Source organism: Carya illinoinensis, chromosome 9 (genome assembly GCF_018687715.1).
Source record: "Carya illinoinensis cultivar Pawnee chromosome 9, C.illinoinensisPawnee_v1, whole genome shotgun sequence".
NCBI lineage: Eukaryota > Viridiplantae > Streptophyta > Magnoliopsida > Fagales > Juglandaceae > Carya > Carya illinoinensis.
The window spans coordinates 20,966,420-21,021,692 of NC_056760.1; the positions used below are offsets into that span (position 1 = coordinate 20,966,420).

General features: G+C 34.5%; 1 protein-coding gene across 1 annotated transcript; it reads left to right on the plus strand.

Moving 5' to 3' along the window:
• The first annotated feature begins 35,653 nt into the window (after nucleotides 1–35,653).
• On the plus strand, nucleotides 35,654–45,568 carry LOC122277228 (subtilisin-like protease SBT2.2). The gene is made up of 10 exons (XM_043087155.1): nucleotides 35,654–36,325; nucleotides 36,960–37,119; nucleotides 37,374–37,771; nucleotides 38,842–38,937; nucleotides 40,109–40,181; nucleotides 40,599–40,881; nucleotides 42,379–42,704; nucleotides 42,861–43,131; nucleotides 43,282–43,563; nucleotides 44,906–45,568. Exons 1-10 carry the CDS (start codon nucleotides 36,108–36,110, stop codon nucleotides 45,331–45,333), a joined length of 2,535 nt encoding a protein of 844 aa, XP_042943089.1. The 5' UTR covers nucleotides 35,654–36,107; the 3' UTR covers nucleotides 45,334–45,568.
• Nucleotides 45,569–55,273: the final 9,705 nt, after the last annotated feature.

Sequence of the window (55,273 nt, forward strand, 5' to 3'; positions counted from 1 at the left end):
TATAATAGAAGAATACGTACCCGTAATTATAAAACGGCTTTGCTACATACAGTCGGCAAATGCAGTCGACATGCAGTTGGCTGTACGAAATGAATAAAAAAAATTATAATTTTTTTTTTATATTCAGGGGACCTACATGAATAAAAAAAAGTTATAAAAATAATTTTTTTTTCATGTAGGTCCCGTATTAATTCATTTTTTTACAGCCGACTACACGCCGACTACATCTGCCGACTGCAAAAAGTATTTCTCATTATAAAATGATTTCCTTGACTCTTACAATCAAACCCAAAAGCAAGGAAGTGTAAAAAGAAACTTATCCTATATGAACACATTAGTTATTACAAAACTTAGGTTATGTTTCGAAAGTGAAGTAGACTGTGACTACTTCAATACTATTTTTAATTAGTTTATTAATACTATTTTATTATTATTTTCACTACTATTCCTTATGGTCATGATCTTAATGGTAACTTAATATAACTGTTATGATCACTTAATTTAAACATTATATTAAGTCAAATGATAAACAAGATAATAATACAGAGCAACAAAAAGATCCAAAAATCAAGATAGCGTAAAATCGAACATTCAATAATTTCTAGAGAATCAATCAAATATCTGCATATAGTAAATATATAATAATTTCCAATCGAGAAATTCCAAAGTACGTAGGAGAAAATGTAAGGCGTTGGTGAATGTTTACTTACAATTATGAGATCAGGCCAGGGCAGCAATATTTTTATAACATCTCTTAAAAGACAGCCCAGATCCATTATTTTTATTGCATGGAGTCAAATATGACTCGACATATAAATTTAAGTAGCTGCTTTATTTATATATTTTGTATGATTTTCGCCCCTCCAAAATGATTTTTGTGTATAAAACTGAGGGAAAATATTCCTCGGACAGCAGCTAAAAACGTGGCACCATTAATATCTATCTATATATATATATATGGAGTTCCTTATATATACCCTAAAATAACGTGCATGTTTTTGTATGACACAATATTTAAAAAAAAAAACGTGGGTTGTATGGCAACTAATTAAGGCAACAGTACTTCAATAGAGTACTCGGACCGTCGGACGTCTTTCAAATTTTATAGCATATCATATTATAAAATTCATTTTTTAATAAAATAAAGCAATATATAGCAAACTATTAGCAATAATTATAATTATGCCATTAATTATAAATAAGGTCTCTTTTAGAAGCACGGTTTTTATAATAAATATTATACATCATATTATAAAATTATTTTTTAATAAAATAAATCTAACGTACGTAATTATATCGGTCATGTCTTCTTATCAATTTAGCACTTTTCAAAACATAGTATTAAAATTTTTTTAAATAAATATTATTGTTTATGGAATTAAGTTTTTATTTTTATTTTTATTTTTATTTTGTTATCTAAAGAGGGCCCTCTGTTTATGGAATAACAATCAAACAAATTACTATTCTTTCATAGTCGTTGTTTATTAAGGTTCCTTTTGATACCTGGTTATGAGATTTTAGACTTATATGTAATCTCAGGTATTCAGCTATAACTACAGTTTTTCTCTGTCATAAGTGATCATATTTAATAAAATTGGAGTATCGTATTCCTCTTTCTCAAAAAATAAAAAAATTTGCCTATTAGACATTGTCTTGCCATTTTATTCATACTCTATCTCTCGGTATATTTCAAACAAATCTTTCACCATCACTGCTGGTTGGGAAAAAGCAACTCAAATTGACTGCAATCCCAGTTCTTGGCCAACTTACACCAATATAGGCTGTATCTAGGAATGGTTATTGGTTTAGAAGTCAGAATTTGGATGCTTAATGTGACAAGTGAGAAATTAGTAATTGATATCATTTTAAATGAATTTGGGTGCAGAATCAGTGAACACATGATCAAGGGGATAGTCAATCTTGGCAAGCTCTATATATAGCATGGAAATGTGCATTATATAAATGGTTTGATGTCAAGTTCTGAGTTGTTCAAACTTGAACTCGATACGATATGAACATAATTTATGAATATGATGTTACCTCATACTACCTATTTTCATATATCAGAATGATTAATGTTTTATTCATACTATAACTAGACACAATACGAATCATGCATATTATTATATAGTTAGTTGAATTTAAAAGGTAGAGAAAATATATTCATAAAATAGAACTGGTAGGTACTGTTTGGCCACATGAAATTCTCATCTCAAATATAAAATTCTCATCTCATCATTATAACTTTTTCAAATCTCCATATAACATATAATAAACAATTCAATTTTTTCTTAACTTTTTTAAATTTCAATACAATAATAATATTAAAATATAATAGTTTAATATTTAATCTTAAAACTTAAAATCTCATCTGAAGATTTTACTTTGATAAAATTAGAATGCCGGCCAAATGCTCACATTTCATAAAAATGTAAGTTGACTCCTAAAAGGGGGTGATAGAATTCCTGGGGAAGGTTCTAACTGTTGGACTTTCCAACATTCCACATAATTCCTTGATTCACATGTCTCATCACGATGATCAACGACGTACAACCTTGTTTTCATATTACCTTTTTTACTTCAATAACTGTAGCCCAGAGCTAGCATGCGAATGCTGACCCATTTGTAGTCTTCAGATCCTTGCCAACCAGAAGTTTGACATTGACTGAGAAAATTCCTCAAATTTAACGAGTCCGGTCCCTTTTAAAGCTCTTTTATTTTCTCCTTTAGCTTCAGTAGAGTACCAGCAGGTACATGAATACTTATTTTGATTCATCAAATACACAGTTTTCATACAAATGTATGTATGTATATATATATATATAATTGAGTTGTGTTTCTCTCTTTCTTTTTTTCTTCTTTTTTTTTTTTTAAATGTTCTTAAATTATTTTAACCCTTTTTTTTCTTGACAATTTCATTCAACCGATACCTATTGTGTTACACGCCGGTGGGTTATGGATAGATGATCTACTTCGAGGGTGAGGGGCTGTTAATGCCTAAAATTTACATAATATGTCGGAATGAAGGAAATAATTATCTTTGACCTACGATGTTGATTCAGATATCGATACGATACTCTTCGCGTTTATTCATGAAATAAATAATAAATTAACAAATAAAACTAAATAAAAAGAGACTGAGATTTATGTGATTCGGTATAAAAACCTATATTCACAAGTTGTTTGAGTGTAAAATCTATTATAATTGGTAATTTTATAATTTTTTATGATCTTGTATATCTCTCAATACAATGAGAGAATTTAAAAAGAATAATTTAGAACCGCTATGTGTGGTAGAGTTTGTACGTAAAGAGCTTGTGAAGAGTCCCTAGAGAGTACCCATTTTCTTTGTAGAGATCTCCTTATTTTTTAGAGATCTATTTTCTTTCTTGGTGTGATAGAATTTAATTTATCTTGTAAATTCTTTTTCTTTTAAGAATCTGATCCAACTTCTTTTAATTTATTTCTTTCTTACTTTATCTTTTCACTACCTTGTATCTTCCCTTATTATTAATAATAAGTTTTGAATGAGTTGGACCAAGTCAATTTAGTTCCTAACTCCCTTGGAAAAGATGAAATTGTTAAGTAGAGAAAATTGTATTGTATTCAGCTTAGAGAAAATTTACAGAAGAAGACATACGGGAATCTTTGTACTTAACTATAGTAGGACAGGTAAAAGTTACCTGGGTGTGTAACTAGGCAAGTATCTAGTGGTCTCGACTGGTCAAGTTCCTACTGGACCGAGGTCCTTACAAGATATTAACTACACAGTACTTAATAGAATTAAATATAACAACACTAAAGAATAACAGGCTAGTAACCTCGAGCTCAAAAGCCGATTAGGTCCCAAGCCCAACTCAGCCCAAAGCAGACACGACTTCCTTCAGTTTTTTAAGTAACCCTGACCGAACCACTTCAATTCACCTTGTCTCAACAAACCCTAACTTTTAGCGTCGTCGACACCCTGGTTGTAACTTGTCTCCGCAGTCCGCTTGACCAAAGTTAAAAATGGTCAAAATTTAGATAATATGTGTCAAAAAGACTCCATATTAAATTGGTCATCTCTAAAATAATTTAAATTTCAACTACAATGCTTTACTAAATATAGCTAGCTACAGCTACTTTATCAAATATTAAAATACTAGTTTTTCGCTCCAAGCAAATAAATTAAATTAATTAAAATATAATTAATATTTAACATTTAGAATATAATTATTATTAACATTTAAATTACTTTTTTATTTCAATATTAATTTAATTAGAATATAATTATTATTAATATTTGATAATCCTTTTTTAATATTAATTTAATTAAAATATAATTATTATTAATATTTAATTTGTAGAACTACAAAATGTGATAAAAATAAATTAAATTTAAAAATTTTAAATTAATAATAATTTATTATTATATAGAGAGCAAATAAATAATCTAATGTGGGGATTGAATTTAAATGGAATAGACAAATATAAATTAATGTGATATTAGCTAAAGTTTGAAAATGCATTTGACCAATCCAATAAAAATGCTCTAAGAGGTTGTTTGGATAGTGAAATAGGACGAAATGATTTTAAATGAAAGTTGAAAGTTGAATAAAATAATGTTAGAATATTATTTTTTAATATTGTTATTGTTTTAGGTTTTAAAAAAGTTGAACTATTTATTGTATTTTTTGTGAAAATTTAAAAAAGTTGTAATGATGAGATGAGATAATATAATAATATTTATCAATCCAAACGGACTCTAAGTCTAAAGTCGTTATCTTACTCACAAGGATATGAGAGATGTCAAAGGTTGGACTAATTTACACCCAAAGAGGAGGAGTTACATCTTTTGATAAGATAAGATGAGATGTTTTGTTGAAAGTTGAATAAAACATTGTTATAATATAATTTTTTAATATTAATTTTATTTTATGATTTGAAAAAGTTGAATTGTTTATCATATTTTATATAGAGATTTAAAAACGTTGTAATGATGAAATGAGATAAGATAAGATAGTTTAGGTTAAGGATTATTTAGCAACCAAAATATTAGAGGGAGTTTTGACAATCAAGAATGCTCCGATATTATTCTCAAATATTAATAACTCATCTACCAAATAATCATTTTAATATATATTTTAGAAAATAACAAACCCGATGATCTGGGCCACCTTACTTATTTTTATTTTTAAGCAAGCAAATTTATAGATAAACTAGGTGGTTACATGATACTAGATTTAATGAGGTGGGAGTCCCAACAATGTTCAACCATCACGTATATTGCATGCACGCCATGCAGACCATAAGGTGGCCACCACCTAGAAACAACATTGCTGCTGCTGCCAATGTTCCTTACGTACCACATGCAAACCATGCAGAGCATTCTGCACAACCACCACGCAGCACAAGCACTGCCGGTACTACCACCATTACTCAACAGCACTTCACGACAACCCTGAAGGAATTCCAGCCTGTAGTTTGTCATCCACCATGCACCCATTATAAAGTTTTGTCTTATATTATTAGCTGTAAAAATGTCAGGAAGAATATTCCTCCTTTTATGTTGTCTTGAACAAGTATATATTGAGAGGCAGTGCCTCATTGTAAAGTGTAGATAAAATATATACAGGAAAAGCTTTCAAGAATTCTTAGCATGGTATCAGAGCATACCAAGGACTAATCGTCCAAGCATGTCTGACTCCTCCGACACAATGTCCTCCTCTTCTACTCCCATCTCCCTTCCCTCTCTTCCCTTACCCAGCGCCTCTCAGATTCTGTCGGTAAAGTTAACTCCCAAAAATTATTTGTTATGAAAGATCCAACTTGTTCCCTACCTCCATGGCCAAAGACCATACAAGTATGTCAATGGGTCCTGCTTACCCCCATCCGTCCAACTTCCCGATTCTTCACCTAATCCAGAATATGAAAACTGGTTCCAGCAAGATCAGCTGGTTATGTCCACCCTTATCTCCTCTCTATCCGAGTCACTTATGGCACAAGTGGTTGGCTGTGCCACTGCTAGAGACATTTGGGTCTCACTTGAGTCAACCTATGCATCTTCTTCCCAAGCCCATATTGTCCAAACACAACTCAAGCTTGCCTCACTCAAAAAAGGCAACGACTCCATTTCTACCTATTATAGCCGTGCCAAGTCCCTAGCCGACACAATGGCAGCTGCAGGAAGACCACTACCTTCAAGTGATTTTGTACCTTACTTACTAGCAGGGCTAGGTCTTGATTACGATTCCCTGGTATCATCAGTCACCACACGCATAGACCTAATCTCCATCGAATCTCTCCTGGGCTGCCTTCTTGCTCACGAAGCACAAATGCAACATCATGCAGCAAACACAACCATCTTCTCAGACCCCTCTGCTAACTTTACAGTCTGTGGCTCATCTTATCAAAGAGGTCGTGGAGCCTGTGGAAGTCGTGCAGGTCGAGGGGGCCGTGGAAACAACCGTGGAGGCCGTGGAACATCAGGACTAGCAGGTATGGTTCAAGTTGGAAATTTTTCTCCATCAGCTGATAATCGCCCCATTTGTCAAGTGTGTAACAGGGCTGGACATATTGCACTTACATGCATATACGGCTTCAATCAATCCTACACCACTATTGCCCCTGCCTCAGCCTATTGCACGGACGGTGCCTGGTATCCTGACACAGCGGCAACCAATCATATAACCAGCGAAATAGCCAACCTTAATCTCCACTCATCTGACTACCAAGGATCTGACCAGCTGCGAGTTGGCGATGGCTTCCTAGTTCCTATCACCCAAACTGCTTCAGCTATTTTCCCTTCAAACTCATCCTCTTTTCTCTTAACAAAAATGCTGTGCGTCCCTTCCTTTAAGAAAAATCTCATCTCGGTTCAACAATTTTGCAAAGACAACAATGTTTACTTTGAGTTTTTCTCTGATTTTTTTTTATGTCAAGGATTGCAACACACGGAAACTACTCCATCAAGGGACAACAAATAACGGCCTTTACACCTTTTCCCACCAGTCTCCACAAGCTCACTCCATTGACACGGTCTCTCTATGGCACTCACGCTTGGGGCATCTCTCACTCATGATTGTTCGACAAGTCCTTCTTCGGCATGGCCTACCTTTTGATACCATGTCCTCTATGCATTTTTGTAACTCATGTGCAATGGCTAAACACCACCGCACACCTACACCCACTAGAAAAACAAAGTCTGTAGCACCTTTGCAACTTGTTTTTAGTGATCTATGGGGACCATCACCACATGTTTTGGAAGATGGTTTCAAGTTTTACATTTCTTTTGTTGATGATTACTCAAGATACACTTGGTTTTTTCCTCTCCAATCTAAGTCTCAAGCTCTGTCTACTTTTATAAAATTTAAAGCCTTTGTTGAGTTGCAATTTCAAGCAAAAATAAAACAAATCCAAACTGATTGGGGAGGGGAGTTCAAACCCTTCGCCGAATTACTTTCTACCTTTGGAATACTACATTGAATCACTTGCCCACATACACATACACAAAATGGCATCGTCGAGAGGAAACACAGACATATTGTTGATTCCGGGCTAGCTTTACTTGCGCATGCATCGGTCCCATTACATTTATGGCGATATGCTTTCCAACATGCTGTACGCCTAATCAATATGATTCCCTCCTCATCTCTAAATTTTTCATCACCATTTCTCATGCTTCACAAAAAGGAGCCAAATCTCAAACAAATATGTGTTTTTGGATCAGCCTGTTGGCATCTTACACGCCCATATAACCATCACAAGTTTAATTTTAGGTCCCTTCAATGTGTTTAATTTGGTGAGAGCCCAGCCCATCGTGGATCAATTTGCTATCATATTCCTACAAAAAGAATCTACATCTCAAAGGACATCAAACACGATGAGACCTCATTTCCCTTCCAAACAAAGATCATAATTGAACCTAAGCTACCAACTGAACCCACCCATACTTTTTTGCCAATTTTCAACCCAACCAACCAAGATCAATTCATACTAGGTCCACCACCTAGTCCTTCACCTTCTCCAAACATACCTCAAAATTCCCAAGTTCCTAACACTCAGGATCAGACGCAGCCACCATGTGGAACCATCATCACATGCTCTCAAACCACATCCATCCGCCCACGCCAATATATTGATGGCACTGTCCGATGGCCACCACCACCTCAAGCTCATCTCTCAACCTCTCTTCCACCTATTCCCGAAACACCTACATGTTACTCAATTGCCAAAAAATTTCCAGCTTAGAGAATAGCCATGAAAAACAAGTTTCATGCTCTACTTGCAAATGAAACCTGGACGTTGGTCCCTACGTTTGAAGCCCAAAATGTAGTCTCCTGCAAATGGGTTTTTAGAACTAAGAAACGTGCAGATGGCACCATTGAAAAAAGAAAAGCACGTCTAGTGGCAAAGGGATTTTTGCAACAATCTGGCATCGATTATGACCAAACATTCAGTCCCGTGGTTAAAGCTACAACCATACGGCTTGTACTAGCTCTTGCTACAACAAAAGGCTGGCCGGTTCAACAATATGATGTTCGAAATGCTTTCCTCCATAGACCTCTAGAAGAAACAGTTTTCATGGCTCAACCACAAGGCTTCAAGCATCAAGAGTATCCCACACACGCTTGTAAGCTTAAAAAGGCAATTCATGGTTTAAAGCAATCACCAAGGGCATGGTATTCTCGTTTGAGCCAGAAACTTATGGAACTTGGGTTCAATATTTCACTTGCCGACTCCTCATTATTTGTTAAAATCACTGGCTCCATCACTCTCTACGTACTGGTATATGTTGATGACTTGCTCATCACTGGCTCCAACATGGCTGCTATAACAACCTTGGTTCATGAATTAAGCACAGACTTCCCAATCACCACTCTCGACAAACTCAGCTTTTTCCTTGGTATTGAAGTAACATACAACACTGATGGCATTCTCCTCACTTAGAGCAAGTACATTGCTGACTTACTTGAAAGGACCAACATGCAACATGCCAAACCCGTAACAACACCAATGGCAGTGTCAGAAAAATTGAGCATGCACCATGGTCCTGTGTTTGAAGACACATCTCTCTATCGAAGCACTGTAGGATCTCTTCAATACCTGTCTTTCACCATACCAGATTTGGCTTTTGCAGTAAGCAAAGTCTACCAATACATGCATGCACCAAGGCTCCCTCACTGGAAGGCAGTAAAACAGATACTAAGGTACCTAAAGAATACACCTCATCTCGGCTTGCAGTTATCTGAATCACCATCCATGCATATCACGGCCATGTCGGATGCCTATTGGGCTGGCTGTCCAGAAGATAGAAAATCCACCAGCACCTATTGTATATTTTCTGGCTGCAACCTAATCTCCTAGTCATCCAAAAAGCAAGCCACTATCGCAAGGTCCTCCACTGAAGCTGAGTTCAAATCAGTGGCAAATGCCACTACTGAAATTATATGGATACAAAACCTTTGCAAAGATTTGGCCATCAACCTTACCACGACACCAATACTCTACTGCGATAATCTCGACCCAACGTACCTCTCCTCCAACCCTGTCTTCCATGTCAGAACAAAACACGTGAAAATTGATTTCCAATTTGTGCGCAACCGGGTTCTCAATAAGTCACTCACGGTGGCTTTCATCTCGAGCATGGATCAATTGGTAGACGCTCTAACAAAGCCATTGTCCGCAGGAAAATTTCAGTCAATTTGCTCAAATCTACGACTACGTTCACTCCAGCTTGACTTGAGGGGGCCTCTTCAACCATTACGTACACTGCATGCACGCCATGCAGACTATAAGGCATGGCCAACACCCAGAAATAGCGTTGCTGCTGTTGCCAATGCTCCTTACGCACCGCATACAAACCATGCAGAGCATTCTGCACAACCACCACGCAGCACAAGCACTACCAGTATTGCCACCATTACTCAACAGCACTTCACGACAACTCCTGAAGGAATCCCAGTCTGCAGTTCGTCATCCACCATGCACCCATTATAAAGCTTTGTCTTATACTATTAGCTGTAAAAATTTCAAGAAGAATATTCCTCCTTTTATGCTGTCTTGAACAAGTATATATTGAGAGGCAGTGCCTCATTGTAAAGTGTAGATAAAATATATACAAGAAAAGCTTTTAAGAATTCTTAGCAAACAATCATCCCAAAATAAATAAATGCAACAGAAGTGGAATAAAAAAGAGAGATCTGGAGCCAAAAATTGGCTTTCACCAATTTTCCACTAAGGGAAAGCTGCTTGAAGTAGTTTTTATATAATTTGATATACATACTATAAGATTGCGATTAAAAGTCATAGTGAATCGATGTATGCTGCATCTTATTTGTCTGGACTGGCTGTAAGAGGCTTCCATTATCACTCTATCTTGATTATCAATTCGAAAGAATGGAAACATAGGAATGTAGGAACCGGAGAATGGACCGGTACACCAGCAAAAGAACGTCAGTGTCAGTGGAAGAACATATGATCTGGGCCACCTTGTTTGATCGAGCCAAGCCCCCTCGTGGCTCGTGGTGGCCGAAAGCTAATTTTGAGAGATTTTACTACCGTTTATAAATATTTACACACTATTCATAAATAGACCCCTTTACAAACAGCTTCTACAAAAATCAAGCAGTCGGCTTCACAAGAATCTATTTCTAGCCATATACTGTATAAGTTTTAGATTATGAGATTTTAATTGCTTCTATAAACGAAATCATAGCCATCATATTATATCATTAGTGTTATAAAACCACATTATCTACTCCCCCCATTTTTTTTTTATTATTATTGTATACCAGTGATGAATTAATTTCATTTGAAATTATGTAAAATTAAAAATAAAAGAGTATTAGATGTGAGTTTTTTTAATCTCCAATATATTTTATTCTCCATAAATCATATATATGCTCATCGATTCATCATGTAAACTCACATTTTTTAATTTGATTTATTATGTTTTACGTCATTTAAATTAGTTTCCAATATCATAATGACTTTTCATGGGTCATTTTCTTTACTTTTTAGTTTTAAACCTTAAGTTGAACAATATGGACAAGTAAAAAACTTAAAATCATTAACGTTGTTAAGAGTCAAGACTAGGTTTCAAAATAAAAAATACATTGAACGAAATTTTTCAGCTTTTAATATTGTTGAGATAAGGTTTCAAAACAAAATAAATGACAACTTTAATTATAAATTATTTGCTAGTCTATATTGAGAACGAATATGATAATTAATAATCTTAACTTGTTTAAAAATATTGAGATCGATCAATTGGCATGTTAAATGAGTTTATTTTTTATTTTACATTCAAATTTGAAACTTCCTATATACTTATGCAGGCTTTTAGGTAATATTTTCATTTTTATTATAGGCAAATTTTTATATATCGTACAGCCCCTTTACATAAATCCTGGTTTCGTTCCTGTTGTATACCATATAATTAAGTTAAAGTTACACCATTATCAATGTGAAAGAAGGTTGTTGGGTATAAAATAAGTGCAAGATTAGAGCCCACCAAGAGTTGAAGATTGAAGGCCCTTTATGTAAGGGTATAAAAAGAGAAAGGGAGGAGTGGAGAGTTGTCAACTGAGGCTTTACTGGACATCAAACAAAGATAGGACATAAATCTAGAGGATAGGACAAAAAGTTATGAGAAGGGACTTGAAGAGGCAAATAATGGGCAAGAGAGAAGGGAGTTTCCAGATTTGCATCTTGGAAAGGAGAATCGACTTCCGCGGGAGTAGAAAAAGAACCAGAGGGCTCCTACTACATCAGTCAGTCCTATGAGAGAGCTCCATGGGAGTTACTTGTAGAAGGCATAGCGAGGAAATCGAGCATGTATCAACCTCTATTTATAGTGGATTTACACGCGATATCCGAGAACGTAGGCCCCAACACCCAATCACGTAAACACTTGTTTCCTTTACTCTCAATCATTGTTTTAAATATCATATCGTACCGGCCATATCGACCAATATATGCCGTATCGGTCATTGGTCCGATATAGATATTATACTTGTTTTGTATCAGTTTAAATACTGGCCGATATTTCGACCTATACCGGCCTATGTACTTGCCCGTATTTCGGCCTTTAATTTTTTTTTTATCATTTCTTCAAACTACAAATTCATTTTTAACCCCCGATTCAGATCAAACTATTTATAATTTATATATATATATTAATGTATATAATTTATTCATATATAGACTATTATTTTAGAATATAATTTATATATATACTTATATATATAATTTATTGATCATATATCGACTATTCCGAAACGGAATCGGTATCGAAATATTTCGTTCCAGTACGACATCCAGTACGGTATTCAAAATATTGCTCTCAATCGTTTATCATTAAGCCAGCCGTGAGTTAGCATTCCATGCAAACCATCATCGCATGAGTGGGGAGGGTCATCTGACCATACTGTTGTTATTCATCCGCAGAAAATACACTAACAAAGGTAAGTCTAGCAAGTTTATCAAAAGTTAATGATCTTTACCCTTCACTTCTTTTGCTACCAATTTAAGTACTAGCTGCACATTACTACCGCACACATTAAACCCCAAATTCTTAAAACTTTCAATCCTTCAATCATTGATATTTGCTAGGGTTGTAAATGAGTTAGTCTGTTCGATAACCCACTCGGTACTCATTCGGTTAAACTCGAATCGAATTCGACTCGTGAAAAAAAAAAAAAAAAAAGCTCTTTCGTGAAAGTAGATACCCGCTCGATTTGTAAATGACACATACCCGACAAAATTGGACTCGACTCGGCTAAGGCTCGTTTAGGCTTACTCGTTTATGCTCGAGTCGACTCGATTAAAACTCATTCATATATTGATAAATATATACATACACCTATGCATGTATATATTTATTAACTAATAATATAAGCATACTACTTTTATAATTAAATATATAATATTTATTCTAATTACTTGTGTTTATATAATGAACATACTTTATAGGTATATTTTTTATAATTTGTATAATAATTAGTCGATAAAATTTAATAATTTCATATATTAGTATGTGAGAATCATACATGAAATATATATATGCTATCATATTAAGTGTATGTATTAATAATATATGTAGGCATACAATATACTGTTATTTTGGATAAATATTAACTAGTTAGATATTAATTATTTATAAATTTTTAAAAATTTTATAATTTAATAGAGGTTCTACTTGTTAGTTGTATAAATTCAATATTAGTTCTTTTTTTATTTATTAATTATTAAATTTTATTAAAAAAATTTCAAGCTCGAGCTCGAGTTTGATTCGACTCGAACTCGTTTGTAGGACGAGCTCATGCTTGAGTTCGAGTTGAGATTTTAATTTATCGAGTCGAGTTCGAATAAAGATTAAAAAAATCTCGAGTTCGGGCTCGAGTATTTTGAGTTGAGCTGAGGTCGGTAAGCCAAAAACCGACTCGGTTCAGCTCGATTACAGCCGGCCTAATCTTTGCCAATTACAAAGGTACAGTGTGTATGATCACTACGTGCTAATCTGCATGACGTATTTGTAGAAAATCATGCAACTTGGTATTGGTGATGACTCTCGACTGTCGTCCCACATGCTAAAGGATCACTTTGCTCTCTCTGGCCATGCACCATAACACTTTCCTTCAGTGTATGCGTAATCCACAAACATAAATCCACTATCTAAATGAGCAACATATATTGTACGTAATATTCAATGATCGATGACATACACATATTATCTTCGCTCTAATGCCGGGCCAATAATTTGTTCCTTAATTTCCCATGAAGAATCTAGTGAAAAAAAAAAAAGAGAGAGAGAGATTGTGAGAATAGGCTTAATGGCCTTGGCTCGACAAGACATCATCAACTCAAAGCTTTTTGAAAAGAAAAAAGGACGTTGAGATGCATGCGGACGTAGAATTTCGTTCACAATAATTTTAATAGGATGGCCAGCATATTAACAAAAGTAAGTTGTACCACGTTGGATTGAGCATCATGTGAACGAGAAAGTGGAAATTTCATCATACATGATCATCTATTTGAACTTCTTGAAGAGCTTCACAAAATTATTGCTTACAATCCCTTTCTCTTCTGATTAAAACCGGTTATTGTTGCCACAAATTCTATACATTACATTAATTATATGGACTGTACAACCATGTCTAAAAGATGACATGCTAGACCCATATTATACGTACGGTCATACACGGAAGAATACCGGGTTTTAGGGCAACATAAGTTGAAGCATGGCATGCCTGTATACAACGATGTAGAATCTACTATGGATTATGTACATAAAGTCACATGATGTATGGGTGAATGTTAGAGCTAGTTTATGAAAATCTTCACAGAGGAAGGAAAACATCTCAAGGTCAATTTGTGTAGTTGTTCTACGAGTGAACCCCGCATTCCAATATCCATTCAATTTAAATTCGTCTCCGCCTAATGAGTGAGTGTGCTACGTAGATAAAACTAGGAGCACACTCAGAATGCCCACAACTTAAGAACCTTTTCACAGAGAACAGATATTTGAGAAAGAGCATTCCAAAACTAGAATTCGTGTCCATGTGAGGAAGGATAACTAATTTAAAATCAATTCTCATATGGTAACTATCAATTGGCCTCAAAGGCTAACCTTTACCACCCAAAACTCTAGGCATAATGCCTGGCATAACCACCTTGCATCCCAAAATGGGAAGCATGAGGGGCATCCTCACTAAGGGCGCCCATTACAATAAATACCTGTTTTTCCCGAGAGGTACTATGGTGGCAAAATGCATGACTTCCACCTTTTGCTCACCAATTTCGGTTGTGGGATTCTCGTGAAATAAAATTGGTGAGATAAAGTCTCTTTTTCCACCAAAATCTTAACTCGTGGGAAAAAACTACTTTTTTCGATGATGAAAATGGCAGAGAAAGGCTTATGAGCTCGCGACAAATAAACCATGATTTTGGCTTTCCTCGTGAGAAATAATACATTTCGCCACTAATAGTACCAGTGGTTTATGGTTTAACTGATGAAAAATTTTGATGGAAATAAATACTTTCCCAACCAAACTCAACCGTCAGTAAGGGTGAGGGCTGCACCTTTTTTCCACATAGGTTACCTTTTCCCATAAACAATACCTATATGAAATAGAATTTTTGTAGTGCAAATTACCTATTTTCCCAACCATACTTGTTTTTAAAACTTTTACCACGAATTGTTACCATCACTAATTATCAATTATCCTTGAAAAAATAGACAATATTTTCTTACCCCACGATTGTTACTACAATTGTCAGAAATAATTAGAAGTTTTTCCTATTAGGCCATTCTCATGTCCAAAATATTGGGAAAAACATGCACGTGAAAATTACCAAGAGAAAAAATTCACATGATCCATATGACAGAATTTATATAACACATAATTAACTTCATTCCAATATGTCCCCAATCAATTAAGACCAAGAAAATACATCAATGTTTGCAAAGTGGGAAGTACAAGAGAGAAGCCTACATGCATACAACAATGTTCATAACATATATTTGCGCCTAACTACATGAATAGATATTTTTAGTTCTAGACACACATAGCTTAAAAGAATTCTTGTTGTTGAGACAAGCTCCAATTCATCTCTCCCAAAAACTCACCACATAGCCTCTTCATCCACATATATTAGGAGTTGATAAGTACCTAGAAAAAAATATTATAAACTATATCAGCCACATATTAGCATTTCTATAGTCCTAGGACACTACAACAAATCAATCAAAGTCTGATACCCATAGAGAATCTGGGACATTATCATGGCTTTATAAATCTACCCCAAATCCAACTGGTGATTTCATACAACTGCCAACTCGCGAGTATGAAATGGTTGGTGGTTGTTGTAGCGGTAAAGCCACTTTTATGGACTTTTATGGGTAAAAAATGGTGGCTAGTTGAGCTTGCATTCACATTTGCTTCCGCCATCTTCCACTCTTCCACTTGCTTCCGCTATCTTCTTTATGGGTCAAAAATGGTGGCTAGTTGACAACCTACATCAAGCTTGCGTTCACATTTGCTTCTGCCATCTTCTACTTGCTTCCGCCATCTTCCACCTCCTTTAACTCCTATAAATACATGTTTTTGCTTTTAAAAACCTATCCCATTTTGAAAGAAAAATTTAGAGAAAGAGAGAGAGTTTTAGAGAGAAAAATAGTGAGGCTTCTCCTATATGTTGTCTCTCCTTTTATAAGAAAGAGTGAGTTTTCTCATTTTATAAGAGAGGGTATTGTCAATTGTGCTCTCCTTATTCAAGAAAGAAATTCTTGTAATCCTTTTGCTATAAGTGAAATTCTTCTACAATTGGAGTTCCTTATTATTTCTTTTATTCTTTCTCATTTCTACTTCAATTGTAATTGTATGCCCCGTACCACAACCGCCTAACAGTGGTATCAGAGCCAGGTTTATAGCCGGTTTTCGTGCTACAGTTAGATCCAGTTAGTGGAAAGGAGACATCTTCAATAATGGCGACGAAGTACGAAATAGAAAAGTTCAATGGGAGTAATTTCTCATTGTGAAAAATGAGAATAAAAGCAATTTTGAGGAAAGATAATTGCTTGACGGCAATTGGAGATAGGCCCGTTGAGATCACTGACGACGGCAAGTGGAACGAGATGGATGGCAATGCTATTGCTAATCTGCACCTAGCACTAGCTGATGGAGTATTGTCAAGTGTGGCGGAGAAAAAGACAGCAAAAGAGATATGTGATACTCTGACAAAATTGTACGAGGCCAAATCACTACACAACAAAATTTTCTTGAGAAGAAAACTCTACACCCTTCGGATGATGGAGTCAACTATGGTGACAGACCACATCAACACCCTCAACACTTTATTTTCACAACTCACAGCAATGGGGCATAACATAGAGACGGGTGAACGTGCTGAAATTCTACTTCAAAGTCTACCTGATTCGTATGATCAACTCATCATCAACTTAACCAACAACATTGAAGTTCTAGTCTTTGATGATATTGTAGTTGCGGTTCTTGAAGAAGAAAGTCGGCGCAAAAGCAAAGAAGATAGACCAGGAGGTTCACAGCAAGCTGAAACTTTGGTAATGACGAAAGGGAGATCAACGGAACGTGGCCCCAGTGGGAGTCAAAATCAGAGTAGATCAAAATCCAGAAGTAAGAAGAATGTCAAGTGTCATCACTGTGGCAAAAAAGGGCACTACAAAAGGGAGTGTTGGCATCTCAAGAAGAACGAAGAAGCCAAAGGAAAAGGCCCTGAGTTGTCAAAAGCTCAAGGTTGTGTAGCAAGCACCTCAGATGATGGTGAAATTTTATACAGTGAGGCAACAACAGTTACTGAAGGTAGAAGAAGATTCGCTGATGTCTGGCTTATTGACTCAGGAGCAACATGGCATATGACTCCCCGAAGAGAATGGTTCCATCAATATGAACCTATCTCAGGAGGATCTGTGTTCATGGGAGACGATCATGCCTTGGAGATTGCTGGTATTGGTACCATCAAATTGAAGATGTGTGACGATACAGTTTGCACCATTCAGGAGGTACGACATGTGAAAGGCCTGAAGAAAAATCTATTGTCTTTAGGACAATTAGATAATAGCGAGTGTAAAACCAATATTCAAGATGGGATCATGAAAATAGTTAAAGGCGTGCTTGTAATGATGAAAGCAGAAAAGATAGTTGCAAATTTGTACATGCTTGAAGGAGAAACACAACAAGAAGGAGAAGCATCCACTGCGTTGGCAAGTTCGGCAGAAGAATTAACAATAATGTGGCACCGTAAGCTTGGCCACATGTCGGAACGAGGTTTGAAGATTCTTGCTCAACAAAAGCTTCTTCCAGGGCTCAAAAAGGTTTCATTACCCTTTTGTGAGCATTGTGTTATTAGTAAGCAGCACAGATTGAAATTCAGTAGTTCCTCTACTAGAAGTAAAGCTATCTTAGAACTAATCCATTCTGATGTTTGGCAAACACCAGTTTTGTCCCTAGGAGGAGCAAAATACTTTGTGTCATTTATTGACGATTACTCCAGGAGATGTTGGGTGTATCCAATAAAAAATAAAGCAGATGTATTTCCAGTTTTCAAAATATTCAAAGCGCGGGTTGAGCTTGAATTTGAAAAGAAGATAAAGTGTTTAAGGACAGACAATGGAGGAGAATATACTGGTAGTGAATTTGATAGCTTCTGTCAACAAGAAGGTATCAAAAGGCAGTTCACAGTGGCATACACTCCACAACAAAATGGAGTAGCAGAGCGGATGAACAAAACCTTGTTAGAATGAACAAGAGCGATGTTGAGAACTGCGGGAATGACCAAGTCATTTTGGGCAGAAGCAGTCAAGACTGCTTGTTATGTGATCAATCGGTCACCATCAACCGCAATTGATCTGAAAACGCCGATGGAGATGTGGATTGATAAGCCAGCTGATTATTCTCACTTACATACATTTGGAAGTCCTGTTTATGTTATGTACAACGCCCAAGAAACATCAAAGCTAGATCCAAAATCTAGAAAATGTATTTTCTTAGGGTATGCTGATGGAGTCAAGGGGTATCGCCTGTGGGATCCCACTGCCCGCAAGGTGCTAATCAGCAGGGATGTTGTATTTGTAGAAGATAAGGTACAAGAAAAAGAAAATGATAGCGCTTCAAAAGAGAAACCAGAGACTACTACAGTTCAAGTTGAAGAAAGACAAGAATTAGAAGTTCCAGATTCTTCTGAAGCAATATCAGAGCACGAAGAACAAGAACAAGCTGAGTGTGCAATTCCACAAGTTCGACGGTTAACTCGGGAGAGAAGAGAACCAGCTTGGCACTTAGAGTACATCATGGAGGGAAATGTCACATACTGTCTACTAACAGAAGATGGAGAACCGTCAACTTTCCATGAGGCTACAAATAGTCAAGAAACTTCTCTGTGGATGGTTGCAATGCAAGAAGAAATTGAAGCTCTCCATAAAAACAAAACATGGGATCTTGTACCACTACCACAAGGAAGAAAGGTCATCGGAAACAAATGGGTTTACAAGATCAAACGAAATGGCAATGACCAAGTGGAGTGGTATCGTGCTAGATTGGTGGTGAAAGGATTCACTCAGAAAGAAGGCATAGACTTCAACGAAATATTCTCTCCTGTTGTTCGACTCTCAACGGTTCGAGCAGTCCTTACGATGTGTGCTACATTTGACTTGTACTTAGAACAACTGGACGTGAAAACTGCATTTCTTCATGGAGAAATTGAAGAAGAAATTTACATGCTCCAACCAGAAGGTTTTGAAGAAAAAGAAAAAGAGAACTTGGTTTGCAGGTTGAACAAATCTCTATACGGTCTCAAACAGGCGCCGAGATGTTGGTATAAGAGATTTGATTCCTTTATCATGAGCCTTGGATACAACAGACATAGTTCAGATCCTTGTGTTTACTACAAGAGATTTGGTGATGGTAATTTCATTATTCTATTGTTGTATGTTGACGACATGTTGGTAGCAGGCCCCAACAAAGATCGTATTACAGACTTAAAGGCACAATTGGCTAGGGAGTTTGAAATGAAGGACTTGGGACCAGCAAACAAGATTCTAGGGATGCAAATTTACCGAGACAGAAATAATAGGAAGATATGGCTTTCTCAGAAAAATTATTTGAAGAAAATCTTGCGACGCTTCAACATGCAAGATTGTAAGCCAAGTTCTACCCCTCTTCCTATTAATTTCAAGTTATCCTCAAGTATGAGTCCTAGCAATGAAGCAGAAAGAATGAAAATGTCTCGAGTACCGTATGCATCAGCAGTGGGTAGCTTAATGTTCGCTATGGTTTGTACAAGACCAGACATTGCACAATCAGTGGGAGTGGTTAGTCGATACATGGCGAATCTTGGTAAAGAGCATTGGAGTGCTGTAAAGAGGATCCTGAGATATGTCAAGTGTACCTCAAATGTCGCATTATGTTATGAAGGATCAGACTTTACTGTCAGAGGCTATGTTGATTCAGATTATGCAGGTGATCTTGACAAGAGCAAGTCCACCTCAGGTTATGTGTTTACTCTTGCTGGAGGAGCTGTAAGCTGGGTTTCAAAATTGCAGTCTATCGTGGCTACTTCTACAACAGAGGCAGAATATGTCGCAGCTACACAAGCTAGCAAAGAGGCAATATGGTTGCAAATGCTACTGGAAGAGTTCGGACACGTACAAGAGAAGGTTGATTTATTTTGTGATAGTCAGAGCGCTTTGCATTTGGCAAAAAATCCAGCATTTCATTCAAGGACAAAGCACATACGAGTTCAGTATCACTTCGTTCGTGAGAAGGTGGAAGAAGGAAGTGTGGATATACAAAAAATCCATACAAAAGACAACCTAGCAGATATATTAACAAAGCCAATTAATAATGACAAGTTTATCTGGTATCGATCCTCCTTAGGCCTAGCAGATATGTAAGCGGCATAGAGATGGAAAGTGTAGAAAAGATAGAAGGATTACAAAAGTGACTTTAAGTGGGAGATATGTAGCGGTAAAGCCACGTTTATGGACTTTTATGGGTCAAAAATGGTGGCTAGTTGAGCTTGCATTCACATTTGCTTCCGCCATCTTCCACTTGCTTCCGTCATCTTCCACTTGCTTCCGTTATCTTCTTTATGGGTCAAAAATGGTGGCTAGTTGACAACCTACATCAAGCTTGCGTTCACATTTGCTTCCGCCATCTTCTACTTGCTTCTGCCATCTTCCACCTCCTTTAACTCCTATAAATACATGTTTTTGCTTTTAAAAACCTATCCCATTTTGAAAGAAAAATTTAGAGAAAGAGAGAGAGTTTTAGAGAGAAAAATAGTGAAGTTTCTCCTATATATTGTCTCTCCTTTTATAAGAGAGGGTATTGTCAATTGTGCTCTCCTTATTCAAGAAAGAAATTCTTGTAATCCTTTTACTATAAGTGAAATTCTTCTACAATTGGAGTTCCTTATTATTTCTTTTATTCTTTTTCATTTCTACTTCAGTTATAATTGTATGCCCCGTACTACAACCGCCTAACAGTTGTTAGTCCTCTCCACCAACTCCTGACCACTGCCTTCCATAAAATTGCATCTATAAGTTTGCTGGAACTCCTTTGATATGCAGCTACATGCATGCTTATGTTGAACCTGCATAGAAGGAAAAGGTTGGTTTTAACCTCCTAAGTTTGTAATCAGTTTAATAAGCACTACAACTCCATCAATGAAATATGACTAGAAAATCACCCCATCATAAAAACCACAAGCTTCACCAAATTAGATAACATTTTCCTGCTTATAGCTTTGCACATTTCTTTATGATGTTTGAAACTTCTCAAAAAATATAATATAGTTATAAAACCACAACTAACCGCTGCCACTTGTTCTAACATAACACCCCTAACACTTCCTACACTGCACATCAAAAGAATGGCATTTCGCACATTGCTATGGCCATAGGATTGATACAATCCACTAAAAATCTTGTCTTTCTAACATCTCTATTGCCTAAGCATCTCCTTGAGTCTCTCTATGAGACTTACTATTCGACTCCAACTCAGACATCCGGAAGTTTATTCCTTTTTCATACTCAGAAAAATCTTTCCTCATAGCAGCCACATATCACCCATAAATATTTGATCTAGTTTGCTCTTGTAAATTCCTGCTCAAGTCTGGCATATGTTAAAACCATGCAATTTCAACCATAATTTTAGATAGAACGTCACCTTGAAGTTCAAGAAAATTTAAGATGGATACCTTCAATAATATCTACACTTGATCTGCTTGATAGAAGTAAACAAGATAACCAAAAAAATTTGCAAAATGTAAGAGGACTGAACAGGCCACTAAAAGCTATGATGAAAATAGTAGTAAAAATATGAAATGTAAAATCTATACACAAATCCACAAAGAATGATCAATGCTTTTGTCAAAATTCTATGCACAAAGCTGAAGGAATACTTTTGTCAACATTTAGTTCAGTTAATGTCAATGGATGAGCACTGAGCAAGTGATATTGTTGCATAAGTTGGAGCCATACTATGTACCATCCTATCCCGAGATTCACGTGGACTACTAGCAATCTTTGGTGAAGCACCCACAATTATTCTTTCGTTCTCCATATTATTCTGACAATTAACACAGTTACAATTTTTAAAATAAATTCTAGCTGCGAAGCACCCACAATACGTAACAATTGAAAACTTTTATTTCTCAAGCAGCTACACTCCGGTTAAATTATAAAGTAATACGGAAAGAATGAAGCCAATAATTTATCAACAAAAACCAGTAAAAGACCATCGCTCATGTATATGATACTTCGATAAAGGGAAAAACGCATATAAACATTTTATATATTCTCTACCCTATCCCTATGTCACCCCACCGTTTAGTGATTTGACAACTATCCCTCTTTAAGGAACAGAGTTTAGCATGGTTTGATTGATAATACAACATCTTTATTAGATCTAAAAGGATTTATGGCTAAAGATATTTGGAAATGCCTGAAGTACTTTCAAGGGCTGCTAGAGGATAAAGTTTTGCTTTATAACTTTTTCTTTTCCAAAGTCACTTTATGATTTTTTGTTAATGCTCTCATTGATGTTTCTACTTTTGCAAATTTATGTTCTCTTTTTCATTACTTTAGATGTTTATTGAGTGCTTTCTCTTGTATATATTCTACTGAAATAGGTTGGACCCATGCACTTATAACGTAATAGCTTTTATAGTACACAACACACATACGTATAAAGCGAAGTTCACTACCAACTAATGTATTAAAATATTTTTTTTTCTCTCTCTCTTTAAATTTAATTAATTCAATAGTTTAGTGTTTGAACATTTTGAAAGAAAGATGGTCTTTACCAGCAATAGATTGGTTGCTTGACCCCACCTATTTTATCCTAACATTTGCGATTGTTGCAAAAAATTTCTAGGCAAGTAAAATAAATTTTGTTGCAGTAACTTAAGGCAGTTCCCTGAAATAATACACAAGACTGCTTTTTAATTTGTTGCAAAGTTCTAATAAACTAAATCAAAAAAGGTTAAGCGAAACAAAAGGATCCATTCTTCTTTTGATGACAAAATAAATGAAGGGATGGTTGACAAAGGGATCTAGCTAGGGTTGCAAATAAATAGAGTAGCTCATGAACAGTTCGATCTCTACTCGTGTATACTCTGTTTTAACTCGGTTCATTTAATCAATGAGATGTTTGTAAATGCTAATATAGGTTCGAATGTTAAATGAGCAAAACTTGTATAAATTTGACTCGACTCGATTTAAACTCGTAACAAAACTCGTATAAACTCGGTTTGACTCATTTTGAAATTCTTAATATGTTTTATATATGTATGTGTTATATATATATATATATATTACATGTTAGTTATATTTTATAAACTTAGTTATGTATTATTAATTTATTTATAAGTTACCTTATTTAATATAGATATGTTATGTTCCTAAAAAATCTATAGCATAATTTGTATAATAATATATCATACAACTACAATTATTGATTTATTATATTATATATATGTATTAAATAGTTTAGTTTATTACATTTATATTGTGTATTATTCTTTTAATTTATAACTATAAGTTATTTTTATAAAAAAAATTATACCATAAAAACTTTGACAAAATTATTAGGTTAAATAGTTAAATGGTTTGAGTTTTTTTGTAAAATTTAAAATTTTTTTATTAATCAAAAGATAAAATTAGAAATTTCAATATAAAAGATTGAGTTCGAGCTCGGGCTTGAATCGTTTGTTTATTTTTAGTTGACCTCAAGTCGAATTCGAACAATATTAATAGTTAACAAACCGAGTTCTAGCAAGGATATTCAAGTTCGAGCCGAGTTTGAGCGAGTAAACATGTTAATCGAGCTGAAGAACCCTTATTCAAATTTGACTTGATTCGATTCGTTTGCAGCCATAGATTTAGCATATTTTCATTTAAACTTTGGTTTTTACTATGAAATGAGCAATCAAATTCTACTTCAAATTCTACAAAGGAATATTTCTTGTATACTTTAATTATAAGTTGTTCAGGTACTATTACAAGTCACAGAGTAGTAAAACAAGTAGTTGGGGACAGTACTGACATACAAAGGAAGGACAGAAACAAAACCATGTGAAATATAGCTTGAAGATTAGTGAAACATTTACATGTAGAGCAATAGCTCTTTTTGTTCATCATGCATCAAGCACCCCAATTATATGCATGAAAAATTAGTAATGTTTCATTTGTTTTTTAAAAGTGCAAGATTGAGATAAATTTTACTTTGTTCTTCTTAAAAAAACCTTAGACCCTATCTATAGCTACCTCAAAATGATGAAAAGGGATCTTTGCACTCACATTCCTTGTGAAAAATCAAAGCAACTTCATTGCAAACATTTATAATATTTGCTCTAGCAAATGCAGGAGTAAGAGCAGCCAGTCTTTGACAATCAAGCGAATGTTCAGAAAAGGGTTTTCATAAAAAATCCAAAATTTTCAAATAAAACTTTTATCACGAATTTGTCTCCTTAAAAGTAGGTCAAGCAAGCTGGTTGCCAAAGAAGTACCAAATTGACAAGGGTCGATAATATGGTTTCAATAAATCCTAAAAATGTGGTTTTAACAAGACCAACTGAGATTCAACATTAACCCCAACAAATGAATATTTCTCACTACAAATCAACTAAAAAGCTTATATTTTCCTTTATCCCACAAAATAATTGAACCAAACAGCTATAAAAATCAAGGAATGAAACTTCAAAGACAATTGTGGCTTGATAGAGACAAAGCTAGAGAGGGACATAGATGGATGGTTGGGTTTGGTGGCATACGGTGCACTAGGCCATGGGTTGGTGGTGTTTTAAGATAGTGTGAGAGAAACAGACAGAGAGCGAGAAGAGAGAGTGAGAGCTTATTAAAAATGGAGATTTTTCAAAGGATGTGGCTGTGACAGGGTAGCTAATTCGACATGGAAGATCCACTGCAAACTCATTGAGAAATAAAGAGAGTGTTTCTAGCTGGGAGAGAAGAAATGAGGGAGGTAGTCGTAAGTATATTATATATGGAGACTTTTTCTGGCAGTATAATGTCACTGCAAATATCAATTTCCCTTTTTGCTTGTACCATAGTTGTCGTAAGAGACAAAAAGCGAAGGAAGTGTTGTCACATTCTCTAGACATTATTTGCGAAGATATTTTTTCACCATAAATAGTCTTTTTACTTACCACTTTGTGCTTGTCGGATATAATTTCGTTGCAAACAACTAATTCTTTTCCCACAGTTGAGTTTTGTGTCATCAGTTAGGTACTTGCCACCATTGTACATCTTGGAAAAAAAAACTCATGGGTAACGACCAAATTGTGGGAAATGGCCAAAACAACGCTGACACTCCTATACTTTATTTCATCTCTCACTCACACATAACATGTCCAGGCATGTATCTCTCAACATGTTCTCTATTACGTTTATACAAGTAAATAGGTTGTACAACCACCAAGTACACTTGGGGAAAAAATGTGTGGGAGCACTATACCAAATCTCTTCTAAAGAATACTAGCATAGAGACATCCCTTAAAGTGTCTTCTATACCCTAAACTTGTTCGATCACATCTAATCAAGCATATTCGATCTCTCTCGAGTTCCAAAAAAATTTAGAACTATGCTTTATTGCTTCTAAGTCATCACGATGTGTTCACAAATTTTGTCATTATCACATTATAGAACCAAAGTTTAACGTTAGCAAATATAATCGAGAATGCATTGTAGAATAGCCTTCCCTTTGCTCTCATGTCATCCAACTTTAGTCCAACTGTTTTCCTAATGATGCCTCTTTGGATCGTATCAATCATGACCATAAACAACATGCTAAAGTAGAAAACATTAAAACCTCCATCTTATGACATAGCCAAGGTCAATAGAGGCACTCAAAAGTAAGAACAAGACTCACACAATGAAGAAACAGGGAATCATTCACTCACTTTCATATATGGTTGTATAAGCACATGTAGAAATACATGCTATGATGGATTTCTCTGTGAATCTTAGTCCATACCTCATTTTTGCGACTAACTCAAGTCTCTCAATTTGCTTGCCTCTAAGAAGCCAAACAAGGTCTCGCACTTGGCTAAATACAAGCTACATGAATTGTAGGGTATCCATGCATAGTCTTCTTAAATATGACGGATTTTATCTTAGCTCTGATTAAGGCGACATATATTTTGTATTTTGCTACTTATACCATTGTGGACAAGTACTAGCACAATGTCTCATCTCTGCTCACTATCTCTTTATAGCATCAAATGTGATCGATTGTGTGAGTGAGCTGATTTAAGCCTGTTGACATACCTTTTGTGTGTAAAAGTCATGCCATATGACAAAGACAAACTGGTAAAATATCATATTACATTAATATCTCAAATAAAAGTTTACATTACATTGTCAACTGAAAAATAACTTATAATCACAGTCTACACAGTCCTAAACTCTTAACATAAGCCATAGAAGTATTTTTCACTATGAACTTTGTCAGAAGATCAGCAACCATACGACTTGTAGAAAAATATTTTAGGACTACTTCATTTTGTGCCACCATGTCTCTAATGTAGTGGTAATAGATATCATTGTGTTTGATTATTCTATGATATTTTGGGTACTTAACATATATGAGAGTAGTCATACTATCATAAAAAAAATGGTTAATGGATTAAAAGTATCTACGCCTATATCTAGGTTCTGAAGGAATCTCCTCAACCAAGCATCCTTCTGAACTACAGCTAAAGATGCTATGTACTCCACCTCCATGTTAGATAAGGCTATGCAGAGTTTTTTCTTGCTAATTCATGTAACAGCACCATTGTTTAGCAAGAAAACACCTAATCTTCAATTTGCGCTCTCTTAGGTCACTACCCCAATTAGTATCGTTGTAAACTTTCACCTACAAATATGAATCCTAATAGTACAATACATAGTCTACAGTTTCTTTAAAATATTTGAAAATCCTCTTGACTACTTTCCAATGGGTCAGTCCAGAGTTAGATTGAAATTTACTGACTAAACTAATTGCATAGTATATGTCTGGCCTAGTACGCATCATTGCGTACATTAGGCTATCAATAGTGCTAGCATAGGAAACAAGAGTTATCTCCTGTATTTCTCTTGGAGTCTTGGGATACATTTCTTGGTATGAACTCTTGCCTTTAGCAATAAAAGTATCAATGGGTCTACAATTACTCATTTGAAAGTGCTCAAGGACCTTCTTTATGTATGTCTATTTAGACAAATACAAAAGTCCCTTGGAACAGGCTTTGTAGATCTTAACCCTCAAAATGCATTCTGTTTCACCATGTCCTCCATCTCAAAGTTGAGGGGCAACCACTCCTTAGTGGAGACAATCATCCCTTTATTATTCTTATCTATCAGAATGTCGTCAACATATAATGACAATAGTATGAAACTCATTTTGGGTCGTTTTACATAGATGCAGTGGTTATCGTAAACTCATTCAAGAAAATGGCTCTACGGAATCGAAGATACCACTGTCTAGATGATTGCTTTAGGCCATATATAGATCGCATGAGCTTGTTCATTTGTATTTTTGATCTTTGATCACAAAGCACATGGGTTGACCCATATATTTCTCTTCAACTAGTTTTCCATAGAGAAAAATAGTCTTAAAGTCCATCTGATAGAGTTCCAAATCTAAATATGCTACTATGACTAAAATTAGGCGAATTGAGACAAATCTTACTTTTGCAAAAAATGTTTTTTATAGTTTATACCCACTTGTTAGGTATATCCTTACTACATGAGGTGGGCATTATACCTCTCTTTTTACCTATTTCCTTTGCGTTTGGCCTTTAAATCCATTTGTTCCCAATGCCTTTCTGCCTTGGCAGGAGGTCTACTAGATCCCAAACCTGATTAGTCTGCATAGACTCCATTTCATCATGAGAGAGCCTCTTGGATGGTCTTAAGCTCATCATCATCATCTTGCAGAGCAAGTATGAAAGTTTCCCCTTCAATTTCAAGTCAACAGCAAGGAATATTTCCATGTGAGCTCCTGCATAGTTGAGGTGATTGTTGATGACCAATAAGTGGTATGTTGCCATTTAGAGCCAAGTCACTGTTGGTGTTCCTATGAGCTTGAAAAATTCCCTCATTCTCAAGTAGGATGCTTGGAGTGGCTTTCTCTTGATCCAAAATTTCTTGAAGTTCCAAACTTTTATCAACCTCACCTCTAATAAATTCATCCTCAATGAAATTCACATCTCACGACTCAATTTCAGATATCGTTCAGTCAAGTTGTTCACTGATAAATATATATATATATATATATCTTTTTAGAGTGGTTAGGGTACCTTACAAAGATTAAAAAAAAAAAAAAAAAATTCCTCTAGGACCCAACTTCCCATCTTTATGAACAAAGCCCCATGAATCCCATGGCCGCAAGCCACAAAATTTGGGTTTTTCGCCGATTCATGCGAAGTGGACAATACTAATTTAGAGGACACTCTGTTAATAATGTAGGTTACAGTCAAAAGTGCATCCCTCAATATGATATTGGTATGTGTGCTTGCGTCATCATTAACCTAAACATCTCAAACAGTGACTGATTTCTCCTTTCTACTTGTTGTGGCGAATAGGCATTGTTAACTGCTTTTTGATTTCTTGGTAATCAAGTAGCTTTTCAAACTACTCAGACAGATATTCACATCCCCGGTCAATTCTAAGAGCTTTTATACTATTGTCTAATTGATTATCAATCAAACTTATGTATTGTCTGAAGTAGTCAAACACTTTAGACTTGTAGGAGATTAAATAGACATGACTATATCATGAAAAATCATCTATAAATATGATTAATTAGATAGTTGTATGTCTTACCCTCATACTAATTGGGTCACAAATGTCTTAGTGGACTAATTGCAACAGAGAAGACATCATTGTTGCTTTTCCAAAAGATTTTCTTTGTTTTTCCCATCAAACAATATTCACATGTCTGAATAATGGAGTGCAACTGCCTCACAAGTTTAGCTTGTACGTACCAACTCCCAGCACCTCCACTCTAGCTCCATTCCCCATATTGATATAAAACTCCTAATTGAAATTTGATGATATTCCTCAAATTCGACTATATTTCTTGCTATGTACTTAGTTGCTCTTGAATCAACAGTCCACATAAAATAGGAGTGAGCAACCATCACATGGCTTGTTATATAAACATACACAGAATAGTTAGATTGTTCATTATTGGGCTTAGTGCAATCATGAGCGAAGTGGCATTTCTTTTTACAATTGAAGCAATCTAGTTTAGACTTGTTCTTCTCACAATAGCCTCTCTTATTGCGCGTAGAAGGTCCTAGCTCTTTTTACATATTTCCAGTGGTTACTCCAGTCTTGATATTCTTGGTCTTGGGCTTAAATGCTTTGCAGAAGCCAGTTTCAGCCATATAGGATGTATGTTTGGGTTTACCAGCATCTAGGCGTTTGCCTCAAGTTTTAAGTGACATAACATATCATCAAAGGTTTTAATGTTCTTATTGTTTGTAAAATTTTGTCTCATTGTTTACCAAGAGTTGGGTTGAAAACATATCATCCCTTGGACTTGTTGCTCATCAGTCAGATTATTTTTGCCCACTTTTACTTCCTAAGTATCTCCTATGTTACAATGTCTATTTATTAACTTTCAACTTAATTTTTGTTATAATTTAAATTGTATAGCAAATTAAGGCTTTGTTTAATTACACAAATGAGATGAGATAATATGAGATGAGAAATATGTGAATAGTAATTAAATAGTTTATAAATAATAGTGAAATGATTTGAGTTAATTAGATGTTTTATGGGGTTTTGAGAAAAAAGAGAGAAAAAGTTGAATAAAAATATTATAAAGTTAAAATATTGTTTTAATAATGTTTTTTAATTTAATTTTTATTTTTGATTTAAAAAAGTTGAATTATTTTTTGTGTTTTGTTTGGAAGACTGGAAAAGTTATAATGATTAGATAATAATTAGATGAAAAATGTGAAAATATGAAATTGAAAAGTATTTATATTTGAATTGTGTTTAGATGTTGATATGAGATGAGATGGTCTATGAAATCAAACGGGGCCTAAAACCTAATTTAATTTCAACAATACTCCACTATTTATCATTTCTAAAAAAATATTTGTGGGCCAAAACAAGTGTGTGTGTATATATATATATAGCCTAACACACACACCTTAAGAAATTTGTTGCATCAATGTAAGTTAAAAGGAAAAATAATTAAGACATGTTACAAAATAAAAAAATTCACTTGGCTACCTAATCATATCTTATGCGACAATGAATTATTAACTTTTAACTTAATTTTTGCACAAATATAAATTGTATAGGAGATAAAATCTAATTTAATTTCTACCACACTCCCACTATTTATTACTTTCCCAAAACACTTGTAGTCCAAAATAAATAAATAACCAAACGAACTTTGTGATAAAATGATTCATAAATCACATGTTATCAATTCAAAAAATATTAACATGTGATTTCATATAAAAAAGAATTAATCTCATGTAATAATATGGAGTACATAGATAAAACAATCTCTTATGTGAAAAAATAATTGTAAAAAAAAAAAAAATTATTAGAATTTGTTATGGCACAATTAATAAGAGGTAAAATAAAAATGCTCCACTTATAGCAAAGGAAGGTAGTAACTGTGTGGTGCGCCCACCTCATGCTTGCCTCTAGGTTCTGGGTTCAAAACTTGTCTATGAAGTTATCTCCTTCACTCGATTTTGGTTATTGGTCATATGTAATTGAAACAAATAATAATAATAATAATAATAATAATAAAATCACTGCGACATGAAACACAACCTACCGCCACCGCTTCTTCATTTCTTCACGAGTAGCTTGACATTGCCTATTTGGTGTGACACTTTTAGGTGCTCGTGGCATCGCTACCATGGTATAGGCTACACCGGTGCTTGTTGCACCAAGGTATATGCAACACAATGTGCTCACATCGCACTGGCCAGTGGTGCAAGAACAACCTCCATCAGTTTTTTTATTTATTTTTATTTTTTTATTTTTTATTTTGTGTTATAAACAATACATACACACAGGGGTAGGACAACATAACTATGATAGTTCTTCTCATGACAAACATTTATCCATGATCAAAATGTCAAACATAAAAATATGGTCATATGTTATATAGCTCAACAAATAAAGGCTCAAATACATTAGAAAAATACGAGCATTCAACATATAACTAGAGGCACAAATATATTCAGAGATGATACATGGCAAGCTTATCTCAAAATAAATATAATCAGATAAAAAAAACCAATTCATGCTTATATTAAGAGCAAAGCAGAGGCATGCTTGTTAATTAAAAATAAAAGGCAACTTACGCCAGAACAGAGACTTGAGTTTCACTAGAAACAACATTAAGATGGTTGCTTTGATACCAATGTTAACAAAAATAGATCAGCACGAGGTAGGATTACCTCAAGCTTAATCTTTGTTGTTATTCCATGCACGAGTGAATCTTGTGTACAAGTCTCCAATCGACCCGAGTTTGTCTTCACCCGATAGTTGAGTGTGCTATATTGATAAACTAAAGATACATTGAAACCACCCATAATCTAGATGTCTTTTTCAAGAGAGTGTTGTTTTGGAGATCTCAAGCTTTTTACCCTAGCTAGTACAAAGCACCATAAGAGAGTCACTTTGAAATCCCTTAAACAAATGGATATATATATATATATATTTTTGGCAACATATGGCAGGTCACTAGTTCCTTAATCCGAGACGTAATGCCTAGCCATAATCCCAAGCATTATACACCTAGGAGCTGATATGCGCGCCCTTCCCATTTCTTACACATTGTTAGAACACCAAGCATGTTCTTCGGAAGCTATGCAGTTGAGAGAAAAAAGTGTCATTTCCAGTAGCTCTAAGTTTGCTAAACCATCAAGTACTAGCTAGAGAATTTCCTTTAAAATAAAAATAAAGGGATGATGCAATAACCAAAATGTTTGATAATACAATAATTAAAAGCCTTATTCTTACAATCATGCCGATTTCTCCTCCTCCTCTTGATTGATTTGGCCGTACTTACTACTTACATACAATCATTTTGTGAACTTCTTACGTAGTGATTGGCTAAAATAATTATTTTATATTAAAAAAATATGAAACAGTCAATCACATCAGTAGAGTGCGTAAAAAATACGTAAAAGTGACTACATAAAGAGTTTTTGTTTAGATAAAAAAAAAAAAAAATCCCAACAAAGTTAAATGTTATTCCTTACCGCCACTCTTGATTTATTCTTGTTCTTGTTTTTCGTTTCTCCTCCTTCTCCTCGTCCTTTGACCCTTTCTTCTTCTTATTCTTCTTCAATCTCTTCTTACTCTTCGAAATTTGTGATTTGGGGAACATTTTATCGACTTCAAACTATAGAGATCATGGTGGGTTGTACTGGAATTTTGATTAATTTTGAAATTGTAATTAGGTTCAGTTTTTGAGTTTATTTCAATATATGGTTTCCATTCTAGCTTCGTTTATGATTTTGATTTAAGAGGAAATATGTTAAAAGCAAAATGGGCAAAATCTCCTTTATGGGCTGATTTTCCTTTTCTTAAAAGCAAAAAGTAATGGGTTGTTGGGGTCGATTTTGCCATATGTACATGCTTCCCATTCAATGGTTCCAAATACTTGGCAAGAAAAGCAAGGCAAGATATGCAAGTCCTTTGAATTGTTTTGCTGTTTTGTTCATTCTTCTTGTTGGGTTATTATTATGGGTTTATTTTTAGGTATATGTTTTTTCTTCTCCTCTATAACTTAGGCTCTGTTTGGTTGTAAAACTGAACTGAGATCCTTTAATTTTAAGCTAAAACTAACATCCAAATATCAAATTTTCAAATTACTAAACTTATCTTAATTCAAAACCTATTTACACGTGAGACTTATAATATTTTTTAACTCAACATATGTTTATACGTATGACTCACAATTTTTTTCAACTTCCTATAAATACCTCTAAACTCATATTAAAATTTTACTACGTACAAGTCAAATTGTGTACTGATTTGCGTACCAATACTGCTGCTTTTATATTCAAAATTTATATTGACACAATTTTCATTAAAGTCTGAGTTTTTAACCAATTGCATTGAATGGGTGCGCGTATTGGTACACATAATCATTTATAATTAAATTTTTTCTTTATATTAATATCTTCTGCGGCTCTTTGCTCAAACTGTGACTTATTGTGGAGATCCGAGATTCAAATTCGCAATCCCACTGCTTAAAGAAATGGTAAATACTTCCATTTTAGCCTCAACTTATATAAATTTTCCAATCCACAACACTCTGAACGAAAAAGCATTTACGTCAGCATGAGAGTAGAATTAAAAGATCTTCTTCCAGTTAGTACCAACACTCAGAAGGACAAAGAGAAGACCATGTTATTTTATTCTCTTGTATTTGGAGTTTCACATGGAGAAAAAGGAAAGGCATCGATTGAGATCAGAGGTAAAGTGATGGTAATGATTGTAGAATCGGCTTCTTTTTAGACTGAGGGCACTAAAGCTATTCTCAACGACTAAATATATACAAATGCCTCCCCACAGTGAATGATGATGGCATTATAGCCTGCTCCTACCACTATGACAAACAGAATATGGGAAAGGCTCAAGCGAGTCCTATTTTTAGGCACGTTTGGATACTTTACTGTTCTATCTCATCATTATAGTTTTATCAAATTTATATATAAAATATAATAAATAATTTAATTTTTTTAAATTTTAAAATAATAATAATATTAAAAAATAATATTTTATTCAGATTTTAATTTTTATCTAAAATAATTTTATCTCATCTCACTATCTAAATCCCACTTTAATGAAACGAACCCGTTATAATAATGTAAGTTTCGTGTATTTTCTAAATTTAGAATTTATATAAAAAATGATTTTTTTAATAATGTGTTCCATTTTATTTTATGGAAGTGTGCATAATTTGCATATCTTAAAATTGTATCTAATATTTTTTTTATTTAAATTAGACTATTGAGTGAATTTTTCTTAAAAATAAATAAATACACATAAAACATTAATAAGTGGGACAGAAGTTGCTCACTCATATGTATATACAACATCATGTGAACCCACTAGTTTTTCAACCAATTTTAAGACTCATAAGATGAGAATTGGGAAGGAAGATTTTATTTTTTAGATTTTTCTGTCACGAATATGTTTTATAACTTGAAAAGAGAGATATAATGAATGGATTTAATAATATTAAATGTGGTTTGCAGTCTGCGTCAACTTAAACATAATGCAAATATTATGTCTATTTTAAATGAAAAAAAGATATAAATATATTTATTGAAAATATAAAATTATGACAAAAATAAAAAATAAAAAATAAAAAAATGGGCCTTTGAGATCTCGTGTGCGGCCATTCAGATATATGTTTTTGTCCTTTTAAAATTGAGAAATGATAATTGTATTTGTGGAGTGTATAAGTATCATGAAATATTTTTTTAAAAAATAAATAAATATAAAATTTATATAAAAAATTAATTTATTAATAATAGTCTTCAATCTTTTTTAAAATAATTGCACGATATTTATACAATTTACAACGGCATGTATCATGAGCAAACGCCTTGTAATATTTTTGTAAAAAAATAATATTAGATATAGTTATAGATATGATTATAGAGTGCGCTTACATATTTTATGACTGTAAATATCAATTTACTAAAAAAATATATAAAAATTGTAACTTCATTAATATTTATTTTTTTAATTATAAAATAAAATAAAATAAAATATCTGAATAATAATTTTGAGGGGACAAAAAACATGAGCTAATTATCATTCCCCTTTAGTTCTCTTTCACCGTTTGTGCACTTCCACGTGCATAGAACGCCGAACGAGCCTCACTCTTTCTCTCTCTCTCTACAGTGTCACGGGCCACCGTCAAAAAAATTGGAACGTTGGAACAATAGACCCAGGACACACACACCCACCCACCCACAACAACCGAAAGGCCAAACCCAAAATCAAATCGTAGAGGTTGACCCCATCAACCCACCAAAATTCTCTGGGAAACTATCTATTATTTTCCAAGGATGTTTTTTAGAATATATTAAATTCTCTGGGAAATTTCATTATCACTTAAAAAAAGTGGTTGCATAAAAAAACTTGCTTTGAATTTTTTGTTTAGGTCTTACTAAAATTACAATTATTATAAAATATTAGTATAAAAAATAATATTAATATAAAAAAATTAATATAGCATGTCTAACATTGTCATCAGTTTAAATATTATCTGAGACTTATTTTATGTGTCTATTATTATTAAAAAAATTAATTATTAAAAATAGTTTATGTGACGTATTATACGGTTTAATCCTTTTTTTATACAGTGCTGATGTAATATTATTTATTAATTATTATTTAAAAAAATTATTTTAATGGCTGATGAATAATAACACAAAAACACATTATATTGAAGAATTGGATGAGATGGAAATATACAAAAATTACTTAATGGAGATATCTGAATTTTGTATTATAGAATGGAAAAAATAAATAATATACACTAAAAGACACAAATAGCATAAAACCAAAAATAAAACGTTCATTTTTCTCGTCGCATCCCTTTTCCCTTCGCATCCCTCTTCCCTTCGTGTAAACAAAACGTTCATATTCACACCGACCGAGAAAGTTTTTTTTGCAGATGCTCTCCACCGATACACTACGCCTTATATTAAAGACCCATCTAGTCTACTCTGCTTTTACTCTCTCTCTCCCATCTCAAAAGTAAGCGGAAGAACTTCTTTTCAACCAAAAAGAGTTCTGCTTTCTCTGCAACTCAACTTCTGGTATGTGGAAGCTTAGTGGGGGTGTTTCGCACTTTCTATGAGCAATGTTTGCATTTTAGTAAAGCGTCTCTGGATAGTGGGTTTTCTTCACTCTACTAGACTTCTGACTGGAAGAGAGGGACTGTTCTGGGGAATGGAAAATATGGGGTACCTGAAGGTTCTTGCTTGTTCGGTTTGAGGAGGGAGGGGGGCGGCAGTGAGTTTGCTTTTTTTTTTTTTTGGGAATTTAATTTCCATTTCACTAGGGTTATTCTGTCATGGAGAGTATTTATTGGGCGCATTTAGTTGTGGTGCTTTGCTTGGGGACGTTTGTGAGCTGTTTGTGTCAGAATGATTCAGATGCAAATTTCTCAGCTGTGTATATTGTTACTTTGAGACAAGCTTCTGCTGCCCATTACTATGGTGAGTTGACAAGGGGGGACGGAGCTAGTCTCAAATACAGTTCTTCTGGAAGATTGAATATTCACAAACCGAGGTACTCATTTCTTTGTTATTATTAGTTTTTTATTTAGACTTGTTGCTTGTGGTGTAATTATACTTCATATTCTGCAGTTGGGGGTAAAGTTACCACATTCTTCAGGAATCTCAATCCATTGTTTTTGCGTAATTCTTGCTCCTTGAAATGGTTGCCAAAAAGTTACCGTTTGAAGCTCAGTGTTTTGTATTGGGTTGTTGGATGCTCGGTTCTTGTATTTTTATTCCATAGAAGTTTGGAATTTAGTGCAATCATTTGGTTGTATTTTACTGGTTTACATGCTAAAATTTCAGAGGTGTCTGATGGGGTCCTCTCACCCCTGTCGTTTCGCTTAATGGGGTTTATTTGGGAAATGTCTTTTCTGAACTTGTTCCATATATTGCTGTCTTCTTCTTCATCTCCTTTTCTTCACCCTCCCTTCTCCCGCCAAAGTAGTGCTGGGATTACAATGCTAAAGCTATTAGCTTGTTTAGTTGTCTGCCCATTATTAATCTAACATGGATGATTATTTTCGTACAACAGGCTAGCTTTACTTCTCCTTTCTTTATCTTTTCACCCTCTGGCCTTTTTGAACCATTCTGCAAAATAGGAGCCTGGACTTTACCAATGATGCTTTTAATTGTATTCTTTCCAGATTTGGAAATATTTCAAGAACGGATCGGAGGTATAATTCCTATATTGCTCGAGTTCATGATACATTATTGAGGCGGGTGTTAAGGGGGGAGCAATATCTCAAGCTTTACAGCTACCGCTACTTGATTAATGGTTTCGCTGTACTTGTTACCCCAGGGCAGGTATGAGATAAGTCAAATTTCTCCATCATTGTGATGCCTGTCATAATACTCTAATTTTAAAATAAGTTTGAGGAGCGATACGGTTACTTAGTCATTTGCTTTTGCTAGAAATGATTGTGTATATTTCACGTTGGGTGTTTTGTGAATGGATACTTTGAGATGTCATATGTGTGTAGAAACCTCTGTATTTTGTGCCATGCTATCTATTCATACTTGGGAAAAGACTGTTGATATGAAATTGGTGAATCTTGAAGGCAGAGAAGCTCTCAAGGAGGAGAGAAGTGGCGAATGTGATTTTGGATTTCTCTGTCAGAACTGCAACCACTCATACTCCACAGTTCTTGGGCCTACCGCGTGGGGCATGGACTGAAGTAGGTGGTTTTGAATCTGCCGGAGAAGGAATCGTGATAGGCTTTGTTGATACTGGCATTGATCCAACACACCCCAGTTTTGCTGATAACATTTCTGAACATCCATATCCAGTTCCATCTCATTTTTCTGGCATCTGTGAGGTTACTCGGGACTTTCCCTCTGGTTCATGCAATAGGAAGCTTATTGGGGCCCGCCATTTTGCAGCATCTGCTATAACCAGAGGAATTTTCAATGCAACTCAGGATTATGCGTCACCATTTGATGGTGATGGCCATGGCACGTGAGTGTTTCTCTTATTTCCTAGTTGATGGTTTGCATAGACATGCTGGTTTTTACTTTTGCACCTCTGGCAATTAGCATCAAGGTGAACTTCTAATACTTTTTTTTTTTTTTTCCATGTGTTATTTATGCTGGGAGTTCATCTGCTTTATGCAATCCAAGCCAGCATGAATAACACATGGATTGTGTATCAAATACACATAGTTCATATGCTGGAGTTGAAATTGGCATCCAGATTAGGCACCCATCTTAGAGATGTTCAAGTGCAGCCAAATGAACTGTTATTGCAATTTATCAGGGATATATATAGATATAATGTAGGCATTAGTTTGTGTGGTTAAGGGGATCGGGTGGAATGGAGTATGTTTTAGGCTCAATTTTTTTTTGTTTCTTTTATTGAGTCTTAGGCATTAGTGTAAGGTTCACTCCTTTTTATTTTTTAATTTTTTTTAATTTTTTATTGAGTCTTAGGTTCAAATCTTCCAAAAACAAAAGAAGGAAAAAATTATTGCAGCCATTCAGATACAATACCTTAAGGGCAGGTTAACTTCCCTCTTGATAAAATAAAGAAAGTTAGCAGAAAAAAAGGTTCTATTAGCTGTAATTATCATTCTATTACTTTATTTTGGCTCCACCTAGTCTTTTATGGGGTTTGGTCATGTCAATTATAATTACATACAAACCATACACCTCTCTATTATTTAATTTCTGTATGACATGTACAAGTTTGTTTTTGCTGGCATCCTCCCTAAGAGACACTGGATTGGCATGGGCCACAGCATATGTCAGACGAGTATTCTCTTGTTCTTGCTTTATTCTAGTTTTCCTGGTTTCAGTGTATTTGACTACTATTAGCCATAATAAGGAGTATATGTCTGTCTGTGTAATCTTTATACGGCTTCTTTTGCTTCCAAAAACCTCATGGAAAAGGAGTATGTTAATATTATATGATGATGACATCATCATTACTATTTCATCAGCATTGCAACAGTCTGTATGTTTCTTTTTATATCACAGAAGTCTATTAAAATCTCCAAAAAGGTCACTGATGAGTCTAGTCTTGATATACAGGCACACAGCTTCTGTTGCTGCAGGAAACCATGGGATTCCAGTGGTAGTTGCTGAGCATCACTTCGGAAATGCGAGTGGGATGGCTCCTCATTCACAGTAATTAGTCCATATCTGAGTATTGGTTTGTTATTGTTGATGGTTGTAGTCATCTTTAATATGTACCTTTAGCAGTACACATATCTTGTGTAGATATGAGATACACCACATTCTGCAATTGGCTGTTAATAGAAGATGCACTAATTGCAGCTCCACATTCGCTGCATTTTCGCCATTCCATCCTAATTTGAGACCCTACCACGATCAACCTGAAGTACCACAGAATACGTAAAATATACTCCTGTTACCCATTTATTTGTGTTTTCAGTACTTAACAAAGTCTGGGAAAAAAAGAAGTTATGCTACTCTTTCTTCACTCTTTTTCTTTCCTTTTTTTTTTTTTTGGTTTTTTTTTTTTTTGGGGGGGGGGGGGGGGGGGGGGAGGCAATGGTGATGAGCTCTAGAATTTACAGTAGCTTTTACTTCTCATAAATTTTTCAACTTGATGAAGGTAAAACTTGTTTCTATGCTTTGGGTATAAGCCCGAGAAAGACTTGAATGGTGGGCTAGTTGGCACCTTTTGTGGATGTGGTTCAAAACGTTGAAATTCTGTCAAATTTACTTTTCTGATATGCTGCTGAATATTTGAAAATCAGAATCCTTTCAAAGATAAGTAATTAAGAACACCAATGAATTTTTTTGTCTTACTTAATGCGTGTTTTGGTAGAATTTAGATTTCTATACTTTCTCTGTGGCCATCCTAACTGTTCTAATTTGGCTTCTCATTATTTTTCTTCCTAGGCCTGCAAAAATATTTTGCATATCATTTTCCATTTTCTAGCTCTATTTTATTTTCTATACAACCTATGTCATATTCTGTTTTAAATTTAATTCATAATGACGACATTGGTCACGGCTGTCCAGTTGGTTAGGCCTTCAGTTCATTTTCCATTGACGAAGTGGCTATAGTGATCAAGACATTTAGTGGTTCAAATTCATCAATTTCAATGGTCTAGCTTCTATTTCCTCTCATTCTGTGCAGGTCGCATCATCCTCAAAAGATTCACTCTTGAAATGCTTCAGTAAAGTTCCTCAACCAAAAACCCTAACTAATTGAACCAAAAAAGGAAAAAGAAAAAATGTTTCTTTACTGATTTCTGTAGGTGTGTCTATATCATTTTTGTTTATATATTTATTTGTTTGTGTATTAACCAGATGTCAATCTTTTCAGCATTGCTGTTTACAAGGCATTGTACAAGAGTTTTGGAGGCTTTGCTGCAGATGTAGTTGCTGCTATAGACCAGGTAGATATTATTGGTCTTTCACTGCTAATAGTCTTCTTCTGTCATTCATGATGTACCCTGCTAGGAGGTTTTGAACCTGGCATGGTAACATATGACATTCTCGACAATAAGCTTTGTTGCTAGTTCTCTTTGTCCCGATTTAGTGGTAAATCAATGCTAATTTGGAGAGATTTTTGGATTCTTTTGTATTTTTCCCTTGATATAGGCACTGTTGGTTGCATATCTTTTATCTGTAACCATTTGCATTTCTGTATCATGTTCTTTCAGTCCATAAGATCTCCACCGAAATACTTTTCAGAAAGTGGGTGTCAATGAATCTATTCATCTTTCGTAGAATAGTTTTAAGCCCTTCTATTCAACATTCATCCATAAGCGAATATCTATCTGTGCCACTAAACTAGAAAATGTGCATTTCAGGCAGCTCTGGATGGGGTTGACATAATAAGCTTATCGATCACGCCTAATCGACGTCCTCCTGGTGTTGCAACATTTTTTAATCCCATAGACATGGCCTTGTTATCTGCCGTAAAGGCTGGTATTTTTGTTGTGCAAGCTGCTGGCAATACTGGACCATCACCTAAGAGCATGTCTTCCTTCAGTCCTTGGATCTTTACTGTTGGTGCTGCATCTCATGATAGAGGCTACAGTAACTCTATAATCCTTGGCAATAATGTAACCATTCCTGGAGTTGGGCTTGCACGTAAGTTTGTTTTTCAAGTATCAAGCTCATCTCTTCATCCCTTTTCATTCCCTTTATAGGCCAAGTTACTCAGAATTAGAAATCAATGAACACCTCTTTCATTCCCTCTATAAATGATCATGTAACAATACATTCTTTCTTTATCCATTCTAATAATTTAACTTTGTTGGGAAAAGGAATTCATAGTGACACGACACCAGCTATAATTTACAGTTATTCAAGGTCCTCCATATTCTAGTCAATCACCATTGGGAATATAATGAGGGTGTGTCATGTACCATCAATTGTTCATCTTTTCAAAATATTAGAAAGGATAGAAAATATATCTGTTCAGAATGTTTCAGTTATTTCAAAAGGAAAATGATTTGTGCAAGCCCCAGGCATGCAAGCTCTGTGCATGCCTTTAAAAAAAGTGGGACCCAATAAAAAAATCTGTTTTTTTATTTTTTTATGATCTCCCTTTTTACAAAGGGCTTGTGCACCCTGACTTGTATTTAGCATTACTTATCACAGTGAGGATTAGGAATAGATGCCTTCTGCTTCCCTTACACCTGTATTTCAGTTTCCACCTTCTATCCTCTCACATAGCTAGCTCTGTATTATGAGTTAAGGTGCAAGATGGGAACTTTATTAGTTTATTTCATGGTGTAGGGATGCCAAATATGAGATTCTTTTATGTATTTGAGTATTAATCTAAACTTCTATTCCACCTGAATACACATCAATTTGAAGGGGAGGGCTGCAACCTAGGCGGCAACCCTGTTATTGTTGAAAATCAAGTATCCACTTGGATACTACTCCAGAGGAAGACAGGGTTTGAAAACTGTGATATGAATAGTTTGAAAAAACACTATATGTCCAATCCTATTATTATTCTTTCTTGACTTCAGAATAATCAGAGTTCAGTACTTATCAGGATAAAATAAAAAAGAATGGTTAGAGTTCCCTTATATGTGCTTAAATACTATACTTCTTTGCTTTTGCTACTTGCATTTGTTTTATTCATGTATAATTCATTTTTTGTGTTTAAATAATTATGAAGCTGTTGCCCAAGTTTTTACTAGATAGAGAAATTTGAGCACTAAGTCCTCTTGCAATTGTGGGCCTTGGAATCACCCAGGCATCTTTCAGTGGAGTATGTGGTTAAGATGCACATGCTCAGAGGAAAAAAAAAAAAAGATTAGGAGATGTGCATGAGAATTCTAAACCTGTTTGTCCAATTTGACGATGGTTGATGGATGGTATTTGAACAGTATGTGGTCCATAACCTGTATATATTACCATCTCAAACAGACTATTGACGGTCCAACCTGCTCTCATATCTGTTTTTATTGACACATTGCTTTCAGCACTAGGTTACATCAATATTTATCTGATCTTTGCATAATGGACATTATGGCTAATGTCTTATGCATGCATTTGCAACTTTGATGTATATACACGAATGCACCCAAAAATTAATTGAAAGATAAGCTGATTTATTTCTTGTTTGTTCAGCTGGAACTGATACTGCGTACAAACTGATATCTGCAATTCATGCTTTAAACAATGAGAGTTCGGTTTCCAGTGATATGTACGTGAGTGAATGCCAAGGCTCAAGTAACTTCAATCAAGATCTTGTCCAAGGGAACCTTTTGATCTGTAGCTATTCAATACGATTTGTGCTTGGGCTCTCAACTATCAATCAGGCCTTACAAACTGCCAAAAACCTCAGTGCAGTTGGTGTTGTGTTCTACATGGATCCTTTTGTAATTGGTTTTCAGCTTAATCCAGTTCCACTGAACATGCCTGGCATCATAATTCCATCACCAGATGATTCCAAGGTGTGTGGCCTGTGTCTATTGTGTGTGGTTTTGTGTTCTGTTTCATCATTTTCAAAACTTATGACTTTAGATGGAACCTGAGTGATTAATTTGGTTGTATGTAGCAATCTCTGTCTCTCTCTCTCCGGTGCTAACTTTTTATGAGCTATCTAACAGATTTTACTCCGATATTACAATTCTTCTTTGGAGAGAGATGGGCTTACAAAGAAAATTATTAGATACGGGGCAGTTGCATGCATTGTTGGTGGATTAAAAGCAAACTACAGTAATTCTGCGCCAAAGGTAATGTATTATTCAGCCAGAGGACCAGATCCAGAAGACAATTTTCTTATGGAAGCTGACATAATGAAACCCAACTTGGTAGCTCCTGGGAATTTCATATGGGCTGCTTGGAGTTCTCTTGGCACTGACTCAGTTGAATTCCAAGGTATAAATATGCATGCCATGACATGGCAATTGCGATTCGTAAGGAAAATGATTTTCATAAACAAAAATTTTGTTCCCTCTAAATTTCAAGGTTTAAATATAATTTGAAACTCACATTACAAATTAACTAATAACCTTTATTCACAATTAGGTGAAAGCTTTGCAATGATGTCTGGTACGAGCATGGCTGCTCCTCATGTTGCTGGGCTGGCAGCACTAATTAAGCAAAAGTTCCCTAGTTTCAGTCCTTCAGCAATTGCATCTGCTCTTTCCACCACTGCTTCTCTATGCGACAAGACTGGTCAACCAATAATGGCTCAGCGTGCCTATGCCAACCCAGATCTGAACCAGTCTCCAGCAACACCATTTGACATGGGTAGTGGTTTTGTGAATGCAACTGCAGCACTGGATCCGGGTTTGATTTTTTACTCCAGTAAGTCTACTTACATATATACATCTTGTGTGCTTGGATTATGCCTTTTGCGTTTTTTTAATAAAATGTTCAATTACTGATGTGGTTGGGATATTGTGAAGGTTGATTTTTCCTTGGATTTAAATTTGGTACAAGCTTTTAGTTTTTATTATCATTTCATTTTGGATTTCACTTGGAAAAATTTAGTCCATATAAATATGATAAATAGACATATAGGTTCCTTTTTATTAAAAAAAAAATGAGTTTCATGTATTATATGTTAAGGAAATTCTGTAAGTGTTTCGTGGACCATCTGTAGCTGTGAATTACAATGGTTGTTTAGATGGCCCATAAATTGCTGTTATGCCAAAAATGCAAGTGAGCATCTGAATGGTACTTTAAATTGAATCAAATTTCTACTTATTGTTGCACTTTGTATCTGTCACACACAAAAAGCCTAAGTCTGTTTCGGCCAACTTTATTGTGTTTCCTGGAAAAATTGGCATCTTTGTCCGGCATCAAACGAGATTTAAGGCAGTTGAAAATGCTAGATTTAAAGCTTATGATGAGCTTTATATGGACTTGCTAAAATACGGAAAAACTAGAGACTAGTATTCAATGAGGATAGAGGAGTTTAAGTAAAAGAAGCAATTAAAGAAAGATGGAGCATCTATGTTGATTGACTTTCTGAGGCAGAAGTCAAGAATCAATCAAGAATTGGCTGCACCTAGTTATTTTCTCATGTGAAATAAGTTTATAGCAAATATTATCTCGCATTATAATTTTCTGTCCATGGGAGGGTTCCTCTCATGGAATGTTAAATGCAGTCATGAGCTTTATTTTAATCTCTAAATTGACGTAATTAACCTCTAGGGGTTAGTTCAGAAGTGGTAAGAACTTTGGTCTTGGTGGTATCCTTCCTCTGGATTTAAGGTTGGAACCCTTGGGTGCAAACAATTTCTAGGGGCCATGTCCCATTGGTATGCAAACAATTTCTAGGGGCCATGTCCCATTGGTATGAAGCCGATGATTTTCCTGTTTTGTGTGATGGGTACGCATTACACAGGTCCAGGACCAGGTAAAAGACATTAAAGACTTGTTGCATTTGCTCGATTACCAGAATTTCTCATCATCAAAAATGTATGTTAACATCGTTTAGTTGCCATATTGCATATAGAATAATCAGATAATGATAAGGTATAAAACAATTGCATCTCTATTCTATCTGTCCCCATCCCCCCCCCCCCCCCCCCCCCCACAAAAAAAAAAAAAAAAATTTTGAATATCAATCGAAATTCTTGAATAGTGCTTTTCCATGCCAATTAATGCATCTGATTCAAAGTCTTTGTGCCTTTTATTGTAGGTTATGATGACTATATGCAGTTCCTTTGCGGCATTAATGGATCTGCTCCTGTGGTTTTGAATTACACTGGTCAAAACTGTTGGGTTTATAATTCTACCATCAATGGAGCTGACCTGAACTTGCCCTCCATCATGATATCAAAACTGAACCAGTCTACAACAGTACAGAGATCAGTGATCAACATTGCTGGAAATGAGACTTACAATGTTGGTTGGAGTCCTCCTTTTGGGGTATCTGTTGAAGTGGTTCCAACGCGCTTCACTATTGCAAGTGGGGAGAGACAGATCATAAGTGTATACCTCAATGCAACTATGAACAGTTCTGTTGCCAGCTTTGGGAGAATCGGACTCTTTGGAAATCAAGGTCATAGTGTCAACATTCCTCTATCAGTCGGCGTTCTAATCTCATCAAACATTACTAATGGCTGATGATGTTATGTAGTGTTTTCTTGTTTGTTTGTTTTGTTTTCCTTTTCTTTTCTTGTGTTTCATAATTCTCATTTCTTCTCTCTTTTTTTTTTTTTTTTTTTTTCCCTTTTATTTGGTATTGCCTGATCTATTAACCATTTTTTTATTCATTACCATGTAAATGTTCATGAAGCATCTTTTGCTAACATAGATACAATGGTTGAATGATAACCAGAGTCATCTCTCTCTCTCTCTCTCTCTCTCTCTCTCTCAATTTGAACTTTAAAGCAAACCATGGAGACGATTTTAACATTGAGCAGTGTGCTAAATGTATCTACAATTTTACGTACAATATTATAAGTACTGAATGATAGTTTTATTTTATCAGTATTTTTTTTTTAATTTGAATTTCAAATTTTAAAATTTTCACAATTTTCATTAGCTGACACATCAGTATGTATTCATATACAAGTAAAATTGTAAATATAAATAGTATTTTCCTTTAACATTAACCCTTTTGATTACAAAGAAACATTACGTTTTATATATACTTTGTTTATTTAAGAAACTCAAGGCTTTCTAATAAGCTCAAGTTAACTGTAAACTAATCACTTCAAGCATGTTAAAGTTCATCTTGCTTTGGTTGTGCATATCCCCATTTATGTAGTGGTTGCTAATAGCAAAATATATATAAAAAAAGTAGTCATTTTAATTAATAAATAAATAAAAAATAAGTACTGCAGTTTTCTCCATGTGACTTAAAACAATTTCACAGCTTAGTTCCTCAATACCGGACATTACTTCTTATAATAATATTATTGCAAGATTAAGGCTGTAAATGAGCAGATTGGAAAGCACGTCAGAGAGTTATAAATCAACTAGTTTCATGCATGTTGGGGCTGATCATCAGTACATGATCTCTAAATATTACATGGTCTTTCAAGCTCTACCGAATAGCAAGGTAAAGCAAGCTTGGCTGCTCTCATGAATATCTCCTCAACTTTTCCAGGAACTTAATTATGTTGGCCACCTCAGAACAAATGATCATCTGATCGATAACTACTTAACAGTGAAAGAAAAGGAAACTCGTGTATTACAAATAGGGCTGAGCAAAAATCCGAAAATCTGACTCCGACTCCGATGATCCGACTCCGACTCCGACTCCGCATCCGACTCCGCTCCGCTAATGTACATATTTTATAAATAATAAATGTGTTTTTCTATATATTAATCATATAAATATAAATATAATAACATGTAATATTAATGTATAAATACTAAAATGCTTAATAACATGTAACATTATAATACTAATGTATAATATAACATATAACACTAATATATAAGTAATAAATTTATAATAGCATTTAATACTAATGTATAAAAATTAAAATTGATTATATAGATTTTATATAACTATATCTTATATATTAACATCATTAGTTAAATTCAATAATATACTAGTAATTCACACTAGTTATTAGTTATAAATTTATAGCAAATAAGTTAATAAATATTACTAATTTACTATATACTAATAGACTAATAGTATTAGACTATTAGTATATAGTAAATTACTAATATATATAATAGTATACTATTACTTATATATACTAAATTAATATCTTTAAGTTATTATCTGTTAGTACTAGACTACTAGTGTAACTAGTGTTATCACATATTATTAGTTACTAGTTATTAGACTATAGTAAATAAGTTAATAATTATTACTAATTTACTATATATTAATAGACTATTAGTATTAGTATTAGTGTATTACTAATATATATTATATATATAATAGTATAGTATTAGTTAATATATATTAAATTAATATCTTTAAGTTATTATCTATTAGAACTAGTGTAACTAGTGTTATTACATATTATTAGTTACTAGTTATTACATCTAGTTATTTGTTATAGACTATAGTGAATAAGTTAATAAATGTTACTAATTTACTATATATTAGTAGACTAATAGTATTAGTATTAGTATATTACTAATATATAATATATATAATAGTATACTATTAGTTAATATATATTAAATTAATATCACAATATAATTACATAATTATTAAATATATTCCCTTGGATATAACAACAATAAAAAAAATTTGTCAAATTTCTAATATATAACTCTCTAAGTTAGTAATAATTAATAAAGTAATAATTAACTAGTGATTTTTTAGTGAGTTAATTAAATAATACACATTAAATTGTTACTTAATTTTATTTTTACTAACTTAAAATATATTTTTACTCACTTATTATTTATTAATTTATTTTTATTGTTTAGAAGTAGAATTTAGAAGTAGAAAGTGCTAAACGGCGCCATTTGGGGTGAAAATAGCCCCAAATGGCGCCGTTTCAGTACTTTGTATTAGGTCTATTTTTTCCCCCCTTCCCCCCCTGGATTCCCTCCCCTTCGAGTCCCCCTGCACCGAATCGCTTTCTGCCTCTCTCACCTCTCATCTCAGATTCTCACTGTATTAGCCATTAGGTTTTCGTTTCTCCCCCCCAATTCCCTCCCCTCCCTGGCTCTCCCTGCGTCGGAATTTCAAATCGCTCTCTCTCACCTCTCATCTCAAAACCTTATTATTAGGTTCCCCCCCCCCCCTCGATTCCCTCCCCTCCCCCTACGCCGAATCACTCTCTCTCACTCTTCAGAAATCAGAGTGAATCTTTGATTTCTCTTTTATCTGTTATGGATTTGGTTTTGGTTTTGATTTGTTTTTTGGTTTTTTTGAAGCTTTTAGGTGCCGACTCCGTCGTTCTTGGGTTTGTTTCTTGAAGATTTCTCACCGACTTCGCTCCGACAAGTCGGAGCCAGAGCCGGAGCGGAGCATATACCCTTCGGAGCCGGAGTCAGAGTCGGACAACCCAGATACCGACTCCGGTTGCGTCGGTGCTCAGCCCTAGTTACAAAGCCTAGCTACAACCAAACAACACCTTCACATTATTTAAACATATTGAGTAAAAGAGAAATAGCACATGATACAAAACATAGAGAGAGAGAGAGAGAGAGAGAGAGAGAGAGAGAGAGAGAGAGAGAGAGAGAGAGAGAGAGAGAGAGAGAGAGAGAGAGAGAGAGAGAGAGAGAGAGAGAGAGAGAGAGAGAGATTTTAAATCAAAGTTTTTGATATGCATGGCAACTTAAGCAGGGGGAGGAGAGAGGAAGGGGATGGATGGAATATTGAATATTGGAGGGAAGGGTGGTAACATAGGAATCCTAGGCATTGGGGGGATTCAAGGAATCTCAAATTAGTTTATGAATTCGTAAATATTTTAATCCATTGTAAATCATAATATATAATATATACACTTTTTTTTTTTTTTGAAAAATGATAACAAATTAATGAAAAAAATATGTATTACTTTAATATTTTGGACTTCTTTAATGATATATTATTACAATTAAATATTTCCGTTGAAACAAGGTAATCACAACATTTATGTTTCGTCCAAACATATTATAAACCATTCGAACAGGCTTAATTATCCATTCGAACAAAATTTAATCATTTTGAACAGTCTAGACTTTTGGAAACAATCAAATATTCGGTTCGAATGGATATGTATCCGTTTGAATGGATTTATAAAGTTTTCCATATTTTGAGACGAAATTTAGAAACGAAATTTAAAAAAAAAATTCATCCCTAAAAGTAAAATTTGTTGTAGTGGCCGGACCAAACCATGTTGAGGACTCCAAACTACACTGATCGAAACCAAGACTGTCATAGTGGGCCCAAAAATGACTCTTTCTCTACTTCTAGACTATTGTGCAATTTTTGACATTAACAATTCTCATCTTTTGTATTCTCAAAAGAGAAAGTAAGGAGAAAGTTACACATAATTACTTGTAAGTATCTATAATGATAACATTTGTTGGTCCAAGATTGCTAATGAATCACATGGTTGTATAGAGTTGTTACGAGTAATCATCAACTTGGACGAGAGTCCTAGAGTTTTACAAGAGTCTTAGGCCATGTTTGGATATTTAAAATATCTCAATATATTTGTGAATAGTAGTGAAAAAATGTAATATTTATAATCGTGGAGTAAGCTAAGCAATTTTTTTGAAAAAAGTGAGTAAATATGAGATCCACATGAAAAAACTAATTTTGTAACATTGGACCTTACTCTTTTTTAAAATTACTGCATGGTATTTACGCACTCTACAACCATATGTAACATTACTTTGATATCATACTTAAGTAGTTTATTTTATTGATATTAGTGCATTTCTCACCGGAATTAGATCAGATGATGTTCATGTAGTCTATCGCTAAATTGTATGTATGATTTTTGTCTCTCCACTGTTAGAAGGGAAACAATTGCATGGCAATGATTTTTGTCTTGCTGCTAAAGGTTTTGATGATAAAGTCCATATTTTTTTTTATTATTATCAAGATTTCCATAAATTAACATGAAAAATAGAAAGGTAGGGGGTGAGATAGTTAAAGGTTACAATATATGACACGATCTGTAGGTTTGAAGTGTGCCGAATCCAAATTTAAATAGTTAGGTTTTGGCCACGAAATTTAAACATGATATTGATCATAAGCATCTCAATTGCTGGTTAACCACAAAACTTGCAATAGACATATGCATGCACATATAGCAACTTTTTGGTATAATATATAATATATAAGAATATGGATTACGTTTATTAATTAGAATTGTGAATATTGATTATATAATATATTTGATCATATTATAACTGTGAATGTGCATAATTCATATAATTAATTTTGATAGAATATATTAATTAAAATATGAAAATTTTTAATTAGGTTAAATAAAATATTTGGATGAAGTCAATCAATTTATATAAAACGAGTTGAAACAGATGAAATGAGTTATGTACTAATCAATCTAGCTAACATGAGGTACGTTGTTTATTAGACGTACACATATTGTTGGTCATGTCAAGATTGAAGCATTTGACTCATTTAATTAAATAAGTCATACTTGGGTTGACCATATATATAGTTTGACATCCATAACACAAAAACGAAAGTTGACCGACAAACACGAATTGCTAACCCGAGTGTATGTGGAGCACCAACAAACAATATGTAGTAAATATAGTGCATAGAAATAAAACTAAGAAATTTGCAATGAAGCCAATAAAATAGCTAGTCCATGCCTGTATCCTTCTACCAAGCTATAATAGATCATATTGATGTACTGAACACGAATTTTTTGGATTGTTTGGCAGTGCTTAATTTCAACACTCTTGCGCTAGCTTCGGCGGTTGAGTATTCTCAATATACTTCACTATTATTTATTATTTTATTATTATTTTTTACTTATTTTTTTAGTATTTTGTATTATTATTCACTACTATTTAATATTTTATCATTATTTTTTACTACTTTTTATCTACTATTCACAAAAATATGAAATCACTTAAGTACCGAGACGCAATTCTTCAGGTTTTTAAAAAGGAAAATAAAAAGAGTCCTGCTACTGGTACCGATAGTAAGATCGATAACACAAAAAATTATTTTTTATTTTTTTATTTCCTTTTATCTAATTTTTAAATATCTTTAAATATTTTTTAAAAAAATACATAAATTTACTAATAATCACTTCTTTAATCATTAATAATTTTTTTTTTTTATAAAAAAAACGCAATCGGTTAAACTATCGGTTCACTTAGAATTTCTCAAATAGAAAATGATGTCTGCTTTCCACGCTAAGTTCATCATTTCACATAAAAGGAAAATATCCATCAACATGCCATTAAATCGAGCTTCACACGGACCACACAGGCATTTGTAATAGTATTTCGGTTGGGCCTACGGGCTGGGTACCCATACCCGACTCACCCACCCAATCCCCGCTAGGGGTAGACAAGATTATCCACCTGCATTAGGGGATGAAACAGTGGGTGCCCACCCATGCACAAAGGCAAGGGGCGAGTGTTAGGGCTAGGCCTTGGCCTCGTCCAAAAAAATCTAAAATGAAATCATGTCGTTTTGTTTTACGGTAAATTAACCTCTCCCATGTCTGTTTCTCTCTCACAATGTATATAAGGAAAAAAACTCGTGAAAAAGGGCAATTAATGCAGAGAGGAGGAGAAAGCTGAGCTTTTAATAGATTCTTTATTAGGGGTGATACCCATATGATGCGGAGTGGGGTGGACCTTTCCTCGCACCCCGTCAGCACCATGCAAAGGAAGGCTTTTCAACTCCGCCCCTGTCCTAGTGCCTGGGGGTAGTGTCAAACACCTCATCTGCTCCGTCCCCTACTTAAGCCAATACTCCCCATGGGCCATTGGGTCTAAAAATTATTTCTGGGTCCAAAAAGAATCCAAATTATAACATAATATAAATTGTAAATTAAAATTTATAAATACAAAAAAGTTTAAAAACTAATAACATAGTTTTTAAACTCAGAGTTGTATTTTGGTTAAGTTTGACTATTGTATTGCCTTAGCCTCTTATATAAAGGTTAGCCTAGAAGACCAAGGCAATCCAATAATTTGAATACAACTTCAAGTTTTTAACAAATTGTATATATTTATATACAATATATTTATATAAATATTATATATATATATATATATAGTGTGGCAGGGCCCTGTTGGGGTCAGCCAGCCCCCCTTATGTGGGGGACGAGGCAGACGGGGGTGAGGTAGCTGGGTGCAGGCCCCCATTGCCCACCCATTCCCTTCTATTGGGTTTTTATCTTTTGGATTTGGAAGGCGTTTCATATCATCTCATCTCATTATTATAATTTTTTTAAATTTTCACATAAAATATAATAAACAATTTAACTTTTTTAAATTCTAAAATAATAATAATAATAATATTTTATTCAACTTTTATCTTTAATCTAAAACCATCAAATCTCAACTCATCTCTAAATCCAAACCAGCCCACTAGAGAGTGGATCTATCTGTAAATTAGAGCGAGTTGAGAGGGAGAAAGAGTCACCCCAAAACCTATTTTTCTTGTAGTTGATCTTGTACAATTATACATGTAGTCCCTTGTGCATTCTCACTGGTTGTGCATTCCATTCCTAACATTTAGGAAGTTTGTAGTACCTGAAGTTGTTTTTCTAGCTAGAATTTTCACTTTGAAAAGTTCATTTATTTGATATATATATACACACACTGATATCAAAATCTAGAAATCTAGCAGTATTGACATACCTCATTCATATTTAGGGGCTTTGAAATTGTATTATTTAAAAATCCTAGCACTGTTTTAGAGAGAGAAGTCTTCAACTCTCTCTAAAGAAACCAAAACACAAAGTCCTCCCAAGATCTTCCTCCCTCCCTCCCTTTTCTGTTTTAAGGTTTTTAGTTAGTCTGTTTTGGTTTTGTTTGGTGTTTTGAATAAGGTTCTTGATGATGGACTACTTGTGTGGCTGTATCGCCGTGGCTCATGTGCCTAGCCCAAGACCCTCGGTGGTTCATCTCTCTCTCTCTCCCTCTCTCTGGGCAAAAATAGAGTCGCCGTGCTATTGGGGCCACACACAAGTTAGGTGTAGAAGTGGTGGCAGCATGGACTCTGGTTGTCGGAGAAAGGTTGGGATGGCCTCTGGTCTCTCAGGGTGAGTGGTGGTGTGGTACAACACGGAGGCTCCTACGTATGTGCATGCCCCTGTTTCAAGAAGTGGAGGTTGTTTTCGGTTGTTCAGTGAAGACTAAGCTACATGTGAAGGGAGCAACGTGGATTGGCGACGTGTGGTCGGCTGGTCGTGTAAATGCTCTGCTTACAGAGCATAAAATAGAGGTGGACGGTACTGCCATAGCTTTAGTTGCGAAAGGCATTGATGGCTTCTGGAGTGGCGTTTGCAGTTCAGGAACGTGGGGGATGAACATCACTCCTAGGTGCGGGGGTGGTGTGACAAGTGCGCATAGTTGTTGTGCAGAAACGTGGGGAAGGTGAGGAAGTTGTGTCGAAAAATGTACAAGAAACGCAGAAGTTGTCAAGCAGAAAGTGGAGGTGGGGTGTGTGCTGCCCATGAGTCTATCATGGATGAGTGCTGAGTGTTTTTTATTGTTTTTATAATATTTTTCCCTGTTAATTATGTACTATGTTTTTTTAGAAAATTTAAAAAAAAAATCATAAAATATGGTCTCTTGGACCATGGTCCATATAATTTTGTCATCTGATCTGTCTTAGATAGTATATGAGGTTATGTCACTCTGTCTTTAGACAGAGATGTGCGGTTTCTCAGCTTTTGGATTTGTAAAGATTTGCAGCAGGGATTAGACTATGTCAGTTATGGTTGTAATGTTAAGGTTAAGGTTATAGTTGACTTATAATGTATATTCTCTAGTTGTAATGTTCTATTTATTAATGAATGGTGATGAACTATTATTTCAAAAAAGAAAAAAGAAAAACTCATTCATATTTAATGATACGATTAACAACAGTTGGAGATGACTAAATTATAGAACATCGATTTAACTACTTCACTATGTATTGATATTAAAGAAAATCAAATACAAGAAGACAGAATGATCCCATGAAGCGAGAGGCCGGAGAGAGAGAAAGAGAGATAATATATATGAACTAACATATCCTAGATAGCATCATAAGCCATGAAATAGGACATGCACTTAATATGGTTTAACTAGCTTCATGGGGTCACTTTTCCCTCCCCAGTTGGTTGTTGTGAGCCTGAATTCTTAACTCCCGTCAGAGATGAAGGAACAAAAGGAATCGAAGACATGGTTGGAATAAATGGGAAAGTTGGTGTAAGGGGAAATTGAGGGACGAAGTTTGTGGGTAGTCCAGGAAATGGAAACAAGGGAGCGAAATGAGTGACAGGATCTGCAAGAAACATGGATTCCTGCATGGATGGCAGCGGTGGCAGCGTGGGGCTTGAAAGTAGTACCTCCGGCATGGTTTCAATATTGGAAGGTGTTTCCGGGAAGGTACTGCTTCCAATATCTGTCGTTAATGGCTGTTTCGGGTCGGACAAGCGCCGAGATGCCCAACACAGGCTAATCAAATTGCAAAGCAAAGGACCAAGAAAGAGCAGGTGAAGAAGGTTGGGTGCGGAAGCCATGGATGAGGTTGCCTAAGAAACAGAGAGTTTGAAGAAGAAGGGTGATGATATGGACGAGATGACTAGCGTTGATAGTAAATGGGCTTTTATAGGGTATTGAAGGAAAGAGAATGCCACTAATTAAGGTAGTGTAGTTTCGATCCATCTATGTTGGTTGGAGTTCAAGGTTTTCATGACAGCTCTACTCTAAACCTAATCTAATTCCTTGAATCATGCACACAAATCACCTTTGACTACTCTGCAGTTTGCATGGCAGTCACCAAGGGAATATCCCGGGAGTTCGTGCACAATGTCTTGAAAAATAATAACTTATGATTTTCTTTTATAATTTAATGATAAATGATATATATAGTTTTTTTTTTTAATTTTTTTAAAAGTAGTAAATTTTGAGATTTATATAAAAAAATATTTTTTTTAATAATAGACTCTATTTTTTTTTAAATAATTACGTAGACATATTTTAAATAGATGATAATTACGTAAATTTAAAATTATTTTTAAAAAAGTAATATAATTATATTAGTTAGTTGTTCGATTAATTGAAGTACCCCAATAGGTGGTCGTGTAAAGGGGAAAATTAAACTTACGTCCACTACTTTGGTAAAGTCTTTTGATATCTCGATTTCTCTAAAGTTGACTCAACTATTTTAATCTAATTATCACTAAAACAATTGAAGTCAACTACACAAAAATAAATAGATGCCATAGGTTAGAGAGAAATGAGCATTTCTACTCATCATCTTTATACCGCACACCACACTTGATTTTTTTTTTCAATTTTTTTTATTATTGTTAAACTAAATGAATTCTTCTACTCATCATCCATATATAACATAGTTGGTAAAGGAAGAAAAAAATATATATGTATGGTGTAGGGATGATGATCAATAGAATTTTTCAAGAGAAATATTGGTTGTAAGCAT

Coding starts and splice junctions, on each gene's coding strand:
- LOC122277228 (XM_043087155.1), top strand. CDS start 36,108: ATGGAGAGTATTTATTGGGCGCATTTAGTTGTGGTGCTTTGCTTGGGG. Junction 40,882..42,378: donor TCCTGGAGTTGGGCTTGCAC/GTAAGTTTGTTT, acceptor TTGTTTGTTCAG/CTGGAACTGATACTGCGTAC. Junction 42,705..42,860: donor CATCACCAGATGATTCCAAG/GTGTGTGGCCTG, acceptor GCTATCTAACAG/ATTTTACTCCGATATTACAA.